The following is a 65307-nucleotide window of genomic DNA, read 5'->3' as shown; positions in this document are numbered from 1 at the left end:
AACTCACACAGTGCAAGTTCACATGTTTCACATTGAATAAGTTAATAGATGAATTACTTTTAATTGGAAAGTATGAAGGCAAACAGTTTTGAAAGCATTCGAATCTTGAAAATCTATACCAAGTAACAACGTAATCAAAGGGTCATTATATCGGATCGGTAGTATGGGTGGATTTTGTTAAATGAATGAAGGTTATGCAAGTTCACATGTTTCCAATGTGTGAAAACAGCTCAAGAATGTGTTTTTCCATAACACGATTCCACATATGTTATAATAGATGGGTGGCAATGGTTAAAAGATACAAATCTGAGTCCCATATAAGTATAAAGAAGTCAAATTCAGGTGTAGTTTCTTGTAGTTTTATTTCGGGATCAGAGAGATGTTACCTGCTGATCCCGTAGGAGTCGACTAAGCATATGGCTATACTCTTCCAATTTATACATGTACAAGCTTGACCTTTGGACATTCAAGTAATTAACTATTTACATACCGTACACAAATTAGATAAGTACTATACACCAAACTTTATGGCTATACTCTTCCAATTTATACATGTACAAGCTTGACCTTTGGACATACAAGTAATTAACTATTTACATACCGTACACAAATTAGATAAGTACTATACACCAAACTTGCTGACATGGCGGAAGTTTATCTGGTGGTCATCTGGGTACAATACTTGTTACATAAAACTATTACGTGAGCCTATAGCCTATACACACATATGGACATTTACCTGAGGCGAGCCAATACAAACCACGGTCGTTTACAGGTCAACGACATCTGTATATTATCGCTAGGCTTAGGGCTTTTAAATATTGAATAATTTATCTTTACATTATTTTATCACATAAGCTAACTTTATTAATTATCACGTGAATCATATAATCTAACTTAATTGAATAACACGTGAATCATATAATCTAATCTAATTAATTAACACATTTATCAATTCTTCCTACAGAGTTTACGTCATGAGCTGCAGTACATATGAACTATATAGGCCCATTGCTACAGAAACCTAGATAAGGTTACATTTAAGTATATATATAATATATTTTTCTTCATTTGACCATTTATTTTATATCGTTACATGTATGTGTTAATGATTAAAATACCTTCCTGTATAATTACAAAATGTTCAAATTTTCAATAATGTTATCAATAAAGTTTCAATCTATATCGTAAAATAGAAATAATAAAATTGTGCTTAAGTGTCTTTTTGCTAATTTTCAAAACTTTTAATAACAATTTTTACCTGTTTAATGCTAAAAAAACCAATATCAATATTGATAACAATGCATTTGAAACCACATGTGATTTCCAATTTTGATCGTAGATGATAGATACACCAGGGCATTTTCCTAAGTGTCAGAAACTGACATTAAAAGAAAAAAATGCAACTTTTTGGATTTTTATCTTTTGGTCTCATATCTGATTACATTGTTTTTCTTTCTGCATTGTCTGTCTTTTGTTGGTGTCGCATCCTTATATTAATAAACCAGATGTACAGCTTTAATATACAATATATTTGTATAAAGCCAGCATGGGATTTCGAGACTTTTTTTTATTTGATGCATTTATAATTGTTTTCAAAGTTAAAACAATATCTCAAATAACATTTGATAATGACTTGATTATATATGTGCTATTTATATGCACGCAACTATGATCAAAATTAAAGTCAATTAGACAACGACGACTAGAAAAACATATTCATACATGTTTCGTTACAAATGACACAGTAGACCTTGCCTGTAGAACATTTAAATGACATCAGTTAGCAATGAATCGAGGTGTTACTGTAAATCACAAAGACATGTTAAGGGACAAATACTGTTTGTGTGTCTTGATTTGAAACTTTTTGAAAAATGATACCATCTTGTGTGTATTTGGTACAATCCCCACAGGTTTGGATATTACTAGTTTTGAAACAACAAAGAGACCTTCGAATTATACGTAATATAGTAACATTCAGTGCTCAAAGTAAGACAATATTTGTTTTATTTAATACTGGAGAGCCCAACAAGGATTAAATTGAATCATACGACTTGTTTGTCATTAGCACTCATCAAAGCTATGTAGTTTCGGAAATAGATAGGAGGCTAAACAATAGCTAAGTGTATGAGGAAATATCTTGAAGCCTGAAGATATATATAGCTAGGTGGTTTAGGAAATAGCTTGAAGGCTGAGGATATATATAGCAAGGTGGCTTAGAAATAGCTTGGAGGCTCAGCAAATAGCTTGGAGGCTGAGGATATAGCTAGGTGGCTGTGGGAAGTAGCTTATAGGCTAAGGATATAGCTAAGTGGTTTCGGAAATAGCTAGGAGGCTGAAGCAATAGCTACATGACTTAGGAAATTGCTAGGAGGCTGCAAAAAATAGCTAGGTGACTAAGGAAATAGCTAGGAGGCTGGGATAAGAAATACATGTAGCTAAGGAGGCTGAAGTAACTAAAACTACCTGAAAAGAAATGTCAAAAACCCAATTGGGAGATGCAAGCCCCGCAATTTAATTGATGTAATTGGTTGTGACAACATAATACAATTTTCTTGTTGATCTCGGCAAGGTAGCAGAAACCATAAACTTCCTCACACATTTTAATATGAATTTGATAATGGTTATGTATATAAGGAATATTCAGCATTAAATCACGAAATATAGTTTTTACATCCATCTTCTGTCATCTGTGAGATGACGGATCAAATGTGTGAAAACCTTAAGGGAAATCAAAACGAACATTAACAGATGTTTTTATCCACCAATTAAGCGGTGATTTTTTTTACAGAGATTTCATCTCTGGGAGCGTTCTGTTAAATTACATAATCTACTCATTCTTTGCACTATTTCTATGGAAGATAATGTATATGCTTATATCTAATCTTCGTTCAAATCATTTTAAAATTTGGCATGTGTTAACGTTGAGTACTAAACAATCTCTAGGTTTACAACAAAGCAGGACGCACATTTACCCTGGAGTTCGCAGACCATAAAACTCGAAATACGTGCGACAGGTGCTACGACTATATAAACGTGTCATACAAGATAATTATAATTAGTGTAAAGTAGGAAGGTACAGACTGCTTTGTGACATTACTAGACATTGTCTATCAAGTTCTTTTTATTTACCTCTGTCGTAATATGTGAACTGGAATAACATTAATCTACCATTACATTATTCTTATATCAAATAATACTATACAATATAAAAGACAATTATGTTAGATTTTGAGTTTTAGGAACAGACGTATTTTAATCACTTAATTGGTATATAGCATTGTCGCTTGATGGAAGCCCTTATTTATTTCATGTGAATCAGCTTGCATATACAATTTAAAAAAACACAAAAAAAAACCCAAAACAAAACAAAAACAAAGCAGATAAGAACGCCAGATACGTCGTGGTAGCTTATAGCTTATATTTCTGCTTTTCATTTACTAATGCACATACATGTACCTGTATAGTTTTCCAAAACTGAGCTTGGTTCGGGCATTTAAATCATCTACATGCACAAGCAGTTTGTATTTACAGAGCCAAATGTGAGGTGTAATGACTAGTACTACTTAGCTTTTGATCATATAGGCAACCAATGTATTATTATATTTTTCCAAAAACTGCTGTGGTGTAAAATGTAACAATAACAATTAGCATAGAGGTAATGTTTTCCGTAACTTCAACATGACAATTTTTAAATTCCTACGCAATCATTTATGACTTACCTATTTAACTCCAAGGTATGACTAGTGTCTCTTCTAATTTTTCTATAAAAAATTCTCTCTACTTTCCAAAATAAATTCTAATATTAACCGTCTCTCCTTTGATGCCTATTTGGCCACAGCAATGTCTTGCATAATTCTGAAGATTAATGTACGGCACGGAAATGCAAAACAGGGTCAAGTTGTTCAAAAGATGTTAGGCTAATCACAGTTTAACAACAATTAGTCTCTTCCTACCTGCCTATTTTAAGGAATATACACACGGAGGTTTTAAAGTAAAGGCGAAATGAGATTTTCACTAATCAAGTGATTAAGCTTATCAACGTTTGAACAACTAGGCCCTGGTAGCACTTGACGGCCAAAACCCCTGCCAGCTCCTCACAAAAACTTGTTAATTTCTCTCATTCCTCATTTTCTCATGTTCAATCTGTTTGCATGCATATTTTTAATCCGGTCCCCAGGATAAATTATATATCATTCCTTCACGGTAGACAGGTTTAGTATGAATCCTAAGTTGGGCATTGGGCACTTAATGTTACCAGCAAAAAAAAAAATCCCGAATGATTTCCTTCTATCATATGCTTTAAAGAGAATGGTATAAACTATTTTCTCCTTAATGAAACTACCAGTTGGACATAGAACAATATTTAATTCTAAAACAACTGCCCTTTTCGCTTATTAAATACCAATTTGCATAAATCAATAAGGTACAAATGACTATTCCATTAACCTTTATTAAGCTCGATGAAAATACACAACCCATAGCAGTGAGGATACAGGTTTGTTATCAGAAATCTCAACAGAAGTGAATGTGTGTTGAAATTCTTTTTGAAGACAGATTTTGAATTTTAAGTTATAAGTATTATAATTTATTTGTGTAATTACGTATTAAAACGTGTGCAGGAAGATACTTAAGGATCTGTTGCGTACTGTTTACTGTTCAAAACATCCCTTTTTTGTGAGGTGTAATGCTATAGAGCTAAATCCAGGACCACTAGGCTGTCTTGAAATTTCTCATCTTAATGTAGCATCCCCCAGACACAAACTACCGTATAGCGGGGAATTTTAGCGGGGCTTTAATTTGGCGATTTGGCGGGTCCGTATAAAGATCGCCAAAATTTAACTCGTCAATTTTTAACACTGCCAAATAAAAAGACGCGAAAATATCAATTTCGCAAATTGTTTCCGTCCCAACCGCCATTTACCTTTGATAACTCAAGAGAGTAACGACTGGTGCGTAACGTTGGTTGTTGCCTGGCAATTGTCGGCCAAAATGCCGATAGGTACATGCGAATAGCTAGTGAACAACTACTAACGATACATGTATATCAATACACGTTTGACATATATCGCATCATGATATTTTTTGTGTGAAAACAAAGCCATCTACCCATACCATTCAATGAACTGATGTTAACACTTTACCTGTAGACTCATTGTTTAACGTACCTGTACGTAGACACATCATACAATAGATGACCATGGCGTAATCATACGGTTGATTGAATTGTCTTTGTCTGTTGCTTGTAGTCATACTCATATAAACACTAATTTGACAAATCTACATGTATGTGTTCGTCTGAATTATTTTGGTATTATTTTCCGGTTTCGAGACAGAGGATCGATAATATACAACACACTTAATCAACATAGATTGGATGTATGGACATAACATAATTATCTATATAAACCGGTAGGTAAGTTATATGCTCAACGCCAAATTAAAACCCGGGATTTAAGGGAAATCGCTTAATTTTAACCCGCTAAAATTCAACTTTCAGTTTTCATGACCAAATCGCCATGAAAATGGCCCCCTCCTCCAAGTATCCCATAGGATATGATGGAGGAGGGGAATTCTTTAAACTAAATAGCCCGAGGCTAAGAGGGTATCACATAGCATATTCTCGCTGACCAGTGAGAGACGATCTCCATTCAAAGAGGTTTTTACCTCATGAATATTCATAGTAATGCGTAGTATTTAACGCGTGCACGTGCACAAATCGCCATCTTTTAAAGAAAGCATATTCTGTTGATAAAATACCCATGAGGGTGGGACGTGCAAACAGTATGCAATGCATCTAACCATTGACAATATGGGTGGGTAGATACCCGCTTAGCCTCGGGCTATTTAGTTTAAAGAATTACCCTCTTCCATCATATCCTATGGGATACTTGCAGGAGGGGGCCATTCTTTTACACTAAGCCCTCGGCTTACGAGGGTATCACATAGCAAGTTTAAAGCACTATCAACAAAATAAAACAACAATGTTATATAAACTTCAACAATTTAATAAACTGAAATCACTTCTGTGGAAATTAAACACTGACATCTGAGCATTTCGGTGACAACTTGGTTAACCCATAACCACCAAAGTCTATCTTGATACACCAATGTCTCATTCATGGCATTAATGTCGACGGCCTAAAACAGAGTTAGCAAAGGCATTAGAACAGACCACATCCCTGTTGTAATATTTATTGAAGGTAGCCGCCTTGGACCAATCGGCAGTATATAATATATCGCTGAGTTAGATGCCTGACAAAAAAGCGGCCGATGTAGAAGCACTTCGGTAAGAGTGAGCCTTAAAATGTGAAGTGTCAATCCCAGAGAAGAGTAGAACTTCCTTCAGCCACCTGGCAATAGTAGATGTACTCACAGCTTCTAGAGTTTTGAATGATACAAATAACCTGCTGGATTTTCGATCAACCGTTCTTTTAAGATAATTCTTTAAAACTCTGACAACACATAGTCTTTTGTCAACTTGGTAACTGGTAAACTCCAAACGTCTGGCAGGCTTCCCTAATTTGGATGTCTTTTCCAATTCAGCTATGTCAAAAGAAATTTTATTACCAGACACTTTCATGAAATCAATATCGAGGTAATGTAGTGCTTGTGCTCTGGACGCTGATGTCAAAGCTACTAAAGCCACTAATTTGAGAGTAAGGAACTTTAATGAGAGCCGCTCGAGCGGGTATAATGTTCGTAAAAAATCCAGTACTACTGACACATCCCACGTGTAGGAATACCTTGGTTTAGGTGGTCTTGAGTTGAAAAACCCTTTCATCAGTCTAGAAAAATATGTAGACCCCATACACCACTTCACTCCTAATAGAGGTAGAGTTTGAGTTAACATAGCTTTATGGCTGCTGATCACAGAGTAAGACAGGCCAGTCTTAAACAGGTGAGTAAGATAATCCATTATTTGAGCTTCAGACGGGAGAAATGGATCAATTTTCCTGAATCCACACCAAATAACCCACTTTCTCCAAGCCTGCTCATACTGTTTATTTGTTCCTTGTCTCCAAGATGATCCGATGTACATGACAACGTCTCTTGAATTGCCTTGATCCTGCAAAGTTTCCCTGATACAACGCAGGCGGTTAGACTGATGTGCCTGCCCATTGGATGGACTTTTCCGTTGTGTGGTAATGTTAACAGGTCTCTGTGCCTTGGTAACCTGCAAGGTAACGATATCAAATTCGCCATAACAAGAGGAAACCAAGGTTGTGTCGGCCAAAATGGTATTACCAATATGGCTTTATCAATCTCTTCACTTATTATCTTATTGATTATTCTACTCAACAAACTAAATGGTGGGAAAATGTATGGTATGTAATCTTTCCAAGAAACTGAAAACGCATCCGCTATCAATGCGCCTGGGTCATAAGACCAGGCTGCATAACTAGCACACCTTGCATTCAATCTAGAAGCGAACAAATCAATACTCGGTTGACAAAAATATGAACAAATTCTGTCAAAAACTTCACTTTTGAGCATCCATTCTGTAGAGTCTGAAAAATGTCTTGATAAGTTATCTGCATATACATGTTCGATTCCAGGTATATGTTGAGCTGTTAGGAATATACATCGGTCAAAACACCACTCCCAAATTTCCCTAGCTAACATATCAAGTTCAACAGACTGCATGCCACCCATGTCATTAATATAGGACACTGCTGTAGAATTGTCTGACTTAACACCTATGCTCAATTGACATTCTTTAGAGAAAAATGCTCTGATTCCAAGAAAAATTGCCTTAAGCTCTAAAACATTTATATGCATATCACCTTCAGACCTAGCCCACCTGCCTCCAGCAGAGCCACCAGTGAAGTATGCTCCCCATCCTTATAGGGATGCATCTGTTTCTATCCAAACTACAGGGGGTGCCTGTCTTATTGATTTACCATTTAATTCCACATACGCACTCATCACACGCATACATGTCGCACGCACGGGAGGCCGTCCTTAAATGACCTTAGCTGTTAATAGGACGTTAAACAAAATAAACCAAACCAAACCAAACATTACCATTTAATTCAACAATATTTTGCCTCCACCAACCAATTCCTTGTACACTCCGTTCAGATAAAACCATGAGTGAGTCAAAATCATCATAACTGTGTTTGAGCCACTTGATATTATCCCTTTCTAAAGTTCTATAATGTAAGGACCCTGGTAGGATTGCATGGAACGCATGGACTAGGAGTCCAATGAGTGAAGCCAAATCACGAATGGCAATTTTAACTGAATTTACACACTTGCCACATGAATCAATGATTTTATCTATCTTTTCCTGTGGAAGGTAAACCTTAAATTGATCAGTATCAATAACAAGTCCAAAAAATACAATTCTCTTAGTTGGAATCAACACCGATTTTTCATTATTAACAGTATAACCTAGATTCGTCAATTGATCTACCATTTTCTGTGTATTACTGACTGAACAATCATAGCTTTGATTCATCTGCAAAGAATCATCAATGTAATAGGCACATCTAATACCTACTTTCCTGAAGTCAGCATATACCGGTTTCAACACCTTTGTGAATACTCTAGGAGCTGAACACAACCCAAACGGTAAAACCAAAAACTCAAAAACCTGCTTTTTCCAAGAGAACCTTAGGTATTTTTGATACTCTGGATGTATGGGAATGCTGAAATAAGCATCCTTCAAGTCTATTGATGTTAAAAAATCATGCTTTTGAATCAAATCAAGAATAATCTTAATATGTTCCTGTTTGAAATGTTTATATTCTACAAAAGCATTTAGTCCACGTAAATTGATAACTGGCCTAAATTTCCCATTCTTTTTAGGAACAATGGAAATATTTGATATAAATTGACCTGGCTCTGGTTCAACTTCCCGTATAGCTCCCTTCCTAAGGAGTTCACTAATTTCCTTATCAATAATTGTAACCTCGGTTCCTGAAAAACATATCTCATTCGGAAATGAAGACTTAAACGGTTTTGCACAAAATTCAATTTTATATCCAGAAATGGTGCTCAAAATCCACTTATCAGTAGTAAGCAATTCCCATTTATCTTTGCATGTGTCTAGAGTTCTCACCTGGGAGGGTGTGGCATTCTTGTCTTTGTGAGGCACTATGTTGCCTGGTCTCTGATACCTTGTGTACCTGTTGTACCTGCCCTGGTTCCTGTAGGATCCTCGGCCTCGCCCGTACGGACGTCTTTGGTAGTTTAAAGGGGCCCTGTTCATGTTGTAACCCCTGCCATAATTACGCCTGCTACTATAAGCGGCATTTCCAGTAATTGGGAGCCTAGCTGCCTCGTTCAACTCTCTCGGCCTTTTAGTTATGTCATATCCGAACAAGTGCTGTGTTACAGGCATTTCCCGAGAACAAATGTTTCTGTACCTCGGACTAAAGGAAGGACGCAGAGCATATCTCCTTTTTACTGACAAAGAGTACATAGCATTTCCCATCATTGCAACAGTGTCTGCAATCAAACTCTTGCATTGACTCTTTTCCTTCACCTCGTCAGAGAAGGACGTAACCACTTCAGCCAGCTTACAGATGGGAGTCAGCCCCGTTGCTAGAAGCTTCTGAACCTCCTGAAGGGCAACATCAGATGTCTGTGCCCTTTTAGGGAGTTGGCCCCAGATCTCGGAGTTAACTTTGGGAACTCTCAATAAATTCCAATTTGCTGGTCTGGGGTATTTCTTCATAATCTCTGCTATTTTACTTTACGACTACAGGCTCTATCAACAGCTCTGGCCAGAGATTCAGATATTTTAGGACCCATAATCTCATCATCCTCATTCTGTGGAATGTCCCAATATTCCTCATTATTTTGCCAAAAACCGCCCAGGTTTTCATCAGGCTCAAAAACACTAACAGAGTCATTACCACCTGCTAATGAGCTGGTATTATCAAATAACTCAATATCAAACCCCTCGAGACCTTCTGCCTGCGCTTGTGAACCAACCGCATAATTTCTGACAGTAGGGTTAGTCTGGGTCGCATGCCCCTGTGTCTCATTGACATTGTTTATATTACAAGCAGCGGCGCTGTCTCGTTTCTCTGTCACAATATCGACCATATACGAGTTCGGTGAAGCCAACGACTTCTCTAGTTTACCCAGGCCGAGTTGTTGTTTTAATTTGGGTATATTGAGTGAAGAACTGTCGTTCTTGGCGATACGACGTCTGGTTGTTTTACGTGTGGCCTCATTCTTACCACGAATACCCCGGCCACGACCGCGTTTATTGTACGTATTTTGTCGTAATGCTCTGTCATATTCAGGTTCACTGACTTCGTCAGAACTACTTTTGTTTTTCTCCTCGTCTATTGACGATTCATCTGATTGGAAGAGCGACAGGACATCGTCCTTGTCGGTCATGATGTAAACAAAAGAGAACGTTTCCACCACGTGGAACAACGCACTTACCTGTGGTCGTAGCGTAGTAATTATGGAACTGAACAGCGTGTCAGTTGTAGCTGACGCTGCTAAATATCATTAAAACTTAATAAATCAACTGTCTTGTGTAAAGAAATTCTGCGCTAAGCATATACCACTGTGTCGTCTCCGACTGCTCAAAAAGAAAGATGGCGATTTGTGGACGTGCACGCGTTAAATACTACGCATTACTATGAATATTCATGAGGTAAAAACCTCTTTTGATGGAGATCTTCTCTCACTGGTCAGCGAGAATATGCTATGTGATACCCTCGTAAGCCGAGGGCTTAGTGTAAAAGAATGACATATTGTATCGGAAAGAAACCCACCTCACCCCTAGTATATCTGATGCAGAAATTACCATGAGTTCTCATTCTTATAATATCCATTGACTAGATAGAACAGCACGACCAGAATGAGGAATAATAATCTACTTTATTTTCGACTGATAAAAACTTCTAAGTTAGAGTCACCAACACATTGCCAATGGAATGAAATCAGCAATATTTAATGTTATCATAAGCATACAACACTACACTGTTTTATTATAATTGAGTGTCAACGCTATTGATCTGTTTGAGTAAATTATTTATGGTGCAGTGGTAGTATAATGTCTACCCCTATATTACTTAAAGGATGAGCTGTCACGAATATGCTTGATACAACATTTGTATGCATGACAGACCTGTCTTTATCCCGACATTGTTAACACATGTGTGTATATTCACGTTTGTGACATAATTGTTGGTAATAAAATGAGGTTTGTGTTCTTCTATATTCTGTGCATATATAATATTTAAATACAATTGACATACAATGTCTAGGTTCATATATTGCTTTGTCCCAGCATAATATCGGATATGTGTATGATTGACAATCGATGAATTGGGGTCATTTATGTCAGTCACTACGTAGGAACATGGTTTAGTTGAACCACTGGATATGTCGAATATTTCTCTTCAAATTATGCTTAATTTTTTTTACTGTATATAAAAACCTATTTTTATTTTCAATCGATCGATATAATTGTATGTCAGAGATGTAATAGTTTAAATCGTGTATATGCAATGTAAGGCATGAGAATAAAGATTAGCGATTTCGGATTTTGAGAGTACACTTAATCTTCCGTGTTGATATAACATTATCCAGCGGTCTCTCATTAGATATTGTCATCACGTCCTTTGGATAGAGGTGTAAATTACGCAGGTAAATTACTGGGTTAGTGATAATTAAGTCCGGGTTGTTTGTAATGCCTATATGACTTTTTAAACGCGACGCTTGGAAAAAGAACACAATATTATCAGCGATCTTGTTATAATCCTTTGCATAATGAAGACCGCCTGTCATTTGAATGTCACCAATCTTGTACCGAGAAAAACACTTCCTGATATGATTATTTGCGATGCATATCAGACATATTTCTTTCTATTTTATCACGTTCCATTTTATCATTTATTCATACCCCACCCCAGCCCGAACTTCTGTAGGAGTTAAGTAATTTCATCACGGTTTATTATGCCTTTTAATTTCAACCACACCCCTACCGGGACTACCAAAGGAGATTAGTACTTTCTTTATTTTTAAGTCTATTTGACCATTTATATATACCCTTATACCAAGGACTTCTGTAGGAGTTTAGTAAATTACAAAACTAAAACCGACATGAATTCATTAGCAAGTCATTACAGATAAAACAGCATTCATAACAGTCATTGTTCTACAATAGTTTTTTGATCCAAAGTTTGTTAAACATTTGTTTAAGAATCACACAATGTTTTTTTTTCTTCCAAATATTATCATGTAGTTTCATCCTATAACCAGGCCTATCTGGTTGGGTAATAACCATTCTCGTTTAGAAAAAAACATTGTTGAATTTTCTTGGAGTCTGAAACCTGTTATTGTTAACGTCCAATCGCAGTATCGACCAACCACCATCATTCCACATCCAACATGCTTACTAAAACATAAATGTCATACCCATGTGACACAATATGGTAACGTATGATGGTTGAACAGTCAGTTTCAAGAAACATTTGGACAATCCGATAGTTTGGTGCACCATTTGCCTCTTAAGCTTTTACTCTCTAACACATACTATGCAGTGTGTTACTAAAGCTTAAGTATTTGTTTATTGTGTTACTTAGACTAAAATAACCCCACCTCTTTACCGTGTGACTAAGGCTTAAGTTCTTCAGTACCGACTGCGACTAATGTACTTCTTTACGGGTTACCTAGGATAAAAATACTTCTTTATCGTGTTATTTAGGCTAAGGCTACTTTTTTACCTTGTTTCTAAGGCTAAACCTCTTTACCGTGTAACTTCGGCTAAAGAAGAACTTTAATGTGTAACTTAAGATAAAGTACTTCCCTAGTTTTACTAAGGGCTAAATTTCTTCTTTATCGTATTACTTAGGGTGAATGTTTTTTAACCCTGTTACTAAGGATAAGGCATTCTTTACCGTGTTACCTAAGGCTAAACGATCTTCCTTACCGAGTTACTAAGGCTAAAAGAACCTCCTTACCGTGTTACTTAGGCTAAAATTATTCTTTACCGTGTTACTTAGGCTAAAGTTCTTCTTTACCGTGTTACTTAGGCTAAATACTATTTTACCGTGTTACTAAGGCTAAAGTTCTTTCTTACTGCGTTACTTAGGATAACATATTATTTTAACGTGTTACTAACGCTAAAGTACATCTTTATAGTGTTACTTAGGATAAAATACTATTTTACCGTGTTACTAAGGCTAAAGCACGTAAAATATTATTTACAGAGTATGTATCATAAATGATATAAAAATACAGTAGCTATATTATATTAGTAGTATGTTAGACATACGTTTGTATTGGATGACCTGGGTCTATATCTATAGATAAAATAAATGTAACTATATACGTCGCTTTTGTAGTGAAAATAGATAGAAACATCAAATGTGAATGTATATAAGCATACACATCCGTGTGGGGAGTCATGTAAGGAAATACCGAACTAATTACGTACATGGTTCCAGGATTGAACTCTTTTAATTGACCAAAATAAGAGGTGGATCAAATGAACGAAGATGTGTTGTTCTGTATGGTCAAACCAACGTGGTTCTTTTGTACTTTAATGTTGTACACACATCTACTCTACTAAAAAATGAGTTGAAAATGTTTAAAAGATTCGATAAACAATTACACCAAGGAATTGACAAAAGGCATGCTACATTTAAATGTTTTTAACAAGCGTGAATAAATGATGTACAATTTTAAAATACGACTTGCTTGTCTTAAATACTGTAAACCATTGTACCTTAACGTTATATATTGTTCTTGGCTTGTACTTGGTCTCTAGTTAAAATATTTTTTGTAGAGACTCCTTGATAAAATCTATCTAATGCCCTGTCATTTTTACATTTTGTGTTCGTAAATAGAGTTACGTTTACGCTTAAATGCTCCCTCACTGTTCAGCAGGCTATCAAGATTTGTCACACTGCAACACGTTGGTTACTTAGATAGTTTGCTACTTTCCTTCTAGATGCTATTCCTGATCAAGTATTTGTTATTTGGAGACACTAAAAATGGAAAAAAAAGAGTGTAATATGCACTTGGTATCCCGATTTTGTATGTTCCTTTGTGTTGTCAGAAAAAATGCCTTTCATTTGAAGGCACCAGTAGGAAATCCCGACGTACATATACATTCACATATAACAAAAAGTACTGTATGCACTTTGAACAAGATTGAACTAATCCGCAGTGTTGTTTGAAAAGACTATATTTGCATATACTGGATTCACCACGGTAATGCAATTATATTTGTTGGTTTAAATGAACCCAGCGATTAATGTAACTTTTGATTTAGATATCCATTTTGTAGAGTTTGCCCAGTCTTGATATTATTTTAAGCATAATTCTATAGCTTGTCTTCCATTAAAAGCGCATTAAAAATTCAATATTAAATGAGCGTTTATATTTAGACTTTTTCCCCTCAGCTATAAGAAAGATATGTAATGGCGTGTAAGAGTTTCTTTTTATTCCACTTTCTGTGTATCCATTAGCAAGAGGATGTAAGGAAGGAGTGGTCTAGATCATCATGTGATGGTTTCTGTTTATTCCACTCGCTATGTATTTATTAATCGCTTACTTTTCTTCTATTTATGGCAATTCGCGTAACCGCTGAGGACTTTGAAGTAGAACACCAAACCGGATTTGACTCACTTTGTGCTCTTTAGTTGTTACATTTACTTATGCAGTGGAAATACCAGGAGTGGGTTTGATTTGGTGTTTAAGCACCTATACAAGGACGCAACACAATATCAGCGGCGTATCCGTAGCTTGGTTTCAGGTGTGTTAAAAATGTTTGAATACAAGCAGACATACATTACAATACCTTTACAATGTTATTTCATAACAAAACCGTGTCTCATATGTTAACAAGCAAAAATAAAGCAAATATAAAGCCTTGACGTTTATTGCATCCATTCATTAGGTGTCAGAGTGTTTAATTGCAAATATTTTTTTTTAAATATAAACATATACATGTATTGAGATCTATCACCGTATACTTCTGAAGGACTCATTTTTGCTCGTTCAGAATACTCTGTGGTGATAGCATTGTCGAATACAAATATAATTTTATCACAAAATCAACATTTTAGTCAGTTAATTCGCCCGTGAAATATTTTTGTATTTTCTTTTTTATGTTTAAGTATATCCTGAAGTGTTTTCCCTCGACAGTGCCAATCAGATATCGATTGTGACCTCATATGGACAATGAAGAGATTTCATGGACGGTGAATCGCGCAACACTATAGTTGTCTCTATTGGATTAAGTCTCCGAATCTTGACTATAAAAACCCTGTCAAAAGTTTTGTGATAAAAATTTATCTGAAATTAATTTTCATTTCATTTGAGGTTTTATGAAACTCCTCTCATTTTTTTTTATTTTCCATGTTTGATTGCAAAGACTCGCAAAATATGAAAAATGATTATAAAACTCGTTTTTTTGTTTTTTTTTTGTTTTTTGTTTAATTGCATCTGAAATGAAAACTGATTTTAGATACTTTTTATCACATAACTCTCACAATACATTTAACATGCATTCGCTATAATGTTATATATCAAAACACGATGGCTTTCCGTTTTTGATGTAACATGATTAGTCAATGTAATAATCTAAAATATCTTACACCGTTAATAGTTTCGATTGTCACTATTCTGGACCTCACTTTGAGAGCTTGCTATTTTATGGACATGTCCTTAATAGAAACATGTCTAATAAGACGCGTTCCTGTGATAAACACCCAGTATTGACATATATTTTCCAGAAAATGTCTCCTTAGTGGTTTGTCAGTAAACATGTCTTTTATACTCTAAGTGTAATATACCTTAACAAAAAGAATCGGCTGCTCCCATCGTAAGACGCTGGATTTGTATTTTCTTACCTATCCTTTTGTTTGTTAATCACTAGCTGGTGTCATAGTCGCCTTTCCTGATATGGTTTAGATACTAGGAGAAGATACACGCGCACTTGGAACGTGATATTGTTTAGATGTTTTTGTGTAATACTGCCGTACTAAATAATTGAAATACATTATCTAAACATAAACATTTGGAATAACCAGCGAGGCCTCACTATGTAACCAGGAAGTACACTGTAGCTCTAGGCACACACGGCTAGACTGAGTCAAACTGCAGTGTTAAGATAACTGCATATACTGGATTCTACACGTAAGTTAAATGGTTATTTGTCACAGCTGATTATCTAATATTCCTTTCTAATGTCAATTTTGTTGGCTTTTATTCAATTTTGAAGACACATTATAACTCATTGTTTACATGAAAATATAATGTATTGAAAAAAATAGATAGCATTAACAAATACAGTGTATATTTTTTGATTGGCTTTTTGTTTTGGGGGGGGGGGGGGGGGGGGGGGGGGGTAAGGAGGGGGTGTAGGAGGAGAGTCTCTTCGTATGTGTATAGAGTGACCGCATATCAGATCATAGACAAGCGACGCCGACGAGATGTGTGAAACCATTGGGGAGTTAATACGACTAAAATGCCTTTTGTATCAGATAGTTACAGATATCAGATAATTAAAGTCGAGACATGAAATCGGAGTTCTACTATAAACATAATAACAACGAGCCATTTCCTTGCAAAACTAATCAAAATATACTCATCCTTCACCTATCAAATTTGTCGTGATTTTATCGGATAATTATGTTGAGAAAGAGAGATTTAGCTCAAATACCAACGAGCAAGAGGACCTATTAATGATTCAACCAAGATTAACGAGACCAACTTATCTGGAATAATAATCGGCTTAATAAAAAAAAACTCCCGATAGGCCTTTGTATCTTTATTTTTATCGAATAACTAACTGTGTGTGTTTTCAGTAAGATTTATTGTATAATAAACTTTCGTGTTGATTACACATACTCAACCAACGGATATTATCATTGTTCAATATTAACATAAGTATGATATTATCCTAAAACGTCCTATTATATCCCCGAGTAACAGACATTTTCTTCACGTAATAAGTGTTATATTTAAATTAACTTGTACAACAGGTGTATCCAACAAGGCAGGTGTGAATGCAAGGCTAGTTCTGATACACCATGGGAGCTTATAGTCTGTTTCTTATTTACCCATGTGTATACAAAATACTCATCTAAATTTCCCCGAAATGGAACTTGTGTTTAAACAGTTAAAGTGTGACATAATGGTTAAAATATTCATCTTTGATCATAGAATGAAATACATGTCTTTTTAAATTTTTTTTTTACAAAGACTGCGGTGTTGTATAATTAAATAATATGCATATTATTAAACTTTATTATAGTATTAGGAGGAATACAATAAGAACTAGTAGTATCCCTAATGACATGTATATATAAATACTGTTATATAATCGAAGCTATTCATCAATCTCATATATGTATATTCTCATTATTTACTAGATGTATATACTGTAAATATTTTTAAGAGGGCTTTTCACGTGTAAGAATAAAACATAACTTGAAAAAGATATTCTCTGAAAAGATGGATGTGATAATCATCATTAGTTTACAAAGAAAAGTAAGGAATTTTCTCCTAAAAAAGAATTTAATTTTTTTTTTTTTTTTTTTTTGTAAACTTTTGTTAAAGGAATTTCATTGCTATCCTCCTAGTAAATACAAGAACGAAATAGCAGTAAATAGATATATGCGGAGTATACTAGATAGGTTCTCCAAGAGTGACTCCGGGTACAATTTTTTCATAAGATTACGGTTATTCAGCAAGGACAATGATGTAGCATATTCAACACGAGTATTTATAAACACCGCTTTGATCGCAGGCACCAACTGACGCCCTTACAAATTTGCAATTCAAATACGTAACGTTATTGATATAACAACAAAGCATTTGAGCAATTTGATGCAATGACACATGTTTTTTTGCGTAATAAAACAGTTGGTTTGAATCAACACAAAGGAAGCACATGATATTTTAAGGTTGTTTCTGACAACCAGGAAGTCATATATAATTCTTTTAAATGTTTAAAATGGCATTAGGTTTAAAATAAATCATAGCAAAATACCAAAACACATGAGAAAAAACTTGAAATGAAGTAGATACCTGAGCAGTCATATTTAGGCGTCCATACTAGACAGAAATTAATTTATTTTACGGCAGTTTTTTTATCCACTATAAATAAGACACTAGGAGACAGAACATTTGAAACAAATTGAGAAAAAGTATACTCATAACACCTTACACCAGGGATACGTACCTTGTTCCATAAATCGTGTATTAAACAAGCCGCATCATAAGGATAATATCAGACGACAGTTCAGTGCATACAATCATGTAGCTAGGGAGATGGCTTCAGATAAGAGCGTGTCTTCCATTAAAAGCGCATTAAAATCAATATTAAATGAGCGTTTATATTTAGACTTTCCCCCCTCAGCTATAAGAAAGATATGTAATGGCGTGTAAGCGTTTCTTTTTATTCCACTTTCTATGTATCCATTAGCAAGAGGATGTAAGGAAGGAGTGGTCTAGATCATCATGTGATGGTTTCTGTTTATTCCACTCGCTATGTATTTATCAATCGCTTACTTTTCTTCTATTTATGGCAATTCGCGTAACCGCTGAGGACTTTGAAGTAGAACACCCAACCGGATTTGACTCACTTTGTGCTCTTTAGTTGTTACATTTACTTATGCAGTGGAAATACCAGGAGTGGGTTTGATTTGGTGTTTAAGCACCTATACAAGGACGCAACAAAATATCAGCGGCGTATCCGTAGCTTGGTTTCAGGTGTGTTAAAAATGTTTGAATACAAGCAGACATACATTACAATACCGTTACAATGTTATTTCATAACAAAACCGTGTCTCATATGTTAACAAGCAAAAATAAAGCAAATATAAAGTCTTGACGTTTATTGCATCCATTCATTAGGTGTCAGAGTGTTTAATTGCAAATATTCTTTTTTAAATATAAACATATATTGAGATCTATCACCGTATACTTCTGAAGGACTCATTTTTGCTCGTTCAGAATACTCTGTGGTGATAGCATTGTCGAATACAAATATAATTTTCGCCCGTGAAATATTTTTGTATTTTTTTTTTTATGTTTAAGTATATCCTGAAGTGTTTTCCCTCGACAGTGCCAATCAGATATCGATTGTGACCTCATATGGACAATGAAGAGATTTCATGGACGGTGAATCGCGTAACACTGTAGTTGTCTCTATTGGATTAAGTCTCCGAATCTTGACTATAAAAACCCTGTCAAATGAAAATTTTCCAAGTTTTGTGATAAAAATTTATCTGAAATTAATTTTCATTTCATTTGAGGTTTTATGAAACTCCTCTCATTTTTTTTTAATTTTCCATGTTTGATTGCAAAGACTCGCAAAATATGAAAAATGATTATAAAACTCGTTTTTGTTTTGTTTTTGTTTTTTGTTTAATTGCATCTGAAATGAAAACTGATTTTAGATACTTTTTATCACATAACTCTCACAATACATTTAACATGCATTCGCTATAATGTTATATATCAAAACACGATAGCTTTCCGTTTTTGATGTAACATGATTAGTCAATGTAATAATCTAAAATATCTTACACCGTTAATAGTTTCGATTGTCACTATTCTGGACCTCACTTTGAGAGCTTGCCAATTTATGGACATGTCCTTAATAGAAACATATGTCTAATAAGACGCGTTCCTGTGATAAACACCCAGTATTGACATATATTTTCCAGAAAATGTCTCCTTAGTGGTTTGTCAGTAAACATGTCTTTTATACTCTAAGTGTAATATACCTTAACAAAAAGAATCGGCTGCTCCCATTGTTAGACGTTGGATTTGTATTTTCTTACCTATCCTTTTGTTTGTTAATCACTAGCTGGTGTCATAGTCGCCTTTCCTGATATGGTTTAGATACTAGGAGAAGATACACGTGCACTTGGAACGTGATATTGTTTAGATGTTTTTGTGTAATACTTCCGTACTAAATAATTGAAATACATTATCTAAACATAAACATTTGGAATAACCAGCGAGGCCTCACTATGTAACCAGGAAGTACACTGTAGCTGTGCGCACACAAGGCTAGACTGAGTCAAACTGCAGTGTTAAAATAACTGCATATACTGGATTCTACACGTAAGTTAAATGGTTATTTGTCACAGCTGGTTATCTAATATTCCTTTCTAATGTCAATTTTGTTGGCTTTTATTCAATTTTGAAGACACATTATAACTCATTGTTTACATGAAAATATAATGTATTTTAAAAAAATAGATAGCATTAACAAATACAGTGTATATTTTTTGATTGGCTTTTTGTTACAAACATATGTTCCTTTAGAGAGATTTAGAACACGTCAGGTAAACTATCTAAAAAATAATGTCATTTGTAGTCCTTCGCCGGTTTCACTAAAAGTTTATGTAATTTTCATGTAACTTTTAGAGTGTACGAGGATGCAGGGAAGGAGATATATCGACCCTCAAGTAAGTTTTTATTTTTAATCGTACCATTTCTATATATTCATTATACGCTTGTTTTAAATTCCTATTTCTTGTAATTATGGAACCCCCTGCTGCCTTTAATTTAAACATGCCCAAACTCTAATTTTGTGATCATTACTTATTCCGTAGAAATACTAGAATATGTGTGGATTTCATTCCAAGCCCCTTTAAAGGGACGTTGAAATGGCGAAAATCAAATGCGTATAATTATATATATTATATAAAAAAATATTGCAACACCTCGATTGTAGTCTAATGCCTTAGCGTGGGAAATAATGCGTTCTGTCCCCATGACTAGACATCCGCAATACTCTATAGTTGTTAATGTCCCAGGCGATAATTTCGTCCCTTGACCAAGACAAACCAATCTCTATGAAACTGATATTTGCTGTCCTCTTTTTCACACTCAGAAGCGAGTTTGCGTTAGTATCGTTTTGCCTGTTGCCGTTACAATACAGCCAGATAGAACATTTAGATCCTCCGAATTGATTATCCTGATATAAGCGTAATTCAATCCCGCTAAACAATTGCTTGATTGCGTTTAAAGTGGATGAGATGATTTGTCATGAAAATCAAATTATCGCCTACTAGGAGTCTCTTTGCTTACAATTTTAAGATTCACACACATTCACATACACCGAGACCACATTGCTTTTGATGTGGATGATATATTTATCTAGAATAATGTCTTTGTTTGGCCATTTGCTCGTTATGGTAACTTTATGTGTTATAGATAAAGTAGGGCTTCATAGATATGAAATGTCAAAAGTTTTGATATTTCAATGAATTAGGTTTTCATTTATATCATAAAATGGAAACAATGAAAACAATGCTCAAGTGACTTTAGGTTAATGTCCAAAAAATTTAATATTACTTTATACCTCTGTACGTTTGAATCCGAAGTAAACTTCAACTGATTTTTTTCACATCTTCATCAAACACAGGGAAACATTCAAAACACTTTCTGTTACAATGTTTATCCTAAGTGCTAACTGCAAGAGAGACTCACCTAGAATATAAGTTGAAGGCTAGATACATAATATTTGTTATGTTTGTATATAAACAGCTTGGGATTTCCACTCAGAATGTTTTCTCTTCTTGCATGGATGAACAATCTAAGGCTAATGAAAATGTCAATACATGAAATAGAGCATTCTATGCTTATTTTACCTGTGTTATTGAAACACAGCAGACTACGATCAATTGTCGCAACGAAGACGCCAATATTTAATTCAGTAGGCAACAAAAAAGGGAGGGACCGGGGGTCGGGGGGGGGGGGGGGGGGGGGGGGGTAAGGAGGGGGTGTAGGAGGAGAGTCTCTTCGTATGTGTATAGAGTGACCGCATATCAGATCATAGACAAGCGACGCCGACGAGATGTGTGAAAGCATTGGGGAGTTAATACGACTAAAATGCCTTTTGTATCAGATAGTTTCAGATATCAGATAATTAAAGTCGAGACATGAAATCGGAGTTCTACTATAAACATAATAACAACGAGCCATTTCCTTGCAAAACTAATCAAAATATACTCATCCTTCACCTATCAAATTTGTCGTGATTTTATCGGATAATTATGTTGAGAAAGAGAGATTTAGCTCAAATACCAACGAGCAAGAGGACCTATTAATGATTCAACCAAGATTAACGAGACCAACTTATCTGGAATAATAATCGGCTTAATAAAAAAAAAACTCCCGATAGGCCTTTGTATCTTTATTTTTATCGAATAACTAAATGTGTGTGTTTTCAGTAAGATTTATTGTATAATAAACTTTCGTGTTGATTACACATACTCAACCAACGGATATTATCATTGTCCAATATTAACATAAGTATGATATTATCCTAAAACGTTTTATTATATCCCCGAGTAACAGACATTTTCTTCACGTAATAAGTGTTATATTTAAATTAACTTGTACAACAGGTGTATCCAACAAGGCAGGTGTGAATGCAAGGCTAGTTCTGATACACCATGGGAGCTTATAGTCTGTTTCTTATTTACCCATGTGTATACAAAATACTCATCTAAATTTCCCCGAAATGGAACTTGTGTTTAAACAGTTAAAGTGTGACATAATGGTTAAAATATTCATCTTTGATCATAGAATGAAATACATGTCTTTTTAAATTTTTTTTTTTACAAAGACTGCGGTGTTGTATAATTAAATAATATGCATATTATTAAACTTTATTATAGTATTAGGATGAATACAATAAGAACTAGTAGTATCCATAATGACATGTATATATAAATACTGTTATATAATCGAAGCTATTCATCAATCTCATATATGTATATTCTCATTATTTACTAGATGTATATACTGTAAATATTTTAAGAGGGCTTTTCACGTGTAAGAATAAAACAAAACTTGAAAAATATATTCTCTGAAAAGATGGATGTGATAATCATCATTAGTTTACAAAGAAAAGTAAGGAATTTTCTCCTAAAAAAGATTTTTTTTAAATTTTTATTATTTTTTTTGTAAACTTTTTTTAAGGAATTTCATTGCTATCCTCCTAGTAATTCAAGAACGAAATATCAGTAAATAGATATATGCGGAGTATACTAAATAGGTTCTCGGAGAGTGACTCCGGGTACAATTTTTTCATAAGATTACGGTTATTCAGCAAGGACAATGAGGTAGCATATTCAACACGATTATTTATAAACACCGCTTTGATCACAGGCACCAACCGTTACGCCCTTACAAATTTGCAATTCAAATACGTAACGTTATTGATATAACAACAAAGCATTTGAGCAATTTGATGCAATGACACATGTTTTTTTTTGCGTAATAAAACAGTTGGTTTGAATCAACACAAAGGAAGCACATGCTATTTCAAGGTTGTTTCTGACAACCAGGAAGTCATATATAATTCTTTTAAATGTTTAAAATGGCATTAGGTTTAAAATAAATCATAGCAAAATACCAAAACACATGAGAAAAAACTTGAAATGAAGTAGATACCTGAGCAGTCATATTTAGGCGTCCATACTAGACAGAAATTAATTTATTTTACGGCAGTTTTTTTATCCACTATAAATAAGACACTAGGAGACAGAACATTTGAAACAAATTGGGAAAAAGTATACTCATAACACCTTACACCAGGGATACGTACCTTGTTCCATAAATCGTGTATTAAACAAGCCGCATCATAAGGATAATATCAGACGACAGTTCAGTGCATACAATCATGTAGCTTGGGAGATGGCTTCAAATAAGAGCGTACTCTTGTTGCCAGATCCCTAAACTTGAATTGATGTATATATTGACCCATATGTTGTAAATATTTTGGTAATACAATACTGTTAAAACCAATCATGTAGCTTTCGAACCTCATGTCTGACAGAAAGTCATGACATGATACCTTTGTTGGGAAACTCGATTGGCTGAAATACAAAATTAAAATGTATGCCCCCTTTTGATTTTATGAAGGCGAGGGAGCATTAAGTGTTTTCAATATCCGACCGTCTCCTCTTAACGTGTCTCGTATCGTTCCTAATCAACCACATGTCTGACGAACCCCTAAACAGATTTTGGCTCGTATTTACACTGACTGAAGTGTTATAATATCACGTGTTACCTCTGGCTATAAATCTGATAGTTATTGATCAAGGTTAAAGATTGTCTTTAAACACTTCTACAGGAGACGCATTGTTTTAATCGTGATAATTCAATTTTTTAACTTAATGTTTTTTTATGGATAATTAAACGCATTGACAAACTGTTTAATATGTGTAGACAATGCTTATTTTCTAGATTTAAGAATCTTCATTGTAAGTCGAGCCCTTCACCACTATGGTACATGCAAAAAAATGTTTAAAGAGCAGGAGCGTCGATGCCTCAGTTATTCGTTACATGTTCATTACATTTATAAATTACCGATTTGCATAACTAGTCACGTTCTTAAATGGCACTGGCTGTTAATAGGACGTAAAACAAAATACATTTTAAATGTGTAACGTTTTTGTAAATATGTTGTTATATGGCGAAAATATTTTTTATGTCATAGTATTAACCTGATGGATATAAATGGTATGTATTCATGATAAAAATTGATTGATGCTGATCCCTCTCTAAATACGTAATGTCACCATGTATTTTGATTCTTAATAAAGAACCCATATCCTGAAACTTTATCAACATGCATTGTAAAATATATACAAGATACTGACACCTACAATATAATGAAAGAGGAAAGAACAAAGCCCATTATACAGCTGTTCTGTCCTCTATTACTAGCAATTGTTTCTAAGGACAACGATAGCCAACGGGGGTATTTAATGTATTGTAGTTGATTTCCAGTTGTTACATGTGCTATTTGTTGTATTCTGACAATGTTGGCTAAGATATTTGGTTTGTTTGGCTTCAGGTTTACATTCCTCCGCCTGACTATACATACGACAACAACGTAGGACGACATGGGAACCACAATCCAAGTCGATTTGCCCATGAACACCTTAATCCACATTACCATCCGCCTCGTTATACTGAAAGCGAAGTACGTACGGGTATATTTCAATCGGACAATATTACGATATATGATCTGAAGATACTAGATATATGGAATGTTTTGTTTGTTTGTTTTTTGTTTTTATTTTGTTTTGCTTTTGACAAGAGACAGAAACACGCAATATAATTACAAAGTTTGATTAAGTGTACATTTGAAAAATGGGACAGATTTTAAGATAAATTTTAGTCCAACGTCATCAGATAATGAGCTATTCTAATCGCCCAACGTCTGTGGTCCGTCATACGTCCGTCCTCAAACAACCCGTGTTATCGCTATATGACTGAAGAAATACTGGAAGGACAACGTCACATGTAGGTTTCCATTGGTTTCGTGCTGTGCCCAGTTAATGATGTGTCTGATCGGATTAACAAAATGCTGCTAGATGGCTATGTTTAATTTTGAGAGCTGAGGTTTGGTATCACTATTCCTTTAGATGTACTGGAAAGACTTTTCTGATAGTTAACAGGGCCTATTTAGTTAAAGTCTGATAGAGAAAAGAAAATGGCCACAAGATGGCTGTCTTTGAATTTGACACTTAATTCTTGTGATCGCCCCTCCTTAAGAAATACCGGAAGGTCTAATTTGGCCAATTTGATATTGAGTCCGATAAATTAATCAGAATTCCCACTAGGCGGCCATCTTGGATTTTGTTGGTTAGCTACTTCTTGAAAACTATTGGAAAGGTTTTTTCGCACTTCACTATTCGGCACAACCCCTTAGTCCCTAAGACAGAAATGGCGGCTACAGTTTGTATCTTTAGTTTGATACAGTTAATTTAGACAATACATTATAGTGGAAAGGTATATGTTGATAACGATTAGTTTATCATGTATGTAAACAATAATAATAGATTTTCATGTTTATATTAACAGTACTCGGCTTCAAACTATGCATCGCTCAACGGTAATACTGTTAACGTAAGTACTATTACTTATTTCACTCAGACATTTTGTCATCCTTTGCAAAACTGCTCCTTTGTTCAGACTTTGTTTTCCCCAGTAAAATCTAATGTTATTCGAAAACGTTTATTTTACGTAGATGATTTTTTACCGAAGGAATATGTAGGATGGAATAAAATTATTCCGGTGCAATTGTGGCTTGATAACTTCTTAGTTAACGGTGAACATCAAATATAGGTTTAATTATCTATTTCTTCCGAAAAGTTTTTTTCGTTCAGTAGGTCTCAGATTTGTTCACCGCTATACAAAATGCTTTGAGTTTTGTGTAATTTCCGAGGCGTACTCGGGTATATAATATAGTAGTTAGTACTCTTGTTTCACGCTCAATAGTTTTGGAGTGGAAAATATGGTCAGTATGCTTCATGTTGAAAACAAGCGACACCCATATATTTACGCCTAGTGCCCCAGATTAATTGTGCCAATAACATAGAAAAGATGTAAACAATATGTTACACATAGTTATGTAGGATATTTACAATTAGATAATTAACCGTGTATCCATAAGCCCTATGCACCACCAATATCAGAGGGTCATTATGAACCCGAAACTTTACTGTAAATTCAAGTTTCCCTATCAATTATAAATGAAATTTTAGCTAAAGCTAGTAAAATGGAAAAAATGCAAAAAGTTAAAAAAAAAACAACAAAAAAAACAAAAAAACAAACCCTGTGTGTCCGAGGATATAGCTACTGGAGTATCCCCAAATATTATACAAACGACTAAGTAGTGTCAACAAGCCCTAATGATATAAGACCCCCGGCAACATTATTCTAATCTTCAAGTTGATAATGACGCCTGTAATGCGACATAGATATTTGAATAGGGAAATGCATTATAAACGTTTTAATTTGTCAGAAATTAAGTAGAATGTTGCAAGGTCCAAGTTTATCTTTAATAGATATCGTAAAATGTAAATATGCATATTTAAGTGAAGTTGCCCTCACAAGTAAGCGCTTACATTATATTAACTAGAGCAAGCCTTCCTTCCCCGAATCCCTAGCACGATATAAGGAATGCAAGGCCATGGAACAATTTATTTTGTCATTTAAGTCAACAATGAAACATAATTGCTTATTAAGATGGCAGACCGACCGATTATCGAAACCATGCCATTATATATACAATGATAAACATGTAAAAAAATTGAAACTCTCGAAAATTATATCTGACTGAACATCTATTACATAATGTATGTGGGTTGTATACACCATGCATACAAAACGTACATCCCGTTTAAAAATATAAACTAAAAATGAAATGCATTGATAACTTAATAGTCTCGTGATAGACATGTCGGTCTATTGCAGTATTTACATGATTATGCTGTAGATACTGGTTCAGCTTAGTAATGAGTATCTCTTGATGATTATGGAATAAATATATACATATATACAAGTTAAAGAACATGAAGCATCGTTAATGTAATAATATGGTTAATTTTATTTCACGAAAATATCGTGAATGTAGAATTGTACCCAGATAATCAAGATATAATTTTTCATAGTACACGGTACACATAATTGATCACAATCTTGAATGTTTTTATGGTACCAACCAATCGTATGACTTATTGGCTAATCTTCAAGACCTTCACATTTTCAACAATAAAATATTGCTCGCACTGCAAGGAATTCATGACTAAATTTGTAGTCAATAGTCATAGTTACCCGTACAACACCAATAAAGATGACCCCCACCCCCTCCCTAGATATAGCTTACATTCACAGCTCACTCTCATATTAGACACAGTTAATGAAAATGTCTAATAGGCAGGCTAACCTCACCTTAACGAAGTCTGCTTCCGACATTAAGAGCACCACGAAACTACCGGCATCTAAAATGCAGTTGAAAACAGTCTTTAAACAGGAGATTTAGCTTACATAACCCTACGAAGCAAATGTTTGGCTCAATTCGACAAGGATGAGTAATCAAAAAGCAGTTAACATTTTTAAACAAACTCCGCCACCACGGCGACGAAATAGGACAAAAACAGTGTTAGGTTTCCCACTAATGTACCGAGTTACAAAATGGAATCTAATGATAAATAATATTCCTGCTAGACTAGTAAAACTGTGTCACTGTATGTAAAGATGCGTGTAAAACGTGTGACAAAAGCCCACTTCAACCACAGGCACAGGCACATTTGTACAATGGAAGGGAGATAATAAGTAAATGTATTTGTCAATACTACGCCTTGATAGAGCTTGTATCGCCAGGATTTTCAGATTTTAGTGAGCTTGTAAAAACAGTGTTTGAGTGAAGGAAATATTAACTATCACTATTAATTTACAGAACTTCAGCTATGTCTCACCCGGAGAGGCGCCTCGGTCTAACGTAAGTACTTTTAACTACAATCGCAAAAATGCATTGTCATTAATACACTTGTTTTGGAAAGTCAGAGATTTGATATCAATTATGCAATTTTATTATATAAAAATAGTTCCCAGATAACGATGGTAGTGACTAATGACCATGATGTTTGAGATGTATCAAATATCTAAACATATCAGGAAAACAATAAAGCATGAGGAAAACAATTCGTTTTATCACACGATTAAAACAGATGTTAACGAAATTAAAAGAAAATGAATGTAAGACATACACACAATACATGTTTGTATTTACAGACCACAGATTCCCTATACGACTATGTTCAAGATGGTTATCCACGGCCTAATGTGAGTATTATTAACTTTGATGATATAAACAACTCATCTTCACTACATTTTATTTACAAAACTGTCTGTGTTGTGGGTGGGTTTGTCGTCCACGGGCCAATATAATGTTAGTAGACATACGATGATAATAATGAAAAAAATAAAATAAAATAAAAATCAAATAAAATAACGAAAGTAGGAAACAAACCAATAAAATAGAGGTCCAAGGAAATAACTGCAAATGAGAAATATAAATTGTCCAGTGTCTGAAAGAATCAAGTACTAAATGTTTAAGAAACTTAAAATAATTTAATTATAAGAAACTTTTATGTTTACAGATCCATAATGACGATACTGCATCCAATGACAGTTCACATAAGACTGCAGTAAGTCAACCTGTTATTATTCTGACATCAGTCTAACGTAAGCTCGACTGCAACTACATCTGTATTCTCACATTAGTCTGTTGTAAGCTCACCTGTAACTATTCTCACATTAGTCTGCTGTAAGCTCACCTGTAACTATTCTCACATTAGTCTGCTGTAAGCTCACCTGTAACTATTCTCACATCAGTCTGTTGTAAGTCAGCCTGTAACTATTGTCACATCAGTCTGCTGTAAGCTCACCTATAATTATTCTCACATCAGTCTGCTGTAAGCTCACTTGTAACTATTCTCACATCAGTCTGATGTAAGCTCACCTGTAACTATTCTCACATCAGTCTGTTGTAAGCTCACCTGTAACTATTCTGACATCAGTCTGTTGTAAGCTCACCTGTAACTATTCTGACATCAGTCTGCTGTAAGCTCACCTGTAACTATTCTGACATCAGTCTGCTGTAAGCTCACCTGTAACTATTCTCACATCAGTCTGTTGTAAGTCAGCCTGTAACTATTGTCACATCAGTCTGCTGTAAGCTCACCTATAACTATTCTCACATCAGTCTGTTGTAAGCTCACCTGTAACTATTCTCACATTAGTCTGCTGTATGCTCACATGTAACTATTCTCACATCAGTCTGCTGTAAGCTCACCTGTAACTATTCTCACATCAGTCTGCTGTAAGGTCACATGTAACTATTGTCACATCAGTCTGCTGTAAGCTCACTGTAACTATTCTCACATCAGTCTGATGTAAGATCACCTGTAACTATTCTCACATCAGTCTGCTGTAAGCTCACCTATAATTATTCTCACATCAGTTTGCTGTAAGCTCACCTGTAACTATTGTCACATCAGTCTGTTGTAAGCTCACCTATAATTATTCTCACATCAGTCTGCTGTAAGCTCACCTGTAACTATTCTCACATCAGTCTGCTGTAAGCTCACCTGTAATTATTCTCACATCAGTCTGCTGTAAGCTCACCTATAACTATTCTCACATCATTCTGCTGTTAGTTTACCTGTAACTATTCTCACATCAGTCTGTTGTAAGTTTACCTCTAACTATTCTCACATCAGTCTGCTGTAAGCTCACCTGTAACTATTCTCACATCAGTCTGATGTAAGCTCACCTGTAACTATTCTGACATCGGTCTGTTGTTAGTTTACCTGTAACTATTCTCACATCAGTCTGCTGTTAGTTTACCTGAAACTATTCTCACATCAGTCTGTTGTAAGTTTACCTCTAACTATTCTCACATCAGTCTGCTGTAAGCTCACCTGTAACTATTCTCACATCAGTCTGATGTAAGATCACCTGTAACTATTCTGACATCGGTCTGTTGTTAGTTTACCTGTAACTATTCTCACATCAGTCTGCTGTTAGTTTACATGAAACTATTCTCACATCAGTCTGCTGTAAGCTCACCTGTAACTATTCCCACATCAGTCTGCTGTAAGCTCACCTGTAACTATTCTCACATCAGTCTGATGTAAGCTCACCTGTAACTATTCTGACATCGGTCTGTTGTTAGTTTACCTGTAACTATTCTGACATCAGTGTGCTGTAAGCGCATTTGTTACTATTCTCACATCAGTGTGCTGTAAGCTCACATGTAACTATTCTCACATCAGTCTGCTGTAAGCTCACCTGTAACTATTCTCACATCAGTCTTCTGTAAGCTCACCTATAACTATTCTCACATCAGTCTGCTGTAAGCTCACCTGTAACTATTTTGACATCAGTCTGCTGTAAGCTCACCTGTTACTATTGTCAGATCAGTCTGCTGTAAACTCACCTGTTACTGTTCTCACATCAGTCTGCTGTAAGATCACCTGTAACTATTGTCACATCAGTCTGCTGTAAGCTCACCTGTAACTATTCTCACATCAGTGTGCTGTAAGCGCATCTGTTACTATTCTCACATCAGTGTGCTGTAAGCTCACATGTAACTATTCTCACATCAGTCTGCTGTAAGCTCACATGTAACTATTCTCACATCAGTCTGCTGTAAGCTCACCTGTAACTATTCTCACATCAGTCTGCTGTAAGCTCACCTGTAACTATTGTGACATCAGTCTGCTGTAAGCTCACCTGTAACTATTGTGACATCAGTCTGCTGTAAACTCACCTGTAACTATTGTCACATCAGTCTGCTGTAAGCTCAACTATAACTATTGTCACATCAGTCTGCTGTAAGCTCACCTGTAACTATTCTCACATCAGTCTGCTGTAAGCTCAACTATAACTATTCTCACATCAGTCTGCTGTAAGCTCAACTATAACTATTCTCACATCAGTCTGCTGTAAGCTCACATGTTACTATTCTCACATCAGTCTGCTGTAAGCTCACCTATAACTATTCTCACATCAGTCTGCTGTAAGCTCACATGGAATTATTCTCACATCAGTCTGCTGTAAGTTCACCTATAACTATTCTCACATCAGTCTGTTGTAAGCTCACATGTAACTATTCTCACATCAGTCTGCTGTAAGCTCACCTGTAACTATTCTCACATCAGTCTGCTGTAAGCTCACCTGTAACTATTGTGACATCAGTCTGCTGTAAGCTCACCTGTAACTATTGTGACATCAGTCTGCTGTAAGCTCACCTGTAACTATTGTCACATCAGTCTGCTGTAAGCTCACCTGTAACTATTGTCACATCAGTCTGCTGTAAGCTCACCTGTAACTATTCTCACATCAGTCTGCTGTAAGCTCACCTGTAACTATTCTCACATCAGTCTGCTGTAAGCTCACCTATAACTATTCTCACATCAGTCTGCTGTAAGCTCACATGGAATTATTCTCACATCAGTCTGCTGTAAGTTCACCTATAACTATTCTCACATCAGTCTGTTGTAAGCTCACCTGTAACTATTGTCACATCAGTCTGTTGTTAGCTCACATGTAACTGTTCTCACATCAGTCTGCTGTAAGCTCACCTATAACTATTCTCACATCAGTCTACTGTAAGCTCGCATGTAACTATTCTCACATCAGTCTGCTGTAAGCTCACCTATAACTATTCTCACATCAGTCTGTTGTAAGCTCACCTGTAACTATTGTCACATCAGTCTGTTGTTAGCTCACCTATAACTATTCTCACATCAGTCTGCTGTAAGCTCACCTATAACTATTGTCACATCAGTCTGCTGTTAGTTTACCTGTAACTATTGTCACATCAGTCTGTTGTAAGCTCACCTGTAACTATTGTCACATCAGTCTGTTATTAGCTCACCTGTAACTATTGTCACATCAGTCTGCTGTTAGTTTACCTGTAACTATTCTCACATCAGTTTCCATTAAGTCAAACTGTAACTACTCTCAGTCTGAAATATATCCATTATTTGGTTACAATAAAAACGAAAAAAATATCTATATATAAATAATGTACATAAGGGGAAGAGAGGAAGCAGAAATCAGGAAAGGATCAGGTTACAAGAAATTAAGAACTTCATTCCTAGAAGGAAAAAACCCGTTTTGAAATGTGGTTTCTTTGTTTCTTTGTTTGGGATCTCAAAAATGTCCACTGCTCAGTCTAATAGTGTATGGTAAAGTAATCGAAATGATAATGGCAACACAAAGTATTAATAAATAGCAAATTATTAAAAGTTCTGCCATTTATATAGCTAATAGGAAATAAAGTAGTATTTGATAAATATGAACGATATAATACCCGTGATATAAAAAATGTACATTTAAAATGTCAGGCGGGATGCAAATATCAACTATGATTTTTTTCTTATTTGTAGAACAGTTACCTCTCGTTTGGAAATGCGAAAAATCCTGATGTAAGTACAGCAGTAGCTACTACAATTAATATTTTATATTACTATTTTTTTTTTAAATTTGAGCTGTGATGTCAACGTCGCAATCTAATGTTCTAAAATGAGTTCCTAGATAATGATGGTGCCTAATGACAATGAGATTCCAAGGGTAATGTAGCTATCTAGTATGGGTCAATCGGACAAATTCTAAATCCCATAGTTTATATACTTGTTCTATAATGTAAAAATAGTTTAATTGAAACAATATTTCCAATATGTTGAGAAATCGGTGCTTCCATTCTTAAAAATGGTAAAATTTGAAAACGGGATTCTTTACCTCAGATTAAAGAAACAAGTTATTTGAAATGTCAACACATAGATCACAAAAAGTCAAAGGTCAAGTAAGTGATCACAATCAATCAATATGGTATTCGTTATATCTGCGTAGATTAAAAATGACAATAGACTCAACACCAACTTAATTTAATTTCTGATCTCAAACTTTCAACTAGACTTCAGTTATGATACGTAGTTCATTGTGGACAATATATACAGTTTTGCCATGAATTTAAATGTTTCTTTGTAGTACGTTTTCTTCATAACTGCAATAGCTTTCTAAATCAGGCGTTTACAGTAAATAAATTCATCGAAAGTACAAAAAGATGTCAAGTTAAAACAACGGACAGCGGATTCTTTTAGTACATGTTATAAGCATATATCTGGCGGCATATCACATAACGTTTTGAAAATTAGTTTCTTGAACGATATATGTTGCCAATATTATTTAGTCGGCAAAATGGTTAGTATGATCAATTCACCTGATAGTGTTAATAAACGTCAATTGTAAGTTGAGTAACATAATTTATTATCAGTTGAAGAGGAAGTCCCGGTCAACCAGAATTCTGATAGCTGTGGCAATAGTCATCGTAATAGGTCTCCTGACAGCCGGCGGAGCTTTCTTATATGAGAGGGTATTAAAAGAGGAAATCTCAGAAGCAGGTATAAGTATATAGCTTGACTGGATATGGATACACTATATAACTAATCAGTTTTGTGTTTAAAAATCTAAATGATCAAACCCTCAGAGAATTTAGTAAATTAAAATTAGTAAAAGGGTATTAGAACAGGAAAAAAAATGTAGGTATCAACACTTAAAAAAGGATATCAGTTGTGTGTTCACAAATCTGGATAATCAAATTATCATAGAAGTCAGTTAATTCTTTGAATTGGATTTAGCTTAAACACATTTCAGCTATTTAATTATGATATAAAAGAAAACGGGAAATATGAAGAATTTCATAACGTGTACAAACAGAAAGAATGATATCGATTGATTCTGAGGTAAAATTAGGTAAATGATGTTAATTACTATATTTGGAGTTTAAATATGTTTATTACATTAAATCCTAATATATTTAACATTATGTTGGATAGACACACAGCACGGGAATCTTCCAGTAGATGGAACATGGGCTGACTGGCCAGAGTGGAGCACCTGTTCTGTGACATGTGGCGATGGTATTATGACTCGCAACAGAACCTGCGATAATCCTCCTCCCTCATTTGGCGGAAATGACTGCGAAGGTTTAACATCTGAAAATAAGAGTTGTATTCTTACAAAGTGCTCTGTGAATGGAAACTGGAGTGAATGGCTACAATGGGACTCCTGTTCAACAACCTGTGATGAAGGCGTGAAAACCCGCAACCGAATCTGTGATAATCCTGCGCCGGTATTTGGCGGAGAAGACTGCGAAGGATCTGCAACGGAAACACAAAGTTGTATACTTGCCAACTGCTCTGTGAATGGAAATTGGAGTGGCTGGCTACCTTGGAGTTCCTGTTCTATATCTTGTGATGAAGGCGTCAAAACCCGCAACCGAACGTGTGATAATCCTTCGCCGGCATTTGGAGGTGAGGACTGTGAAGGTTCCTATACTGAAGAAGAAGTGTGTATTATGACACATTGTCCTATAGACGGAAACTGGAGTTCCTGGCAAAATTGGAATCACTGTTCGACAACCTGTGGTGGGGGCATTAGGAACCGCACAAGAAACTGTGATAATCCTACTCCCCAGCACAATGGCCTGGACTGTGTTGGACCAAACTCGGAAACATCAGGTTGTGGTGAGGCGACTTGCCCTCCACCTGGTGTTTGGGGTAACTGGTTGGAGTGGAGTGACTGTTCCAAAACTTGTGGTGAAGGGGTGAACATCAGGACGAGAGACTGTGATAACTCTGCCGGTGGAGAATGCATTGGGGACAACTCGGAAACAAAGGATTGTCAAGATTTGGTATGCTACGACGCATGGGGAGACTGGAGTGAGTGCAGTTTCACGTGTGGAAGTGGTATACGGACCAGGGAAAGGACATGTGAGGGAAAACAGACCGAACAGGAATGTGGTTGGCATTATCCCACGTTTAAAGACAAAAAGACATGCACCAACTCAGCGCCTTGTGAGTCTAGTAAGTACCAAAATGAAGGCCATGCATCTACCTCTATTGATCGTCTTATAAAAACATTATACCCGTTTATGCATGTGTACTTTTGCATCGACAATAAGCTTTATTAGTTTATAAAATTATGTATTTGTTTTGCAATGGCTACTAGCTTTACACCCTCATTAAGTTAAATGTACAAAATAATTGCCTCCCTACGTTTGTGTAAGCCACTTTACATGCATACAAGATGTATCATGAATCAATCAGCCGATAGTTTTTTCATTCGCATCGACATATCGAAACCTCATTTTTTTTTACCTGATTAGATGTTGTTAGTTAACGGTTACGCTTGAAGGACATACTGTCCCACTCCTGAAATATAATGAAACAGATAAACTCATAAATATTGGAGTCTAGAAATACTAAGCCGGAAAGTTTTAAATTTGAACAAAATCACTGAAAATCTGAAAACTGCAAATCATATATTTATTCACTTTGAAATATTTAGATATGCATTGCAACCCCACTTTGTAATCTTACCAAGCCCATTTGAAGGTTACGAGTCCATAACTTCGAAACCTGTATTAAGACGTCATTATGACGTCATTATTATTGTGACGTCATAACTGTCACGTCGAAAATAAGTAAAGATGACTGTTGAAAAGGCTGTTTTGTCTTTGACGATAATAATTTGTTTACTCTTCGTAGGAGCAAAATAGTCTTAAAAAATCGTTGTCAAATATAAAAATAAGCATTTAAAAAAAAATTCAGTTGGCAGCTATGGGCTTATGAATGCCAACTGGTCAATGGTAAATTCAAAATTAGCGATAGCGCGCATCATTAAATTTGCCTTTGTCCAGTTGTCGTCTGCTCTTTCCAAGTTCAGTTTTTGTTTTGTATGTTTTTTTTTCGATTATACCTTATAGATCGATTAGGCTATTATTAAAATAATCCCCTGTAGGGTCAGGTCGATACGGTTCAATAAAACTATTTAATGGAAAATGGGGTTCAATGTTTCTTCAGTAAGAGGTTTTCGAGGTTTAATCATTTTATTACTCAACTATCCGACCATATCCGGTTTAGTGGCATTGTTTTAGTGAAGATTTGTTTTTATTGCAGAATTTTGCGAGAGCAGAAGTGCGAACTGTTCGTACAGTCATCCAACAAGGTGTGACTTTTACATCACGTGCGATGCAGGCAAGAATACGCACGAACAAATGTGCAATGTTTTGATGTGGTACAAGGTGAACGCCAACAACCCATGTGAAGGAGACTGCGACTGGGAGGCGAATGTCCAGTGTTCCTTATAAAATTGCCATTAAGATAGATATTTGTACATCGGAAGCACGGTTGACTCAGCTGTTAGCGCCGAAATGGTAGCCCCGGCTGTGTACTAGCCAGGAAGTTGAGAAAGACAGAAAGATGGTTGCAAAAGGCCAAATAACCACGGGTTATGATTTGTGAATCGCTTTCTTGCTGTGGTATAACGTTATATACAACCCCGAGATAGTATGTATTATTAATTATTTACTACAATTAGTGTAAATGAAGCATTTGTGATTGCATTTCATCAGCTTATTTTTAACTTTATAAACTTATATGCGTTGGAACTGTGAAACTTGATACGGGAGTTTACAGTTATATCCACCGTAACATACTTGAAAATGTCATATTGCCAAGAGTGCATACTTGTTTGATGTATAACCAGTTTATAAGTTACACCTATCTGGAATAAACCAATATCTGGTTTAAGCAATATCGAAGCAATCCTTTGCTCCACTAATATTAGAGGTACATTATTTTTCGTAACTCATTTTTGGCACGTACTGATGAATATCTTGACAATCGGAACATTTTACATGTTGTTATGGTTTTTATACTCCCCCCTCGAAAATTTGTTCTGTATTTCGACATTATTTGAAGTTATCATCACGTATAACCCATAAACAGACGAAAAACATGCATGCTGCATTTTTAAACCTAATTCATTTTAACAGCACTGTTAAACGTTTTTTTTTATTCTACAGCTAAAAGCTTTTTCAAATGTTAAAAAAAATAATGACAAAAATAAAACCACTCTCGTTGATGTAACATTTAGGAATAATCGTGCGACTGAAAAAAAGAAAGGCTAATATATTGGTGGAATGACAGATAAATGAATAAATTAGCTAGTCTTGCTCCTGTTTACCTTATAATTATTTAGGTCTCCATAACCTGAAATAACAATCCTTTTATAATTACCTATACTTTCTTTAAACTCTTTCTTCACTCCATGTTCTCTATCTGCAGTGCTCATTAATGAAGAAGGATAATTCATTTATAATAATTTAATAAGACATTAACAAAAAAAAAAAAAAACAATTAAAATACCGTAGCAAAAAATGTTTCTCCTTGTAATGTTTATTAAGAAATGCATTTGCAAGATAGATGTCCTCGAGTCTTGACAATAGTATACGTAAAGGGAGGTAAATGTTATATACATGTAAATATTTATCTTAATGCAAAATGCATTGTAAAAGATATTTGCTGGTTGTAAGATTAAATTTACCCTAGTTTCTTTTTTCTCATAGAAACTAGTCATTTATTTATTTTCTAAACTGTCCATTTTTTTCTGTTTCAAATTGAATTTAAATATCCCAGCAAAATTGAGGAATGCCAGGGTTGTGACCCAAGGTTCACCCCTCTTACAACAAGTAACCTCTTACAGAGATCTCTTTCACATATTCATTTTCATTTCGTCCCGTTTGCTTGTTTTGAAAAACAAAAAACAAAATTAATTTTACTGACTCATTTATACAGTATATATACGCGGGATGATTGTTATGTTGTGAGCCTTGTATTGAAGGAGATAATCAAGTGTGTTATTCTTAAGTCCTACCATTCCCTGGCTATATAGGGCCGTGTACCCATAGACTTTGGTTAGTTTATAGACTCGTATTGAAGCCTTTCTTGCTTTATGTATGACTTTATGAAATAACTGAACCGATTTCAGTGCGATTTAAAAATTAAATCCAGATGTAACTGCGATATCATGGCAAGTGTAACCCAGAAGATAATCTTATCATAATAATTTGTATAATCATTATTATTTGAAAATTCTTTTGATTGTTTTTATAATCCTTGGAATATCATTGTTTTGTGATTTTTTAAAAATATTTTTCTCATAAGTTATTTCACTAATGTGTTGATATTGCCGTCTCAAATGACATCAATATCAACAATTATTTATGTTTTGAATAGTGTGCATGCTCGTATGGGTAAACGAAACGTAAAATGTTCTGTCAGAGAACACACAATTGAAAAAGTCTTATTCATGAAACATTAATTAGATAATATATACAGGCAAACTCGGTTTGAAGGATATATTGAATCTGTATTTATTGTATTTTCTCCTATGCTGTTTCCTGTATACCGTAACAAACTGATTATTTATGCGTTGTATGTATGAATACGTATTTGCAAGCTTGTAAACCTTGTTCTTATCCTACATGCCATGTCTTAAATCTTGGCAATATTGACACCAATTCAAACACACATGCATTTCATTTTCTTTGAAAATTTTAGAAATATAGAACAAGTGCAATTCCCTTTTGTATAATGGAATTCGCCTGTTGTAAATTTGCTATATTTAGCCTTCCTTCTGTATATTCCTAAAATGACTGACGAGTCGAAAAAAAACAACTGTATGACGTCATATTTTCATTATTAAGTATGCAATGTGTCTACTACCTAATTCATATTAAAAGGGATTTCTTATCAGATATTTTTCTCTCGTTCATTTGGAGATGTGTACAGACCATTGGCGAAAACAAATTCCTTTTATAATTAATGATAATAGCTTAAATACGTTAATAAAAGGTGTCTTTGGGGACGAGAATCTGATCGAGCATGAAACTTTGTAATTGTCCTAAATTCTATATGTCTTTCTTGTCAATTGTTATATTGTTTTTGTTTTATTTGCATGAAACTTTGTAATTGTCCTTAATTCTATATGTCTTTCTTATAAGTGTAGGTAAACATAGGTAAAGTGACTCAATAGGACACACGGATATATATTATATATTGGTTTTGTAATTGCCCTGTGTACGTGTGTGATTTATGAATCTGTTTTGTCTATTGTTTTTTGCTTTTATATATTTTTTTTAAATTTTTTTGATATTTACTTTTTTTGATGTAAAACCATGTGGCGATAATACTAATGTATTGTATTTTATATTTAGTTCATACCTAAGTACACAATGAAACACAAATGATAAAGGAGAACATATGACTCGTGCCGTAACTGGGTCCCAACTCAAGACCTATGCCACTAAATCGCCTGGTCAGAAATACCCGCAGCTTATACCACTGAACCACATCTATGTTCTTAAAAAGACTGCTTGAATGGCGTAATGACAGTGCCCCGATACCCTGGCGTTATCGCAGTGAAAAATCGTCTATCGGATGATATGAACAGAAGGGTCGCAACGCTTATATAAACATTGATGGAAATTGTACCTGTATTGCATATATTTAACATAGCTTGATTACAGAGGAAATCAAAATATTTTACAATCAAATCAAGAATACATAGCGTATAGTGTAATATTCATCTGAGACATGAACGATTTAATTCTTATTATTCGTGTTTATTTTTGAATTCATGAATACAGATTTTATTTTTCAAATAAAAATACATTTAAACTCTTAATCTGCCAAGTCTTAAGATTAAAACCTTTCCTAAATGCAACGTAATACTAATGAAAAATGTTCTTATTTTTCTATTTTAGATATTACATGTTGTGATTTCCACATATTTAGTTTTGAATAAAACAACTACGTTCTTTCTACTAACTACATAGTAACAAATAGTTGCAGACACAAAGGGAGGTAAATACTACCTAATCTGTTTATTTAGTCTCGAAATATTTTCTCTTCATATGATGTGTACATTGAATGAGATTGCTTGCTCAGCATTTCTCTTATCAAACATTTCTAATTAATTTACGGATTTCTTTGTTTGTTTGTTGTGTTATATAAAGACAATCGTTTGACTTGTATAATTAAAACATGTAACGCATTTGATACCAATGTTCTTTGTTCTTTCATTTCAACACTCCCCTTGACCGTAACTATCGTTTTTCTTTCCTATATATTCATCTAAACAAAAATACAGGCTCTTGACGATATAATAAGCATAAATTGAGCTTGTCTTAGTTTAAATACGACATGACAATATAATAGACCCCATGCATAGACCAGGCTAGGCTATACTTCCTCATATTATGTAATAGAGGGAATTTCAACCGTTTTCTACAAACAAAGATTCATGAAACATTAATTAGATAATATACACAGGCAAACTTGGTTTGAAGGATGGATTGAATCTGTATTTATTGTATTTATTCCTTTGCTGTTTCCTGTATAGCGTAACAAACTGATTATTTCTGCGTTGTGTATATGAATACGTATTTGCAAGCTTGTTGACCTTGTTCTTATCCTACCTGCCATGTCTTAAATCTTGGTAATAGTGACACCGATTCAGACACGAATGCATTTCATTTTCTTTTAAAATTTTAGTATTATAGAACAAAATACAATTCCCTTTTGAATAATGAAATTCGCCTGGTCTAAATTTGCTATTTTTAGCCTTCCTTCTGTATGTTTCTAATATGACCGACGAGTCGGGAAAAAAAACAACTGTATGATGTAATATTTTCATTATTAAGTATGCATTGTGTCTACTACCTAATTCATATTTAAAGGGATTTCTTATTAAATATTTTCTTTCGTTCAATTGGAGATGTGTTCAGACCATTGGTGAAAACAAATTCCTTTCATAATTTATGATTATAATTTAAATACGTTAATAAAAGGTGTCCTGGGGGACGAGGATCTGATCGAGCATGAAACTTTGTAATTGTCCTAAATTCTATATGTCTTTCTTGTCAATCGTTATATTTTTGTATATGTTTTAATGATATTTGTACAGATTGTACTAATTCAAATATTAAAGTACATTAGAAACTTAGTGTATGTAAACATAGGCAAACGTGACTCAATAGGACACACGGATATATATTATATATTGGTTTTGTAATTGCCCTGTGTACGTGTGTGATTTATGAATCTGTTTTGTCTATTGTTTTTTGCTTTTATATTTTGGTTTTGTTTTTTATTTACTTTTTTTGATGTAATACCATGTGGCGATAATACTAATGTATTGTGTTTTATATTTAGTTCATACCTAAGTACACAATGAAACACAAATGATAAAGGAGAACAAACATATGACTCGTGTCGTAACTGGGTCTCGAACTCAAGACCTATGCCACTAAATCGCCTGGTCAGAAATACCCGCAGCTTATACCACTGAACCACATCTATGTTCTTAAAAAGACTGCTTGAATGGCGCAGTGACAGTGTCCCGATACCCTGGCGTTATCGTTGTGAAAAATCGTCTATCGGATGATATGACCAGAATGGTCGCAACGCCTATACATACATTGATGCAAATTGTACTTGTATTGCATATACATGTATTTAACATAGCTTGATTACAAGAGGAAATCTAAATATTTAGTAATCAAATCAAGAATACATAGCGTATAGTGTAATATTCATCAGAGACATGAACAATTTAATTTTTATTATCATTTCTAATTAATTTACGGATTTCTTTGTTTGTTTGTTGTGTTATATAAAGACAATCGTTTGAATTGTATAATTAAAACATGTAACACATTTGATACCAATGTTCTGTGTTCTTTCATTTGAATACTCCCTTTGACGGTAATTATCGTATTTCTTTCCTATATATTCATCCAAACAAAAATACAGGCTCTTGACGATATAATAAGCATAAATTGAGCTTGTCTTAGTTTAAATACGACATGACAATATAATAGACCCATGCATCGACCAGGCTAGGCTATACTTTCTCATATTATGTAATAGAAGGAATTTCAACCGTTTTCTACAAACGTATTGCAAACTACTATTGCTTCCAACTAGTTCAGTTTCGCACCAGACATATGTATGGGTGAAAGGATTTTGTTACAAGTTTAACCAGCATTATGACGTAAGAATTCTACCAGTTGTCTCCAATTCATGATCCAAAAGAGGCGAATAAATTTGGATGATTCTAATTTTTCTTGACACTGGCTCATCTTTGACCCAAAGTTCTGTTTAGTAGAATAATGTTAAATTTCAAATACTAATAAATTCTAAACATTTGGACAAAAATAGTCGAGTAATATACCAATTTAATCGTCATTTTTGACGGAGGTTTAATAATTAAAGAAGAAGAAGAAGATGTTTGTTTGGACATGTAAATTCCTAAAAATTACCAATAATGTGCTGTAAATGCTAACAGAAGTACGATAAGCATTGTTATTTCAATATCTCTATTGTTTATTTTCAATTTCCCTAATATCAACATACCTAAATCCGCCTACCTACGATATGTTCATATCCCAGTTTATTTGTTATTCAAGGACTTGTTCATTTAATCACGATTTTCCTAACATGTAGACTACTTTAAAAGACTAACAAAACAAGCATTCGAGAGAGATAGGCTAATAAAATCTCGAGATAATATTACAATTGACATCATCATCTCATATTTTTCTTATGCGATATTACGTCAGACGTGTATAATGCTTGTTGTTATGTCTAGTTGTCGCCAACCTTACTGTCATTTAAGATGGTGACCTAACCCAGATATGACCTAGATTTATATGACGGGTGTCGTCGATGAAGCAGAAGGCGTTTACTCTTCAGGAGCACTTGGTCTTATAATCTTGGTACTTTTGTAGGCGCATCCATACAAATATATATCTATAATCTCCACTTATTTATATATGATATCTATAAAAAATGTCGACATGACCGACAAAATCTTCGGGACAACCAATACGATTTCTTTTTTTATCGATAGCTTATAGCTTCATCGAATGATCGTCTGACTTACAGGCGATTGAAGTGATAACTGTGGGTGTCTAACGCGTGGTAGGAAAGTGCAGCACAAATAATGGTATTAATATTAATATATCTTCAGAAAAGGCTTAGCCTGTTGTCTCATTCTTTTGACAATGCTGTATATATACAACTGTATATATTGTTAATACAATTATTTTGAAATCAAAATGGTTATTAATAGAAAGTTTTGAATTCACTGGGATGTACATACGTCTGCTTCTTACATCATTATATTGCTAGAGAAAATATTTTCTTCGGCTAATTCCTAAACCAAAGAGTGTGAGCGTTCTTGCATGGAAACATTGACCTTTGAACTTGCGTATGAAAATATGACAGGGTACGGGAACTACTTTCGCCAAGCACATGGCTTTGTTTACATTTACAAATTAAGTTACATAGAGGATATCTAACAGTGTCTTCAGTAATACCAAATATATTTCACGAGTGGGGCTAATATTTTGATATTTTTCACGAGTGCGCAGCACTCGTGAAAAATATCAAAATATTAGCCACACGAGTGAAATATATTTGGTTTTACTGAAGACACTGTTAGATATTCTGTTTATTACATTTTTCATCAACGAAAACCCTACCCCGTATGCTAACTAGGACTACAGCGATAATTTGTAAACAAAAAAAGTAGTTTCCCCTGTCCAGGTGCTGACATATATGTCGGGCTTTCTGATTGGTCAATTATTTTGGTATTTTCTAATCATTAATTTGATAATGAAAAGTGAAAAATATCACTTTTATAGAATGAATAATTTTTGATATTTCACTGGTAAAAATGTAATAAAAAGGGTTATTTTTTAATTTGAAATCTATTTTTTTTAAATATATTTAAATTTATACATATATCTAAATCAATACATTTTTATTAAATAAAAATATATTCACCCAACATGCACTGCTTCCAATTTTTGTCGTCTGCAACGTCAACGTCAACCAGACAACGTTACTGAGTAGGCTTCATAACGTCAATATGTACGGCAGCTTCAATTTAGAAAACGACTTGTTCAGTGCTAATGTGGAACCTCAGGAAATGTTTAACAACTCCATATCTGAGACTGACGACGTGCTCAGAGGTGTAGACTTCTTGGCTTCAGATAATGACGAAGAAGGAATAAGAAAAATGATGGACGAACTAGAGCAAGCCACCCGAGATCAACTCATTGAGGACATTGCAATTTCTGCTGAAATGTTGACAAGTGATCTGTCTACTGTTATGCCTCCTACCAGTGCAAGTGCCAATGATCATGATCATAAAGACAATTGTCACAATGTATTACTTCCTATTGAAAATGATGTAAACAAAAAACGTTTCAAAACAACAACAGAGATGGAAAGAAATGATATCGCTGAAAATTCCCAATCACACCGAACACAACAAAACACAATATGGGGAATGAAAATTTTTCAAGGTAAGCGAATGAAAATGGCATCTGAAATATTTCAAGGAAACTAGAAACACAAAATTAGACAGACATAGTAACCGTTCGTGTCGTAAATATCATTTGTATAAGCTGCGAATTTCTCTGAGAAATTGAACATCGGTAAGTCAACAGTAATCACAGATTTTATAATTAAGTGATTAACAGCTGATTTATCCGTTACACAAATAATTAATTACTTCGTTTCAGCATGGAGTGTGGAATCAAATGGCAGAGAACTTGACATGTCAACAATCACAGAAGGGGAATTGAACGAGATGCTGTCAAGATTCTATTGCGAGGCCAGACCAAAAAATGTTGAGAAACGTACAGAGAACCTTCCATCTCAACAAGCTGAAGTTTACCACAAAAATACATTGATCAATATCCGGGGGGCAATCAACCGTAGACCGACCGACTTAGGAAGGGACATAGATCTAGTGAAAGACAAAGAGTTCAAACCATCAAACAGAATAATGACCGGTCTGTTAAAACAAAGAATGCGCGACGGCTCCTCACGTCCAACCCAACATAAACAAATAATAAATGAAATCGATCTAAGTAAAATTTCAACTTACCTGTCAACTGCTCTAAGCTCGGCGGTTGTGTTACGCCAATGTGTATGGTATTACATAGCCATCCATTTCGTCACTAGGGGATTGGAATTTCACAAACAGCTCCGAATAAACTCATTTAACTTTCGTTCCGACGAACACGGCGAGTATGCGTTACTCAACCATGAGACACAACAAAAAAACTACCAAGGTGGCACATCCTACTCCTATGCTCCGGAAAAAAGAATGTTTGCAACAGGTGGTCCAAACTGTCCGGTGGAAATGTTGAAACATTTCATCGAAAAAACTGACACACAGGCTACTATGTTGTTTAACCAATACGTGAAAAATGCAAAACCTAGCGATAAATGGTTCACAGCAAAACCTCTCGCGTCTCGCACTTACAGTAACTTCATGTCGGATATTTGTACAGCTGCACAGTTGTCAACAAAATACACCGCTCACTGTTTGAGAGCTACGGCCATTGAAGCATTGAACAATCACGGTTTCGAAGCGCGACATATCATGTTCATGAGTGGACACAAAACTGAAGCTGCCATTAGATCTTATAACAGATCGTGCACATCCCAACAAAGACAGGCACTCTCAAAAATTTATCATCGGTTGCCTGTACCAGTGGTCCACGAGCGGATAGCTGTCGTTCCGAGCCGCCGGCCCTTTGCCCTCCTGTAACTGTGTGCGATCAACCGTCAAAACATGTCGTTCAATTCGGGAGCATTGACACACCTTCAGTTTCTATCGATGTTTGCCTAACAACGGCGTCACAGAGTCAAACATCCATATCCAACACTTCCATCTGTTTAAACTCTGGGTTGATGACAAACGGCGTATTCCACGGATGCACATTTAACTTCGGAAAACTGTAAACTCCTCAATGATCACACGTGTCAGCGGCTGAGCGGGAAGCGAGTGCTTCGGTCGCGGTCTGTTTTCTGTTTCTCTCAATAAACGCGTGATGAGATGTTTCTTAAAACAAAACAACACGCTTTGTTTATCATTGTTAAATGTATAAAATAACATGTTTCACAATATTAAATATGATACTCTATCAAAATGCTTTTGTTATTTATGTTAATATCATAATAAAAAACAGAACTATTTTTTACCGCGGAAAAAAAGTCTCAATTTGTTGTGAAGCGTCACCATTGGCTGTTCTAATAATTGACTCCTCCAACCGTGTCCGACTTTTATATGATTTTTTTTTATTTACAAAGAAAAAATATTGTAATCACAAAGACTTATAGAAACAACATCCGTAAGTGTAAATATAGGGATTGGATTTCACTTTTATGTTAACCATGCTTTTATGGAGCAATTCCTCTAAGAATATATTCTAAATGGGGCGCTAGCGCGCCCCATAGAATATATTCTTAGAGGAATTGCTCCATAAAAGCATGGTTAACATAAAAGTGAAATCCAATCCATATATGATATCTATAAAAAATGTCGACATGACCGACAAAATCTTCGGGACAACCATAACGATTTCTTTTTTTATCGACACTGTTTTAGCGTATAGCTTCATCGAATGATCGTCTGACTTACAGACGATTGAAGTGATAACTGTGGATGTCTGAGGTGTGGTAGGAAAGTGCAGCACAAATAATGGTATTAATATTGATATATCTTCAGAAAAGGCTTAACCTGTTGTCTCATTCTTTTGACAATGCTGTATATATACAACTGTATATATTGTTAATACAAATATTTTGAAATGAAAATGGTATTGATAAAAAGTTTTGAATTCACTGGGATGTACATACGTCTGCTTCTCACATCATTATATTGCTAGAGAAAATATTTTCTTCTTCTAACTCCTAAACCAAAGAGTGTGAGCGCGAGCGTATGCTGTTTTGTATTAAAGGATAAAAAGTTCGTTTGTTTTTTGTTTGTCTATATACATAAACAGTTATAAAACAGTAAATTAGCTTCAGATAGAAATTCTATAGGGACAACTTTAAAGTTTTCCTATTGTCGTTTGTTAGTCGTGCTTTGATTGGTCAAAAAAGAAAAATGTGATATTTTTACTAGCAGAAAAAGTAACATTTCATTAGTGAAGAGTATCGCTTTTATAGAAAAAAATACTTTCCGATATATCAACGGTAAAAAATTATTCGTGGAATATTCAAAGTAGGCGGTTCTGTTTATGCATAGGTATGTCAACATGGTGATTGATGTTTCGGTGCATCAAGTATATAACGCATGTGCTTACGTTGTTGAGTAACTCTTTGGTCACAGAAGCGGTAGTTAATTACTGTATATTAGATACATTGGACGGTTGATGTGAAAGAATGTACATGTGTATTTACATTTTTGGATTATTAAAATTTGTCTGATATGCTAGCAGTTAAATCGTATACAAAGTACGCAAGTCGGATAACGATAATTGAATGTAGAATGAAAAAATACTATGAAATGTGAAACAACAGATACAATATACACTGTCACATGCAAACCAACAATCTTATGTTACTTGATATTAAGTCTTTTGGCACAAAACCAGACTTTTGCTATGCTACTCTATCAGAATCTATTATAATCCTTTGAATAATTAGAAATATATTAAAAGTTTAATTTTTAAAATAATTTTGCTGAACAAGGCGTAAATAGATATTGATCCAATTAATTAGAAACATCATTATCAGAACATTTGCCTTTATGTATATCTGTATTAGCACGGATTTTGACTATTTTCCAAGAGGATTATATAATCCTGTTTCTAAAGCCTTATTACATAGACGTGTGAGACGTATGTTTGGTTTTATGATATTATGTACGGCAGTCGTTGTTGCTAAGATAATAGAGTTCCTGTGAATCTTCGTAAAGACACAAGTATTGTTTACAAAATTGAAATTTTTTGTTCAATACATTTAACGTTTTCAATTCATCAAGATATGAATCATCCACAATTTCCGTCTAGCATTAACTATGGTCGTCAAGTGCAGCGTGTATTGACACAGATTTAGTTGTGACGTGGTCGATTGTTCTATAGGAACTGTACGCTTAAGTCAATTGTTATAAGCTTTCCTCTTGGAGGAGTTTAATGTTCAATAATTTCTACAATCTTCAGTTTAGTTTGTGACAAAATACTCGCTTGGCATTAGCTTTTTGTATATGACTTTCCGGTAATGTAACAAAGAGACGATGTCATGATATATATATATAGGTTTCGCGAAATGTAACCCACCGAACTGGTCCTACTCAAACAACCGCGAAATATTAGCCCCTTGAAAATATCTGCAATATAGTATGATAATTCATATTTCTCCTTTTCTCCTTTCAGTTCTTCTCCATAAAATCAAATACGTCAGTAAGTACACTTTACCTACATCGTTTATTTGTTTAACTTTGACATGTTGCTTTTGATTAGCACGCTGTCAAAATAAGGTGACCGGGTGAAACGTCATGCTACGGACGTGTTAAAGTATGTCAGTTAAGTTTAATAGCATCTAAATTGACCGAAATGTATTGATGACCGTCACCATATGACATAAGTTGTTAGAAGAGGATAGCAAAAGTCAAATTTAAGTAGTTGTAAAAAGATGACGAAGCAAATCTACGATGGCTGATAACCTATTGCCTTTTTAATTTCATAAGAGAAATACAACGTTTGAATTTTTAGCATACATGTACATAGCATAAAGGACTGGCATTCCCGAACTCTATAACTTACAATACAATGAAACGGGAAAAACATGTTTACTGCATGGTATGGAAATAGAGTGAAAAAGCAAATAATATGACAACATGCCTTGCGAAGTGCGAAGTAACCAAAATGTATCAACCATTTTTTCTAATATTACAAAATAAATGTATTACGATTGTGACCTTAATAAAACCTACCGTTAAGTATTCAAAAGGCAGAGTTTGGAACAGAAATTCATATTCTTTCGTTAAATCCTCTAAAAGATGGTGAATGGAATGACTGACAGACATGGAGTTACTATTCTAAGATAATCTTGCATATGATGATGAGAAAAGTGAAGGCTCTGATACTGAAGAACATGTGAGCTTGTTGGAACATTGACCTATAGACGGAAACTGAAGTTCTTGGTAAAATTGGGATGACTGTTCTATATCCTGTGGTAGGGGCATCAGATAATAACTCTATTTTTCAACACAACGGCCAGAACTGTGGTGAAGGTGACCTGCCCTCCACCTGGTGCTTGGAGTACTTGGTCGGAGTGGAGTGACTGTTCCAAAACTTGTGGTGAAGGCGTGTCAAGTAGGAAAAGGATCTGTGACGACTCTGCCGGCGGGGTAAATATTGGGACGAACTCGGAAACAGAGAATTGTCAAGATTTGAAGTGTTACGACAGTGCGGGAGACTGGAATGGTTACAGCTTCACGTGCGGCAATGGTATACGAACACGAAATAGAATATGCGATAGCAAATTTTCGGGAGAAGAACGCATGAATGTGCTACCTACAGTTACGGATAGCAAGACGTGTGGTTACTCATTGTACCGTCCGTACGTATCATCGTTAACACCAAACGCGTTTTTATGTTTTAAGGATGCCATGTTGTGTGCGGGAGTTTGCGCATGAAGATTAAAATTGACTCCTTTGTATATATATTAATTGCAATGATTAATGAATTGCTTCAGAAATGCATAACACAAAGAAATGATATGTTATTATATTTCAGCTTTTTATGCGCGCAGAAAAGCGAGTTGTTACTTCAAACACCCTAACTGATGTGACCTTTTCATTACATGTGACGACAACAACTTACTTATTTACAGACTATTCATTTTAGGTAAATTGTTAATAACTTAATAAGATGTAATGATGCGATCATATGCTTCTTTTGAAAGATCGATAACCAAACGACATTGGTTTCAGACTTAAGATTGACGTACTAATCCTGTTTTATAGTCCTACTACTTCAGGACTGCAAGAAAGTTATAAATTTTGATAGGAGGTGACGTCACAAGATTAAACAAGCGGGATGCAACTTCATTAACATTAGAAATATTTGTATACTGTACGCAGCTCGTTAGACTCTATCTCCTCATTATCCTCAACTTAAAATCAGATTTGCGATGCCACACCGTCATCGTTGATGAACGTGAAATCATTCTAGCTCGACCTGCAAGTCAACGTTAACACTCATATTGTCCAATGTTTCTCAAACCTGCTTTCTAATGATTTAAGAGAAGATGCATAAATCATAGTATCTGGATCGTGTAGAGAGTTCCAATTGGAATACATCATATGTGTAATGGAGAGTTGTTCAATATTATATGAATCTTCTGTTACGGATATCGACTAATGATGGTGAAATTAACAGTTCAAGGTTTAGAGAGATGCAGATCATGGGCAAGCTTTATGCTCAACATCAATATCTCATTTGGAAACATTCTATTTCCTGAAAACATGATTGATGCTCGTTGATATGTCCCGTAGTTACGATGATGACTCCCTAACTCAAATTTGATATTGTAATTTAACCTGATTTGACCTAGATTTGTATGACAGATATTATTAAATAAGCAGAAGACCCATTCCCTAGCGAAGGATCTGATATTATTATCCTTATACTTTTCAGGAGTCTCGGTACGAATCTATATTTTTGTTTATATTTTTATCTCGTGATTTTTTTAAGTTTGATTTATTGATCCACGATTAATTCGGTATTCTTTGTTCTTCTTGACAATACTCCTGCTTTGACCCTTAATTTTGGTAAATTGCTATGAGTCGTTCGGGAACAACCAACCAATTGAAAAAAATATATTTTTGAAACATCCCCTGTGTATAGAAAGTTGAGCCAAGGATAAAATGTCTGGCAGCCACTGATTGGCCAGTATGTTATGAAACGAGAAAATTGATATGTAGCCTGATAGGTAACTGTCAATAAGAAATGTTGATATTAATTTTGTAAGTCCGATTGATTTTTCCCCCCAAAAGTTCAGGTACTAACAATTAACAGGTAAACATTTAAGACTTTTGAGAATTTTTACTGCGAAATTCACCTATTTTCAAAATGGCTACCCTGGAGAAAAATTGAGCAGAAGGACCCAACTTTATTTTTTGATTATGTGTTATATCAGACCCTAAACTTTTGTTATAAACCATAATTGTCATATTGAATTCAAGAATTTGAATGAAATACTCCAAAACGTTAACACTAAAGTCAATGGGAAAACTTGGTTGGTTGGTCTCTAATAAATGTATGTTAAGCAAATTGTAAAAATATGTTCATGATACATGCTGCACTGTTCTCAAATGACTGGCATTTATTCACATGCTTATGTCAGAAGGTGAATATGTACCGATTGCGTCTGATATATAAATACATGTATTTACATTGCCACCTCTACTATACAAGAAAGCATTTGATCTGATCGGTTATCTGACTTCATCTACGAGCCACTCTTATCAAGATACTTTCTTTTTTAAATTAACATTTTCTGTTAACATAAATGAAAGTTCTTGAAAATTTAGCACGAAACTTAAAGAAGAAATTGCGATAAATGTACTTATTCTACTCATGTTTTAAGTAGGTATGCATGTCATGACGTATAAACATATCTGTATTCTAATTCAGCTTATATCAAAGCGAATCAGTGGTGAGTGAGTACGTGGAAGGAAAGTGCAAGAAGAAATATCGTTTAAAAGATGTTAGCGACATTTGCTGATAGGTAATGGCCCCCAAACCACGGATAATGATTTGTTAACCTCTTTGAGAGTTGTTGTAATACTACGGTATATAAAACTCCTGATTGTCATTATTATTATAAACCATCGTGCTCATATACTGTGCTAATGAAGGCCGAAACTTTTGTTCGATAAAACTAGTTGCAATATATCAATAACAATCGTTATCATGTTTTTTTTAATTATCGGGCTCCGGTGGGTTATACTGAAATGAACTTTGGTCAGGCTCCGATTGGTTTTACTGAAAATGAACTTTGGTCACACTGATCTAATCCAACGGTAAATAAATGTATTATGTAGTGTGTAGTGTTTCCTAGGAATTGATTAATGTATGCGATCAACAAAATATACGAGGCACTCAAGGTTATTTTTTTCTTACCGATTTTTTTTTACTAATTTATGAGCTATTCAGCCAAAGATGTTATGCAACTGGGCATATAAGGCATGTGGTTATGAAGTGCAGCATTATATGAATCACCGATAATTCACATCAAAATACTTGATTTTCAAATCGAAAGGTGATCGAGTTTGAAGCATTTATATTGCTTATGTCATTTTCGGCTATTATGTTTTTATCAAATGTGATTGTCTGTCAATTACATTATTGTTTATACATCAGCGTATTGTATATATTTTATATAGAAATATAATATACCATAGCCGGACAGAAATGTAGATGTGTGTTTGTCGTTATTGATGATACGACGTGAAATTAAAAAAAAAATATGTACATTGTAGCATGTAATCTGTTCAAAATAATCATAATTGTCAAAATAACCATAATGTACCTACATTCCTGTTTGCGTCCGAATTAGTAATTTAGCGGTACGATTATCAACACTGTTAGTGTACGTGACAAGGCAATCCAGATCAACAGTGAGTGACTGACACATAGCGGGACTTCTTAATAGTAGCAGATAACCCTAGAACAATACACCGGAGCGTGCTATCAGCAGACTTCGAACTATAAAACTAATGTTTCGAATTGCTAGGACTATCAAACGGAGAGGGTGATAAACATGAAATTGCAGTAATATGAGTTGGAATAACATTAAAACCATTGTGTAAAACTGAATTCATTCTCCTTGTTCGTTGATTGAACGAAAACCTATAGAAAAAGATTGATTAGCTTTGGAATTACGGACATTAATTTTGTTTTGTTATTTTTGCCGTCCTATTAACAGGACATTTTAGGACGTGCCAGGTTTTGGAGTTCGAGGAAAGCCGGAGATACCCGGAGAAAAACCACCGGCCTACAGTCAGTACCTGGCAACTGCCTCAAGTAGGTTTCGAACTCGAAACCCAGAGGTGGAGGGGTAGTGATAAAGTGTCTGGACACCTTAACCACTCAGCCACCGCGGCTCCTCACAGGCATTTAATGATCCAGGAAGTCGAAACATAATATATATATATATATGCACACGCTGGAAAAACCAGTATTGTGAGAACGCAGCTGTTTTCTTCGAATACAGGGCTGAAAAGGTAAGTTCGTGGTAGAAAATATACGCCGTATTTATATTTTATGCTTATGATGTCGAGTTCCCCGCAATAATTGGAATGTGGTCACCTCTGTATTTCACCATTTTAGCTTTGTTTGATGTTTCCCTCATAATTTATCCATCATTTATTGCCTCCGGTAAGCTTTGTATATGCTTATGGTCCGCCAAGAATATAAACGTCAAATCTGTTTTCTAACAATTTTTATCACGTTTTATTGTTTATTCTGAAAAGCGCCTTATGTTTGGGAAAATACTGGAAATTTATACTCAAATTATTCGTAACAAAGAATATTTGTTGTACAAAAAGAAGCAATGGACATTTCATTACTTAGACTTTGATATTTTTTCCAGAACATTTGAAAATGCAGTCTTATCAGCAAGCTCGGGTAAGTACACTTTCTTTTTTTTACAAATCATTATCATTTTTGAATGACTTTAGATAATTTGGAGAAAAAATGAAAATAATCAATATTTACTTTCTCTGATCGAGCTAATCTTCCCTTCCTATTACAATATGAAGAATTCTCGTTTTTATACAGGTAACCTTTCATAGGCTTCTAGAAGCAAACATGTCACAGGCAATAAAACGTTTACCGATAACATGTGCAACCCCTGTCGGGAATAGTATATTTTTGGATCATATAGATATAAATTAGTTCTTCGGGGATGTTTGCTTACTCTACCTTTTTTCCTGTATACCGCCGGATACGTGAAAGGTGTGTACTGGTCACCGATAAAATAAAATCGATATTCCGCTTAGTTAAGATAATTCAATTTTAAATGACATTAAGAGTTATTTGAAAACGAATTAAATTAAAAGGTACATAATTATACTATTCCATATCTAATTTCACAATTTATTGTTGACGGAAAATACATCAACTAATCAATACATTCGGTGATAAAGACTCTTTACTGTCCGATCAATTTTACGCTGAAACTGGTCATAGGTTGATAAAATCTCAAGTTTTTGACTGACCGTATAGTATAGGACATAGCATACATAGTGTTATTATTATAAAACATCAGTTAACTGTTTTTGTATTGCACATTTTTCGTCTACCTTTCTGTCCTGGTGACGTGGAATCTTACCTTTTCTTATATAATGTCTTTTTGTGTTTTGTTTTCTTCTGAAGTCTTCTTGGCACGCATCATCATATTACCTTGGCTGTGCGTTATACACCTAAGATGATAAATGAATAAATATAAACGAAATATTTCAAACAAACGTCTTCCATACTAATAAAACAAAAGTCCTTTCCTACCAGAATTATATCTGGTATCATATTTCATTAGGTCGTGTGAGAACCTTTCGGTATCTTTCCATTGTTCCTCTTTCTAAGCAATATCCTTATGCTCCTCTTATACTGCCTCATTTGAGCGTTCCAGCATACGGAGAAAGTATTTGGTTAAGTCTTCGCTGAAAGGCAAACAAGTGCCGATAAATAATATTAGTATTGCTGCTGTCTTCCTGAAGGTAAGTTTTTACCTTTCAACATAATGGACGGGTATTTCAGTTTAAGGACTTTAGATGTGTCCGTCCTTCAAAGGTGCTATTGTTTTAAAGTGACTTAAAATAATGATGAAGCAAACCAAACCTTGTTTCAGACAAAATATTTATGTTTCACTTTTTTTTCAGCCTAATATCCCACCACCAGATATCGATATGCAATATGACAACAATAAAAGTGTCTCCATGGTTTCTGAGAAAAACGTCCAGCTACAACAAAAGTTTGACCAAGATCAAGAACATCATTACGAAACTATCGACTCTTTCCAGGAAAACAGTGGAACAGTGAGTTTCAAATGTGTTAACATATCATCAAATCTCAATTGCTATGTCAGTAATAAAATTAATGTCTGGCAAACGGTTGTGATAATATATTCACTAATGCATCATATGCACATTGCAATATCATGTCGTAAATGAATCGGCATTGCTGTAGGAACAAGAATGATATGGAAGACCCTAACTCCATGTATTGCAGAGTAGGTTCACGTTATCCAGTTCTGAACGACCAAATGTCAAAGTATTTGTACCAGAAAGTACATGTCTCCACTGCTTTATACAAGTATTTCCTTAATTTCATTGAGACTGGCCTACGTTATAAGGTCTCTTCGTGAACCATGTTACGCTCTTCAAACAGTATTATGTGAAGATAATAAAATGTCAAGAACTATAATACCAGCGTAAATGATGTAAACGAGCGGACAAAAGATGGGAAATTAAGAGTAGCATACATATATAAAGAAATTAATGATTAAAGCTTGGAAGAGGCTACTGTTGGAAAATAACATATGTGTTGATGATCCTTGCCTTCGTTAAGGCTACAGAGTTAACACTTGAAGGATAATGTATACATCATTATTTTAAAAGTCAAAATCCGGATTTGTATACGACTATTTTCTGTCAGTACTTCTTCTTTTTCTAATGGCACGATATATTCCCTATTCACTCTGTAAATCTTCGTTTTACCTGCCCAAAGTTTACGATGAAAATGGTTTTGATTTCATGAACTCTTTATTCCTTTAAGTAAAGCTTCCGAAAATTTAATAACCATGCATTTGATATGTGTTCTTCATTTTCTTTTAAGTGCCGTTCAATCAAATCACAGTCATCGGTAAGTGTTTTCTAATCACATCATGTCTTATCGTGTAACTGGGGCCGCGGTGGTCGAGTGATTAAGGTGTCCAGACACTTTATCACTAGCCCTTCACCTCTGGGTTGCGAGTTCGAAACCTACGTGAGGCAGTTGCCAGGTACTGACTGTAGGCCGGTGATTTCTCTATGGGTGCTCCGGCTTTCCTCCACCTTCAAGACCTTGCATATCCTTTAATGACCCTAGCTGTTAATAGGACTTTAAACAAAAACAAACCAAACCAAATATAGTGTAACTTTGATGATAGATCTTGCCGTTGACCGAATAAATTGATGTTTCATTGTGTTAGTGTGGCATTTCAGAATGATGCCTGTATAAGTGCCAGCATCAGCAGCACACTTATTCGGTGAAAACTTTCCTCCTATGATTTTGGCCTTTGATAAATCTTCTATGAATTCTTAATTTGAAATCGTTTGAGTTATAACAAATTATTAGAACATTTATGAAGGATAAACTGATAAGCAAAGAATAGATAGACATACTTTTTGGATAAATCTTTAAAAATGATAACATAGAAGTTGAAAACAAATTAAAAAAAGGAATCAAAAACATACATATCTAATATCATAAGGGAAACGCTGTGGAAAGGAGATAACTCTAAGACATAAAGATGACGAAGGTATAAGCGTATTACGAAACAAAGGTTTTTGTCTTTTAATCCGTTGACATTAACTACTTAACAAAAGAAATATATCGTGTTGATAGGCATTGAAAATACATACTGCCATCTACGAGACGGGCTTAAGTGCCTAGGGGAAAGTTAAAATATTTCAATACCCAAACATCGTTCTCCCCAATTGCAACCAATATATTGAATTCATGTTTTTAAAATAAAGTACCAGCAACTCTTTTATGAAGAATGACTGCTATGTTTACTTGGAACAACTAAATACGATTTTACTTTACAGACTCAAGATTCCTGCTATGCTGATACAAGAGGTGTGCAAATACGAACTGTAAGTTATATACGTCTTAACCGATATTCGTTTTGGATTTGAGAGAATATATATATTTTGGAATGTTATATTTGTATGTAAGTTACGATATAGTGCGATAAAGCTAGTCTTTAATCAGCGAACTTTGGTTATTATTGTACACATTCCGTAATATTAAACACGTTAAAATATAAAGACTTTGAAATATCATGAATAAAAGAGAGGTGAGTAGAGGCTAACCTACATACTCTAATCGATAGATATAAATCTATCCAGCGATTTATAGTGTATCTTGTACACCAGTTTTTTAATTATTTAAATGTAAAGTGAGAACTTTGACCTTTGTCCCTGAACCATTTCAATCAAACTCTAATCATATGTAGAACTTAATAGTTTGATTTATGGTATTGATATAAGCTGATCTTGTTCAGGGGTTCATGATATATCTTTTTCGCAAGTTTATCGTGAACGGACGGACAGACTGACGCCCGTACAATATGATCACAATGTAATGCCACTACTATGTAAGGGGTATATAACACAGATGTATTTTGTTATTAGATAATGTATTGTGTCGCTGATGTCTTAGATAAAGGTATTCCTCGTATCATGGTAATCGTAGAACTACTGTTTCGGATCAAAAGTCTTTCCACACAGCCTATTTCTGCAATATTTTCTATGTATTTTTCAACTTTTTTTTTTCAATCACATGCCCTGCTTTAATCAATGGTTGCGTATTACTGAAACTGTGTGTGTTGAAAATAATAGACGTTCTTCATGTAAAATTTCTATGCACATTACCTCCTATGTAAGTAGAAAGTAGAAATAATAACTAAACGAAATTTTCTGTGGTACTCTCATCATTCACTAACTTACCAGATTATCATCAAAATGATGTTACAAAAATTCATATCGTAAAATTACTCTGAATTTCCGATATGAATGACGACGGAACATAATGAAAATATGAAACTAAAACTCTTTCAGAATAAAATATCTTGATAAAGACAGTCCATTAAATATTCCAGGACAGTTAAAAAAAGAAATGTTTGAACGGTAAAATTTACAGCAAAATTGGTGGTGCGGAAAGATTTTCGACCTGCCAATGTAGCTGTGATGAGGTCCAATCTGCTCTTCTTGCTCCCGCAAAAGCTGTATTTGTTGTTTTTGATTAAATGTTGATACAAACTTAAACTTAATCAGTACAAAGAGTGTTGAAATTGTGATAACAGCTTTCAGCATAACTTATATACCAGGTTTCACCAGTCGTATTCTCAGTTTCTCATAAACTATATGTTATGCACTCATAATCGGATGTCTCATCTTGAATAGCAAGAAATCATCAGTGAGCGTTATGCTCGGTTATTTATAGATTCAAGAATGCCCTACTATGGAGCTACCCAAATTTATTATATAAAAATAGTTCCTAGATAACGATGGTATTGACTAATGACCGTGTTGTTTGAAATGTATCAGATATCTAAACATATCAGGAAAACAATAAAGCATGAGGAAAACAATTCGTTTTATCACACGAATAAAACAAATGTTTGAGAAATTTAAAAAAGCTAGGATGTAAGGCATACACACGATACATGTTTCTATTTACAGACCACGGATTACCTATACGACGATGTTCAAGATGGTTGTCCACGGCGTTATGTGAGTACTATTAACTTTGATGATATAAGCAACTCGTCTTCACTACATTTATTTTGCAAAATTTTCTTTGTAATGGGTTACCAGACATACAAAGATATTAATGAAAAATAAATAGAATTAAATAAAATAAAATAAAGAAAGTAACAAACAAACCAATGAAATAGGGGTGAAAAGGAATGACAGCAAATGAGAAATATAAATTGTCCAGTGTCTGAAAAACTTAAAATACTTTAATTGTAAGAAACGTTTATGTTTACAGATCCATAATGACGATGCTGCGTCCAATGACAGTTCACATAAGACTGAAGTAAGTCAACCTATTATTATTATGACATCAGTCTGCTGTAAGTTTACCTGAAACTATTCTCACATCTGTCTGCTGTAAGCTCACCTGTAAATATTCTCACATAAGTCTGATGTAAGCTCACCTGTAACTATTCTCACATCATTCTACTGTATGCTCACCTGTAACTATTATTACATCAGTCTGCTGTATGCTCACGTGTAACTATTCTCACATCAGTCTGTTGTAAGTTTACCTGTAACGATTCTCACATCAGTCTGATTGTATGCTCACCTGTAACTATTCTCACATCAGTCTGTTGAAAGTTTACCTGAAACTATCCTCGCATCAGTCTTCTGTAAGCTCATCTGTAACTATTCTCACATCAGTCTGCTGTAAGCACACCTGAAGCTATTCTCACATCAGTCTGCTGTAAGCACACCTGAAACTATTCTCACATCAGTCTGCTGTTAATTCACCTGTAACTGTTCTCAAATCAGTCTGCATAAAGTCAAACTGTAACTATTTTCACATCAGTCTGCTGTTAGTTTACCTGAAACTATTCTCACATCAGTCTACTGTAAGCTCACCTGTAACTATTATTACATCAGTCTGCTGTATGCTCACCTGTAACTATTCTCACATCAGTCTGCTGTAAGCACACCTGAAACTATTCTCACATCAGTCTGCTGTAAGCACACCTGAAGCTATTCTCACATCAGTCTGCTGTAAACACACCTGAAACTATTCTCACATCAGTCTGCTGTTAATTCATCTGTAACTGTTCTCAAACATGTCTGCATAAAGTCAAACTGTAACTATTTTCACATCAGTCTGCTGTTAGTTTACCTGAAACTATTCTCACATCAGTCTGCATTAAGTCAGTCAAACTGTAACTATTCTCACATCAGTTTGCTGTAAGCTCACCTGTAACTATGCTCACATCATTACAATAAAAAAATATAAACAATGAATTTAAGGGGAAGAGAGGAAGCAGAAATCAGGAAAAGATCAGGTTACAAGAAATTAAGAACTTCATTACTAGAAAGAAAAACCCGGGTTGAAATGTGGTTTCTTCGTTTCTTTGTTTGGGGTCTCATGTCTACTGCTCAGTCTAATGGTGTATGGTAAAGGTAATCGAAATGATAATGGCAACACAAAGGATTAATAAATAGCAAATTATTAAAAGTTCTGCCATTTATATAGCTAATAGAAAACAAAGTATTATTAGATACATATGAACGAGATAATGCCCGAGATACAAATCTGTGATATTTGTTTTCTTATTTGTAGAACAGTTACCTCTCGTTTGTAAATTGGAAAAAGCCTGATGTAAGTACAGCAGTAGCTACTACAATTAATATTTTATATTACTATTTTTTTTTTATTTGAGCTGTGATGTCAACGTCGCAATCTAACGTTCTAAAAAGAGTTCCTAGATAATGATGGTGCCTAATGACAATGAGATTCCAAGGGTATGTAGCTATCTAGTATGGGTCAATCGGACAAATTCTAAATCCCATAGTTTGTATACTTCTTCTATAAAATATATAGTTTAATTGAAGCAATATTTCCGTTATGTTGAGAAATCGTTGCCTCCATTCTTAAAAATCGTAAAATTTGAAAACGGGATTCTTTACCTCAGATTAAAGACACAAGTCATTTGAAATGTAAACACATAGCTCACAAAAGGTCAAAGGTCAAGCAAGTGATCACAATCAATCAATATGGTATTCGTTATATCTGCGTAGATTAAACAATTACAATAGACTCAACACCAACTTAATTTAATTTCTGATATAAAACTTTCAATTAGACTTCAATTATTACTCGTAGTTTATTGGGGACAATATATACAGTTTTGCCATGCAGTTAAATGTCCCTTTGGAGTACATTTTCTTAAAAACTACGATAGCTTTCTAAATCAAGCGTATAAAGTAAATAAATTCTTCAAAAGTATAAACAGATGTCAAGTTAAAACAATGTACACCGGATTTTTTAAAATGTTATAAGCATATATCTTGCTGCATATCACATAACGTTTTTTTACATTAGTTTCCTGAACGATATATATGCTGCCAAAATTGATTTAGTCGGCAGAATGGTTAATATGATCAATTAACCTGATAGCGTAATAAACGTCAATTGTAACTTGAGTAATGACATATTTTTCTATCAGTTGCAGAGGAAGTCCCGGTCAAACAGAATTGTGATAGCTATTGCAATAGTCATCGTTATAGGTCTCCTAACAGCCGGCGGAACTTTCTTATATGAGAGGGTATTAAAAGAGGAAATCTCAGAAACAGGTAGAAGTATATATATTGACTGGATATTGATACACTTTATAAACAATCAGTTTTGTGTTTAAAAATCTAAAACCATCAGAGAATTTAGTAAAGTGAGATTAGTAAAAGGGTATTAGACCAGGACAAAGATGTAGGTATCAACACTTAAAAAAGAATATCAGTTGTGTGTTCAAAAATCTGAATAATCAAATTATCATAGGAGTCGGTAAATTCTTTGAATTAGATTTAGTTTTCAACACATTTCAGCTATTTTATTGTGATATAAAAGAAAACGGGAAAAATGAAGAAATAAAAGACCATTTCGCATCATTTTTACAATGTGTACAAACAGAACAGAAAGTATGATATCGATTGATTTTGAGGTAAAATTAGGTAAATTATGTTAATTGCTACATTTGGAGTTTAAATGTGTTTATTACATTTAATCCTAATATAGTGAACATTATGTTGGATAGACACACAGCAAGGGAATCGTCCAGTAGATGGAACATGGACTGACTGGCCAGAGTGGAGCACCTGTTCTGTGACATGCGGCGATGGTATTATGACTCGCAACAGAACCTGCGATAATCCTCCTCCTTCATTTGGCGGAAATGACTGCGAAGGTTTAACATCTGAAAATCAGAGTTGTATTCTTACAAACTGCTCTGTGAATGGAAACTGGAGTGAATGGCTACAATGGGACTCCTGTTCAACAACTTGTGATGACGGCGTCAAAATCCGCAACCGAACCTGTGATAATCCTGCGCCGGTATTTGGCGGAGAAGACTGCGAAGGATCTGCAACGGAAACACAAAGTTGTATACTTGCCAACTGCTCTGTGAATGGAAATTGGAGTGACTGGCTACCTTGGGATGCATGTTCTGCATCTTGTGATGAAGGCGTCAAAACGCGCAACCGAACTTGTGATAATCCTGCGCCGGCATTTGGAGGTGAGGACTGTGAAGGTTCCTATACGGAAGAAGAAGTGTGTATGTTGAAACATTGTCCTATAGACGGAAACTGGAGTTCCTGGCAAAATTGGAATGACTGTTCAACAACCTGTGGTGGGGGCATCAGAAACCGCACAAGAAACTGTGATAATCCTACTCCCCAGCACAATGGCCTGGACTGTGTTGGACCAAACTCGGAAACATCAGGTTGTGATGAGGCGACTTGCCCTCCCCCTGGTGTTTGGGGTAACTGGTTGGAGTGGAGTGACTGTTCCAAAACTTGTGGTGAAGGGGTGAAAATCAGGACGAGAAACTGTGATAACTCTGCCGGTGGAGAATGCATTGGGGACAACTCGGAAACAAAGGATTGTCAGGATTGGGTATGCTACGACGCATGGGGAGACTGGAGTGAGTGCAGTTTCACGTGTGGAAGTGGTATAAGGACCAGGGAAAGGACATGTGAGGAAGTACAGACCGGACAGAGATGTGGTTGGCATTATCCCACGTTTAAAGCCCAAAAGACATGCACTAACCCAGCGCCTTGTGAGTCTGGTAAGTAACAAAATGAAGGTCATTTATCTACTTATATTAATCGTCATTTACAAACATTATACACGTTTATGCATGTGTATTTTCGCATCGAAACATTGGCCTTATTCATTTATAAAATTATGTATTTGTTTTGCAATGACTTCTAGCTTTATACCCTCATTAAGTTAAATGTACACAATAATTGCCTCTGTACGTTTGTGTAAGCCACTTTACACGTATACAAGATGTATCATGAATCAGTCAGTCGATCGTTTTAATATTCGCATCGACATATCAAATCCTCATTATTTTTTTACCTGATTAGATGTTGTTAGTTGATGGTTAAGCTCTAAGGACATATTATTCTACTCCTGAAATATAATGCAAAATATAAGCTGATTAACATTGGGGTCTAGAAATACTTAGCAGGAAAGTTTTAGATTTGAACAAAATCACTGAAAGGAATAATGAACAAGACGGATGGCGGCAAATCATATATTTATTCACTTTAAAATATTTAGATATGCACTGTAACCCCACTATGTAATTTTACCAAGCCCATTTGAAGGTTACGAGTTCATAACATCGAAACCTGTATTAAGACGTCATTATTAATGTGACGTAATTATGACGTCGAAAATAACGAATGATGGCTATTGAAAATGCTGTTTTTGTCTTTCACAATAATAATTTGTTTATTCTTCGTAGGAGCAAAATACTGTAGTCGTTGTCAAATGTAAGAATAAGCATTTTTTTATAATTTCAGTTGGAAGTTATGGGTTGATGAATGCCAACTAGACAATGGTAAATTCAAAATTAGCCCTAGCGCGCTTCATTAAATTTGCCTTTGTCCAGTTATCGTCTGCTCTTTCCTAGTTCAGTTTTTTTTTCGCATTTATCTGATAGATCGACTAGGCTATCATTAAAGTGATCTCATTTAGGGTGCAGGTTGATACGGTTCAATAAAACTATTTAATGGAAAACTGGGTTCAATGTCTCTTCAGTAAAAGGTATCCGAGGTCAAGGATTAGCCAAGATTTGTTTTATTGCAGATTTTTGCGAGAGCAGAAGTGCGAGCTGTTCGTACAGTCATCCCACAAGGTGTGACTTTTACATCACATGCGATGCAGGCAAGAATACGCACCAACGAATGTGCAATGTTCTGATGTGGTACAAGGTGAACGCCAGCAACCCATGTGAAGGAGACTGCGACTGGGAGGCGAATGTCCAGTGTTCCTTATAAAATTGCCATAGCTCTTGTTAGCCGCGGCTTTGTACTAGCCAGGAAGTTGAGAAAGATAGAAAGATGGTTGCAAAAGACCCAATAACCACGGGTTATGATCTGTGAATCGCTTTGTTGCTATGGTATAAGGTTATAAACAACTCCGAAATAGTATGTATTATTAATTATTTACCACAATAAGTGTATATAAATATTTCATTACTTTTATTCTATCACCTTATTTTTAGCTTCTTCATAGACTAATATGAGTTGAAATTGTGAAACTTGATACAGGAGTTAACAGTTATTTATCCATCGTAACATACTTGAAAAATGTCTTAATTCCAAGAGTACAAAATATCTTATCCATAAAACATTAATACGGTAATATATACAGCCAAACTTGTTTCTAAAGGATAGAATGAGTCTGTATTTAATGCATTTTCTCTTATGCTGTTTCCTGTTTACCGTAACAAACTGATTATGTCTGCGTTGTGTATATGAATATATATTTGCCAGCTTGGTTTGTTCAAGCCTTGTTTTATCCTACATGCCATGTTTTAAATCTTGGAAATAATGACGCTGATTAAGACACACATGCATTTCATTTTCGTTGAAAAATGATAGAAATCAAGGACAAGTGCTATTTCCTTTTATATACTGGAATTCGCCTGTTCTAATTTTGCTTTTTTAGCCATCCTTCTGTATGCTCCTAGAATGACTGAAGAGTCGGAAGAAAGGTTTTTTTTGTGGAATATTTTTCTCTCTTTCAAATTGAGGTGTGTACAGACCATTGGTGAAAACAAATTTCTTCTATAAATATATGATTCTAACTTAAATGCATTAATAAAAGGTGTCTTTGGGGACAAAGATGTGATACATCATAAAACTTTGTAATTGTTCTAAATTCTATATGATTCTTGTCAATTGTTATATTGTTTCTATTCTATTTGCTTCAATAATATTTGTTCTTGATGACTATATTTAATATTAACCTTCATACGGAAATAAGTAGACATTTGTAAAAGAGACTCAATACGACACAAGGATATCTGTTTATTTATATTGGTTTTTGCAATTGTCCTGTGTGCATGTATTATTCATGACTCTGTTTTTTCTATCGCGTTTTGCTTTCATAATTTTGGTTTTGTTTCTTTTATTAATATATTGACGTGGCGACAATACTAATGAACTGTATTCTATATTTAGTTCATTCCTAAGTACACAAGGAAACACAAATGATAAATGAGAACAATCAAATGACTCGTGTCGTAACTGGGTCTCGACCTCACGACCGATGCCACTTAATCGCCTTGTCAGAAACACCCGCAGCGTATACCACTGCACCACATCTATGTTCTTTAAAAACAATGCTTGAATGGCGCAGTGACAGTGCCCCGATACCATGGCGTTATCGTAGTGAAAAATCATCTATCGGATGATTTAAATGGCAGGACTGCAACGTTTTTATATAAATGAATGCAAACT

At 34.8% G+C, this 65307-nt stretch overlaps 1 protein-coding gene across 2 annotated transcripts; it reads left to right on the top strand.

Annotated features, from left to right (window-relative positions):
* Positions 1-16067: 16067 nt before the first annotated feature.
* On the top strand, positions 16068-63868 carry LOC117341993 (coadhesin-like). Of its 2 annotated transcripts, none has more exons than XM_033903929.1 (11): positions 16068-16122; positions 20371-20411; positions 24818-24946; positions 25831-25875; positions 28211-28252; positions 28546-28596; positions 28914-28961; positions 32712-32750; positions 33599-33725; positions 61590-62618; positions 63650-63868. In XM_033903929.1, exons 2-11 carry the CDS (start codon positions 20382-20384, stop codon positions 63838-63840), a joined length of 1731 nt encoding a protein of 576 aa, XP_033759820.1. In that variant the 5' UTR covers positions 16068-16122; positions 20371-20381; the 3' UTR covers positions 63841-63868. The 2 variants fall into 2 exon arrangements, with proteins under 2 accessions (XP_033759820.1, XP_033759819.1); XM_033903928.1 differs by lacking the exon at positions 16068-16122 and adding an exon at positions 19789-20064.
* Positions 63869-65307: the final 1439 nt, after the last annotated feature.

Source organism: Pecten maximus, chromosome 14 (assembly GCF_902652985.1).
Source record: "Pecten maximus chromosome 14, xPecMax1.1, whole genome shotgun sequence".
In the NCBI taxonomy this organism is placed as follows: domain Eukaryota; kingdom Metazoa; phylum Mollusca; class Bivalvia; order Pectinida; family Pectinidae; genus Pecten; species Pecten maximus.
Note: the sequence above shows the minus strand (reverse complement) of the source record. Positions and strands in the feature narration are given on the sequence as shown.

Bases quoted from the DNA above. Each gene is read 5' to 3' on its own strand.
- LOC117341993 (XM_033903929.1), top strand. From the start codon at position 20,382: ATGCAGGGAAGGAGATATATCGACCCTCAA. The intron at 28,253-28,545 runs GTAAGTACTTTT...TTGTATTTACAG, and splicing joins GAGAGGCGCCTCGGTCTAAC to ACCACAGATTCCCTATACGA. The intron at 33,726-61,589 runs GTATAAGTATAT...TATGTTGGATAG, and splicing joins AGAGGAAATCTCAGAAGCAG to ACACACAGCAAGGGAATCGT.